The 56,679-nt window shown below is 36.0% G+C and overlaps 6 protein-coding genes across 11 annotated transcripts; 4 read left to right on the plus strand and 2 right to left on the minus strand.

Annotated features, from left to right (window-relative positions):
* Nucleotides 1-5,455: 5,455 nt before the first annotated feature.
* On the plus strand, nucleotides 5,456-12,344 carry LOC132183751 (glycine dehydrogenase (decarboxylating), mitochondrial). The gene is made up of 15 exons (XM_059597159.1): nucleotides 5,456-7,106; nucleotides 7,341-7,586; nucleotides 7,668-7,745; nucleotides 7,833-7,933; nucleotides 8,023-8,218; nucleotides 8,349-8,474; nucleotides 9,101-9,286; nucleotides 9,406-9,519; nucleotides 9,933-10,085; nucleotides 10,468-10,656; nucleotides 10,974-11,051; nucleotides 11,130-11,255; nucleotides 11,349-11,447; nucleotides 11,627-11,744; nucleotides 12,037-12,344. Exons 1-15 carry the CDS (start codon nucleotides 5,868-5,870, stop codon nucleotides 12,129-12,131), a joined length of 3,144 nt encoding a protein of 1,047 aa, XP_059453142.1. The 5' UTR covers nucleotides 5,456-5,867; the 3' UTR covers nucleotides 12,132-12,344.
* Nucleotides 12,345-16,546: 4,202 nt separating this feature from the next.
* LOC132183573 (probable serine/threonine-protein kinase SIS8) lies at nucleotides 16,547-28,326 on the plus strand. 3 transcript variants are annotated; one of them, XM_059596896.1, is made up of 14 exons: nucleotides 16,588-17,227; nucleotides 19,057-19,497; nucleotides 19,738-19,841; nucleotides 20,555-21,054; nucleotides 21,307-21,711; nucleotides 23,443-23,483; nucleotides 25,656-25,724; nucleotides 25,840-25,940; nucleotides 26,572-26,650; nucleotides 26,738-26,836; nucleotides 26,970-27,038; nucleotides 27,172-27,221; nucleotides 27,328-27,504; nucleotides 27,873-28,324. In XM_059596896.1, the coding sequence occupies exons 1-14, from the start codon at nucleotides 16,826-16,828 to the stop codon at nucleotides 27,952-27,954; spliced, it is 2,619 nt and encodes an 872-aa protein (XP_059452879.1). In that variant the 5' UTR covers nucleotides 16,588-16,825; the 3' UTR covers nucleotides 27,955-28,324. The 3 variants fall into 3 exon arrangements, with proteins under 3 accessions (XP_059452880.1, XP_059452878.1, XP_059452879.1); XM_059596895.1 differs by having other exon boundaries at nucleotides 16,586-17,227; nucleotides 20,555-21,711; nucleotides 27,873-28,326; XM_059596897.1 differs by lacking the exons at nucleotides 23,443-23,483; nucleotides 25,656-25,724; nucleotides 25,840-25,940; ... (4 more) ...; nucleotides 27,328-27,504; nucleotides 27,873-28,324 and adding an exon at nucleotides 22,642-23,411 and having other exon boundaries at nucleotides 16,547-17,227; nucleotides 20,555-21,711.
* A 947-nt stretch (nucleotides 28,327-29,273) lies between these two features.
* Nucleotides 29,274-33,853, plus strand: LOC132185720 (uncharacterized protein ycf36). Its single transcript, XM_059599489.1, has 4 exons — nucleotides 29,274-30,046; nucleotides 30,404-30,432; nucleotides 31,782-31,838; nucleotides 33,442-33,853. Exons 1-4 carry the CDS (start codon nucleotides 29,539-29,541, stop codon nucleotides 33,649-33,651), a joined length of 804 nt encoding a protein of 267 aa, XP_059455472.1. The 5' UTR covers nucleotides 29,274-29,538; the 3' UTR covers nucleotides 33,652-33,853.
* An 11,474-nt stretch (nucleotides 33,854-45,327) lies between these two features.
* LOC132184229 (protein REVERSION-TO-ETHYLENE SENSITIVITY1) lies at nucleotides 45,328-47,779 on the plus strand. Of its 2 annotated transcripts, none has more exons than XM_059597784.1 (3): nucleotides 45,328-45,702; nucleotides 46,618-46,999; nucleotides 47,179-47,779. In XM_059597784.1, exons 2-3 carry the CDS (start codon nucleotides 46,691-46,693, stop codon nucleotides 47,599-47,601), a joined length of 732 nt encoding a protein of 243 aa, XP_059453767.1. In that variant the 5' UTR covers nucleotides 45,328-45,702; nucleotides 46,618-46,690; the 3' UTR covers nucleotides 47,602-47,779. The 2 variants fall into 2 exon arrangements, with proteins under 2 accessions (XP_059453767.1, XP_059453768.1); XM_059597785.1 differs by having other exon boundaries at nucleotides 46,683-46,999.
* A 385-nt stretch (nucleotides 47,780-48,164) lies between these two features.
* Nucleotides 48,165-51,434, minus strand: LOC132184316 (uncharacterized). 2 transcript variants are annotated; one of them, XM_059597899.1, is made up of 6 exons: nucleotides 51,250-51,434; nucleotides 50,517-50,587; nucleotides 50,394-50,431; nucleotides 49,793-50,302; nucleotides 49,629-49,719; nucleotides 48,165-48,825 (listed from the first exon to the last, which is right to left on the minus strand). In XM_059597899.1, exons 1-6 carry the CDS (start codon nucleotides 51,389-51,391, stop codon nucleotides 48,739-48,741), a joined length of 939 nt encoding a protein of 312 aa, XP_059453882.1. In that variant the 5' UTR covers nucleotides 51,392-51,434; the 3' UTR covers nucleotides 48,165-48,738. The 2 variants fall into 2 exon arrangements, with proteins under 2 accessions (XP_059453882.1, XP_059453883.1); XM_059597900.1 differs by having other exon boundaries at nucleotides 50,517-50,594.
* Nucleotides 51,435-52,559: 1,125 nt separating this feature from the next.
* On the minus strand, nucleotides 52,560-56,337 carry LOC132184313 (calcineurin B-like protein 10). 2 transcript variants are annotated; one of them, XM_059597895.1, is made up of 9 exons: nucleotides 56,229-56,337; nucleotides 55,940-56,111; nucleotides 55,378-55,460; nucleotides 54,503-54,562; nucleotides 53,625-53,733; nucleotides 53,489-53,541; nucleotides 53,317-53,397; nucleotides 53,129-53,231; nucleotides 52,560-53,047 (listed from the first exon to the last, which is right to left on the minus strand). In XM_059597895.1, the coding sequence occupies exons 1-8, from the start codon at nucleotides 56,238-56,240 to the stop codon at nucleotides 53,175-53,177; spliced, it is 627 nt and encodes a 208-aa protein (XP_059453878.1). In that variant the 5' UTR covers nucleotides 56,241-56,337; the 3' UTR covers nucleotides 52,560-53,047; nucleotides 53,129-53,174. The 2 variants fall into 2 exon arrangements, with proteins under 2 accessions (XP_059453878.1, XP_059453877.1); XM_059597894.1 differs by having other exon boundaries at nucleotides 53,129-53,241.
* Nucleotides 56,338-56,679: the final 342 nt, after the last annotated feature.

A 56,679-nucleotide genomic window follows, 5' to 3' on the forward strand; every position in this document is an offset into this window, starting at 1 on the left:
TTTTTTTTTTCTTTTTTAATCTTTTAATTTTTTTTTTTTTTTTTTTTTTTTTAAGTTTTTCATTTTAAAAAGCGGTTAGCGGTTATTAGAGTTATCAACTGCTAATTGCCGATTAACCGTCTAGGCAGTTAATGAATTTACTAACCTCCTAGGCAGTTACGATTAACGGTTTTAGCAAATAACTGCTAATCGTAACTGCCTTTTTACTCCTAATATTTAGAAAAAACTTCATGAAACCTCCCATGAACTTCCATGTATTTTGACACTACCCCCCAATGTTTAAAAACTCTTAATTTAAAGTATCAAATTTTCATTTTTTGCAATGTTCCTTATCTGTTATACTTTTTTGTTAAATCCTATTAAAATTTTCAAAATATCTCTATTCTTTTAATTATAAAAAATAAAAAAAAAATAAAAAAAATTGTTAAGATTCAAGTGTTAGTCAGGATTAAATGAAATTTACAAAAATACCTACGATTGAATCTTGGCAATTTTTTTTTTGTTTTTGTGGGTATAGGTCTTACATGGGTTAAGCGAGTTCTTTGATTTAAAACCCTAAGAAGAATGTCAACTGTTAATGAGTTTATTGTTAAAGGAGTATGGACTCGCCACCTCCTTCTAAAACTGGTCTGAAATCAAGAAACACAAGATTACTTCCGATTGCACTCACAGCACTACACCCACCACAATGGGCCGCTAGAGCCACTTCTATTGATAACCTTTTTTCTTTCTTCCTTCATCTCAAAGATTCCGCCTGGAGCTGTATAAAGGCTTCCTTGATTTGTTGTTTAGAATAGCCATCTTTGTTTCTAGGAGAAAATGAGCTTTACTCCTTTAATGTTTTACTCAATTTGCAATTTGGCCTTCAATATTTAAAAATTGACAATGTACTCTAATAAAGTATTAAAAATTTGCAATGTGACCTATCTGTCAATAATTGCCCTTGTATTAAAATTAACAAAAAAAAAAAAAAAAGGAGGGCTAAACCGCCCCCTTTTTTTAAAAATTTTATTTTGGTTTTTTTAATTAGGGGCATTTTTGGAATTTCATCAAAAAAATATGGTGCAATTTTGAAAATCAGAGATAAAAAAGTGCACGTGTGCCACATGTGCAAAATTTTCGGTTAAATTAGATGGAAATAGTTAACAGATGAGTCATATTGCAAATTTTTTATACTTTGATAAAGTAAATTGTCAATTTTTAAATATTGGAGACCAAATTGCAAATAAGGTAAAACAATAAGGGGTTAAAGTATATTTTCTCCTTATTTCTATATTATTTGTGGTTTCTCTAAATTTCATTTTTTTGCTTGATTTCTATGGTAGAATGATACACCTATCAGGACTGACCCATGTCTTAGGTTTGGAGCTCTTATCGGAGATGTGAAATAAAAAGTTGTAGTTATGATGGATGACAGTGCTGGTGAGTCGATCCTTTTTTAATGCTAAACTCCAATCATAAACCTTTGTGCACACCAACTATTGGATTGGGATCCCCAGCAATGGGGCAAAATTGTCAACCCCAAATTTTGTCAATCTAGATTGTTTAATTTATCCGACCGTCTAAAACTTGTCACGTATTCCACTCAAAATAAAATATTATTTATATTTAAAAATAATATATAAAATAAAATAATTAATTAAAAAAATGTGGGGGCAAGACACCCTAGCTCAGCCATGGGAGTGGCCACAGCCAACCCCATGGTCCCAAGTGGTGATTCGGCCACCCCCAACCGGTTTTTGGGGGTGGCCAAACCACCCTCTGGGGTCTTTGGGGGTGGCTTCAGCCACCCCTTGGTGCCATGGAGGGCCACTCCCATGGTTGAGCTTGGATGGCCAGCCACCCCACATTTTTTAATTATTATTATTTTTTTACATTTTTTAAAAAATATAAATAATATTTTATTTTGAGTGAGACATGTTACGAGTTTTAGACTGCTAGATGAAATTAAACGGTCCAGATTAACAAAATTTGGGGCTAGCAACTTTGCCCCCATTGCCGGGGATCCCAATCCCCAACTATTCGAAAAGTGAAAAATAAAATTAAAAAAAAAACAACAAAAATCAATATTATATTTAGCATCTCTTAATGGTCAGTTGATGTTTGAAAATATCTCAATTGTTAATTAATGATTTTCTTCTTCATTTTTGTTGTTTAGTTTTTTTTTTTTTTTTTTATAACAAATTACTTCATAGAAAATAAACAAACAAAAAAAAGCCCTCTCTAGGTGGAAGAAAAGGAGGTGGATCTTTAATGCAGCGTAGAATTCATGAAAGGCAAGAATAACAGCAAAAAAAAAAGGATAAATACTCCTAAGATCGTGATACTATCAACGAATCAAAGAAATCTTCTCTAAACGCTAGATGCTCTCTAGGGTTTGAAGAAAAATAATGAAAAAAAAAAACTCAACATTCTTATTGATAAAACTGATTCATAAAGAAAAGCTACGTTCTAGGGTCTATAGAAAATGTATTTATAAGCCCCCAAACCCTAAACCTAAATAGTAATATGAATTAAAGTCGGAATAGAAATACCCCTCGTTTAGACGGTCACCCAAATAACTGAATTTAAAGTACGTAAAACAACTAAAAACTAAGTAAAAATTGAAACATAACATAGGGCCGTTCGGACGGCTTGCGAACAGTATGCGAATGGACGTCTCGGGTTTTACTATGGTGACTTCCAGAAGAGGCCCGTTCGGATAGCTTGAACGGCCTGCAAACAGAGGCTCTTTTGACCTAGTAAACATCGGAATTAGCAAACTCTCGTGAAACATGAATTTTTTAGATCTTTGAGTTAGCTTTTCAACTCCGCAAAGCTTGCTCCAATCAGAGATCTGAAACCCTAGATATGGCCTTTTTAGTAGGACTTGTCAGGTGCGAATCATCGCTCTTTTTTATGGAATCCTTAGCTTGCTAGTCTACATCAATCTTTGCCACTACAAATGGGGATGGAGGGGGGGGGGGGGGGGAGGAGGGATTGGGAAGAAAAATGTGGGAATGCAGCTCGAGATAATTCTTATTGCGACTCAATATGCCACATGATGCGCACAAAATTTTGCATTTCTGTGAATTTTCTTAGCCTCCCAAAGAGAGGAGGCTGGGATAAGGGAAATAGTATCTAAATTTACATGTTCAATATGCCAATCTAAAACATTAGAAGGATGCCATGAGCTAAAATTACAATCGAAAAGTCTCATTCTAAAGTGAATTTTTCTAGCTGCAAAGAGGTTGCTAGAGAAGCAGCCAACAGAGCTGCTTGAGCTTCAACATAAGTGGGATCACAGGGATGACTAAATTGTGAGATAGCTTTGATAATTCTACCTTTGGAGTTTTTGTAGACAGCTGCTTGGAGAGAACATAAATCTCTGATGGTTGTGTCAAAATTCACCTTAAAACAGTCTGTTGGAGGAGGGGACCAAAATTCTCTGACTAGAGGAGAGAGATTTCCAAGCTGCGATAAAATCAACTCTTTCCTCTCTGAACATGAGTCTGGAGAAGACCTTTCATCCAAGAATAAAAAGGATAGGAGAGAGGGGATCACCCGGTCTCAAACCTCTCTTAGGGGAGAATAAACCATACGGGCTTCCATTTAAGAGAATGAAGAAAGAAGAAGAGGAGATGCAAATTCTAATTCAGTTTATCCAAGTGGAGTTGAAGCCCAATTTTTCCATAATAGAGAGGAGAAAACCCCACTCCATTTTGTCAAAGGCCTTTTCTATATCCATCTTGAGAAACATGTAACCCCAGACCACTCTTGCCTTTTTTGTTTTTAAAAGTGTGAAGGAGCTCATGAGTTAGGATAGTGTTATCCTAGATATTCCTGTTAGCACTAGGCTTTCCTGTATGAGTTTATGCCCCATTTTGATGTTTGATGAAGGCATGATTGACTAGGTTCTAGGTTACCTTTGCATCTTTATCTTTTTGGGGTTGTTTGGCAATGGCCCATAACTATTCCTCAATTTTTTTTAACTCCTAATATTCTTACTTTTTAAATTACATTAATCACTTTTTATTATTATTTCAATAAAAAGAAAAAACCACTACAAATTTTTTTCTTTTCATTTTTCCATATCAAACATTTTTACTTTTTCTCACATTAATCAATTTTTACTACAGTTCCATACCACTAAATAGTAACTTACAATTTAAGTAATGAAGCTGGTACACAATTATGCCCTTTGTGATTGAAGTCATAACTCAAATTCTTATATTCTTTTACAATGGGTTGATTCTTGCATGACTGACTAAGTTCTAGATTCTCAAAAATCAACATATTACGAGTTATTTTGTTTGTATTTTTTTTTCTTAGTCATCTTTCTCGCATTTCGTTTTTCCTTGTATTTTCTATGTATTTTTGGAAAAAATGTGTGGAATATGATGAAAATATTTGTTATTTATTTATTTATTGAGCGGTTATTCTACAATCATTTGGGTTTACAATATTTGTTTTGTCATTACAAGTTGTATGGTTTAATCATTTATGATTGCACCATTGTTTAGCTCGACTTTTAACATTATGGTTGTTTGGGACTACAGGAGATTGTTAAGAAAAAGAGTAGTCTGCGTTCAAAGGTACCGTGTTTCTTGAACCCTATAGATCATGTTTAGTTTATTTTGCTAATTATTTATACTATTGTGTGTTTGTGATGCCATGAGATTAAATTTACGATTTATATGCTTTTTATTTAATATAAACATACAAACACACATATAAATAAATTATATAGAAATTATATGTATCTAAGTACTTTTGTAGTTATATAATTTTGTCTCCCAAACTTATTAAAAAAAAAAAAAAAAAAAGTCAAACCGCACCAAAAATCCTATACGTGCACCCTATCATTGTAATACTATACATGGTATTCATTTCCAATGCCTCATGTGAATTCCCACTCATGATGGTAGACTTAAGTTTATATTTCTAAGAAAAAGGAAAAAGTAAAAAGACCTAGTCCTAGGTGTGGGCTCTAGATTCCCATCTCTAACAATAGTCCGGTAAGACGAAGAGAAACGTGGTGAAATGAATTACAAGGAAGACCAAACGGCAAAACCCGTGGGTACCACAAAGGACAATCTATGACTAAAACGTACAATCTCAGCCACAGATATATAAACTCCACAAGGATGATCCTACCAACGTGCGTTTTTCCAATTTTAACCTTCCACCAAATCCATGGGTCCCACTGAACCAACAAATCAAAAAAAAAAAAAAAAAACCCAAAATAAAAGTAAAAATCAAATATCACATTCCGACGCTGATGCTTCAACATGTGGTACCAAGAATACCCAGGAATATGAATTTAGATCCGGTTGGAGTTCCAGAGCCTCACAACCAAACCCTACGACGACTTTGAGATAAGCCGAATGTGAAACAGAATCTGCCACTGAACAGGAAAGGAATCCTTAAAAAATAAAAATAATTATTGAATATAAAAAGAAAAATTCAATGCATTTTGATCCATTGAAACTCAATCTCATTTCCTTCATTTTCTTCCATTCATTCCTTCACTCATCCAACCCCAAAAGAATTTGCACTGTTTTCTCGTAGATGATGTCCTTTTCTGCCATGGGTGAGCAGTCACCCACCACCCACCACCTCTACCAGATCTTGGGCTCCCATTTTTTCCTGATTTTTCATATTTATCTTATTTATTTGTCTGCATGTATATATATAAAATATGATATTGTAAGGCATAAATAAATACACTATATTATCAACAATCCACCACCCCACCCCACCCACTCACTCCAATGCAAGCACAATATTCTAAAGGCAAAACAAGTTTGCTATAGGTTTCGCCTTCACCTTCACCAACTCCATTTCCCTCAACTTTTTCTCCTTCTTGTCTCTGTTTTCCTCTGTTCATGGAGCGTGCCCGGCGCCTGGCGAACCGGGCGATTCTGAAGCGCCTGGTGTCGGACGCGAAGCAGTACCGACAGAATGAATCTCTGCTGCACAGCCCGTCGCCTGTGTCCTACACTCCGTCGAGGTACGTATCGTCCCTGACCCCGTACGTTTTTATGCGCAGAAGCTCTAGATCAGATTCGTTGCATAATGTCGGTCACGGCGCTGGGTCTCAAACTCGATCTATATCGGTCGAGGCACTGAAACCCAGTGACACTTTTCCGCGCCGCCATAACTCGGCGACCCCAGAAGACCAAACAAAAATGGCTAACGTTTGTGGGTTCGATAATCTCGACTCGCTTATCGATGCCACCGTGCCTAAATCGATTAGAATTGAATCGATGAAGTTTTCTAAGTTTGATGGGGGATTAACCGAGAGCCAAATGATTGAGCACATGAAAAACCTGGCTTCAAAAAATAAGATTTTCAAGTCGTTTATTGGTATGGGGTACTATAACACCTATGTTCCTCCGGTGATTTTGAGGAACATAATGGAGAATCCGGGCTGGTACACGCAGTACACGCCGTACCAGGCCGAGATATCTCAAGGGCGTCTTGAGTCTTTGCTTAATTACCAGACTGTGGTTACGGATCTTACTGGCCTGCCCATGTCAAATGCTTCATTGCTTGATGAAGGAACGGCCGCTGCTGAGGCAATGGCTATGTGTAATAACATTCTTAAGGGGAAGAAGAAGACTTTTATCATTGCCAATAACTGTCACCCTCAAACTATTGATATTTGTAAGACTAGAGCGGATGGTTTTGATCTTAAAATAGTTACCGCGGATCTTAAGGATATCGATTACAAATCCGGGGATGTTTGTGGTGTTCTGGTCCAGTATCCAGGGACCGGGGGTGAGATTTTGGATTACAAGGAGTTTATTAAGAATGCTCATGCTCATGGGGTTAAGGTTGTCATGGCATCGGATCTATTGGCATTGACACTATTGAAGCCACCTGGTGAACTGGGTGCTGACATTGTTGTTGGCTCAGCTCAGAGGTTTGGAGTTCCTATGGGGTATGGAGGACCTCATGCGGCATTCCTGGCCACATCCCAAGAGTACAAGAGAATGATGCCAGGGAGAATCATTGGTGTGAGTGTTGATTCTTCAGGGAAGCCTGCTCTGCGTATGGCTATGCAGACAAGGGAGCAGCATATCCGTAGGGACAAGGCTACCAGCAACATTTGCACTGCTCAGGTACTAAGCTACTTTCTTTTTTTTTCTTTTTTTTTTTTTTTAATGTGATTACTTCTGTGGTTTTTCTCTGGAGGCTGCTTCTGTGAAGATATGAAAATCTTGTATTAATGCTTCTGACAATTTATGTAACTGCAGTCCAGCTCAATTTTTTTGCTGGACCTAATTCCGGAAGAGGGTTTTAATGTTCAATATGTGTGGCTTTCTTTGTTTGAATGAATACCCTGTTTTATATAGGCATTGCTTGCAAACATGGCTGCTATGTATGCTGTTTATCATGGACCTGAAGGTCTTAAAGCCATTGCCCAACGGGTTCATGGTCTTGCTGGGGTGTTTTCACTTGGACTGAAGAAACTTGGGACAGTGGAAGTTCAGGGCCTTCCCTTCTTTGACACTGTGTTGGTTAAGGTTGCTGATGCAAATGCAATTGCTGATGCTGCTTATAAAAGTGGGATAAATTTGCGAATTGTAGACCCAAAAACCGTAAGTGTGATTCTGTCATTTGAATCAATTAGTTAACTATAAGTCTATGTGATGAAATTAATTGGGTCTACTTGCCTTTAGATCACTGCTTCCTTTGATGAGACAACAACCTTGGAGGATGTTGATGAGCTTCTCAAAGTTTTCGCTGGTGGCAAGCCTGTGGGTATTGTATTCCTTTTGTGGTGAGGTGTTTGCAATCAATCAGGATTTTCATCCACCTAGCTAAGACTTAGATTTAATTGTCAGGTTTCATTCACTGCTGCATCTCTGGCACCAGAGGTTCAGACCGTAATTCCCTCAGGGCTAACAAGAGAGAGCCCATATCTCACCCATCCAGTCTTTAACACGTACACCCCTTTCCTGAGAATTTGAATTTGCATAGTTTACAATTCAGAACCAACCCTGACTTTTTTTTTTTTTTTTTCCTTTTTAATAGGCATCATACAGAGCATGAGCTGCTCAGATACTTACATAGGTTACAATCCAAGGATCTCTCTCTATGCCACAGTATGATTCCGTTGGGGTCTTGTACAATGAAATTGAATGCTACAACTGAAATGATGCCAGTGACATGGCCTAGCTTTTCTGATATTCATCCTTTTGCCCCAACTGAACAGACTCAGGGTTATCAGGTACTTATGAATGTCAACTTTCCATGAGAAGTTCAGTTGTTTTTGGCTTGAAGTTTTTGGATATATGTTGCTTCCTCTGTGTATAAATAAACAATTTGATAACTTTCTCTTTATGAAAAATGGTTTCCAGGAAATGTTCAACGATTTGGGTGAACTATTGTGTACCATCACTGGGTTTGACTCTTTCTCCTTGCAACCTAATGCTGGTGCTGCTGGAGAGTATGCTGGCCTGATGGTTATCCGAGCATATCATCTGGTACGGTGCACTGGGCATGTTTAAATACTGTTTTCTTCCAGTTGTATTAAAGAAAGTAAGAGGCATTTGATGATTTCTCCTTAAGGCTTACTTTGATGCACAACTCAAAATAAAAACCTTAAAACGCTCAACTTAAAGCTCTTGAATTTTTTATTTTATTTTAAGATTTGTATGCCTCTAAAGTGCCTAGTGCATATGAAGCAGACCTCAAACTCTCTCTCTCTCTCTCTGCGAAATTTTTAATATAAACAGATGGGTTAACCTCAGGGTGATTATAATTTCTTCTGACTTACCACTTAAAATTAATTATCTTCATAGTAGATGAAGGTGTAAAAGCCTTCTAGGAATTTTTTCTCTTTTCCTGTGACTGATTTTGATGATTGAAATTTGAAATATATTGTGCACTATAATGTTATAACGTTTTGTTCTCAAATATTTAAATGAACGGAAGTCTTAATTCTAGTATTTTCTTGCTGTTAAACTGGTCTTTTTCTTGCCGCACATCCTGAACTCCTCACATCTCACCCTATTTATCAACCCCTTTTCAAAAAACACTCATTTGACCTTGTATAGAGCTTATTCTCTCAACTGATCATGCTGATCAATCTACCAAATGAATGATGTAGGCAAGAGGGGACCACCATCGCAATGTGTGTATTATACCTGTTTCAGCACATGGGACAAATCCTGCTAGTGCTGCTATGTGTGGAATGAAAATTGTCTCTGTTGGGACTGATGCCAAGGGAAACATCAACATTGAAGAGTTAAGGAACGCTGCTGAAGCTAATAGGGACAACCTTTCAGCTCTTATGGTAATTTCATTGTGCATTCTATGTTGGAAATCAAACTATATAATCTGAAAATATTGAAGATGGAGGTGGAAAAATTGTATTCAATATCAACACTCGTTTAATTTTGTTTGACATTATAGGTTACATATCCTTCAACTCATGGAGTCTATGAAGAAGGTATTGATGAGATATGTAAGATAATTCATGACAATGGAGGTCAAGTATACATGGATGGGGCTAACATGAACGCACAGGTCAGCTATTCCCCCTATCATCCTTTGTCTCCTTTATACGTTAATGACAGCCTTTGAGTTCATGATCTAGTAACAAGATATCAAGTACAGCTTGAGTTGTCTTGATTCATATTCTCTTTCCTATAGGAAAATGGTCCGCCAAAACTTATGTTTGGTTTTAACTAGTTAATTGCTTTCGTTCTTTCCTATTTTTGGTTCTTCAATTCATATTCCTTTGGTTTTAACTAGTTAATTGCTTGTTCCCCTCCCCTTGGGGCCAATTACTTATCAAAAAATAAAATTTTGCGAGTTCATTTGAATTTCTTTATTTTCTTTACCTTTCTGGATATCATGGTAGTTACTTTTATGCATCTAATTTTTCCTGGGGGCATGTACTTTCAAATTAAATCTAAAGGAACTTTTGGTCTTTATAGGTGGGGCTGACAAGCCCTGGTTGGATTGGAGCAGACGTTTGCCATCTCAATCTCCATAAAACATTCTGCATTCCACATGGAGGAGGTGGTCCTGGCATGGGTCCTATTGGTGTGAAGAAACACTTGGCGCCATTTTTGCCATCACATCCTGTGGTAACTGATCTTTTCATTGAATAACTTTATAAACAAATACACACACGGACATAGGACCATACTTTTTCCTGAGAAAAATTACTTTTATTTTGGACTGGAAATAACGGAGACTGTCTCATCCAGCTTTCATTTCTTCTGTTCCATCATGTTATTCTAAATGTATTGGAACTCTTACGGCCTTATATGTACGAACACACACACACACACACACATACACGCATAAATAATCAGAGCATAACCTCACCTCCATTCATCAAGTCACATGTTGGTGATTATTTCTTGCATACTCTGCCATTATGATATGTTTTAGAGTTATTGCTCATTTGCTCAGCTGTGTTTTTTCTCATTCAATCTCAAATCTTGTTCTGGTTTTACTTTTAAGGTATCCACGGGCGGAATTCCTGCCCCAGACAAGTATCAGCCACTTGGTACCATTTCTGCTGCTCCTTGGGGCTCTGCACTTATTCTGCCAATATCATACACATACATAGCCATGATGGGGTCTAAGGGACTCACTGAAGCATCAAAGATTGCAATTCTGAATGCCAATTACATGGCAAAACGTTTGGAGGTTCATGTTTCTTCTTTGTATTATTTCTTTTAAAACAAACAAGGTGCTATGAAAGTAGTTCAGTGCCATGCTTTGGCAATGCTCCTATCTTCGAAAAAAAAAATGTGCATGGATGTCATTTGTGATCATAGCAAGTTCCAGGATACCTAGCATATGATTGTACTGAACTTCATGAATAAAATGTGTGACCAGTGCATGACACTAGAATGTGGTTTTTCGTGTTAAGCAACTTTGAGGTTTTGAGTGATTGCTTCCTTTTGCAATTAAAATCTCAAGGAGTTTTTCCTAGTTTGCTCAATTGTCTTTGTATTTTGCAGGATTATTATCCCATTCTTTTCCGTGGTGTCAATGGAACAGTTGCCCATGAATTCATTGTTGATTTAAGAGGCTTCAAGGTAGTTTTATTCATTGTTTGTTTTATGTTTGTCTACTGTTTCCATTTTGTGAGCAATTTTAAGCTATTATTGTTGCAGAATACTGCTGGGATAGAGCCTGAAGATGTTGCCAAACGTCTAATGGACTATGGATTTCATGGACCAACAATGTCATGGCCAGTTCCAGGCACACTCATGATTGAACCAACTGAGAGTGAAAGCAAGGTATGCCCTGCTGGAAGTCCTTCCTCTTCATATACCCTCCTCATGCTTCTCTTTTTGTTTTTCCTTTTTAAGTAAATTTAAAATCTTTTTCAGGCCGAGTTAGACAGGTTTTGTGATGCTCTTATTTCCATAAGAGAAGAAATTGCTCAGGTTGAGAATGGAAAAGCAGACATCCACAACAACGTCCTGAAGGTGAAATGGCTCATTTGTTTCACTGTTGCTATTAGTTTGTAATTCACATTATAGCAAGGCATTACAGATGCAATTTAGTTCCATTGTGGTCCGTGCACAATTCTGGATGCATCTTGATACTTAAAGATATAAATTAATTCATGAACTTAAGAGCAACTATCTAACAAGTGCACTTGCAGAGTGCTCCTCATCCGCCATCCCTGCTCATGGGAGATGTATGGAAAAAACCATATTCTCGGGAATATGCAGCCTTCCCTGCTCCTTGGCTCCGTGTTGCAAAGTTCTGGCCTAGCACAGGTATTGATGTCCATCTTCCTCTAATTTCTAAATTCTGGACATTTTTATGTAGTTGCCTTGTTCAACTTAGTATACTTTTAACAACTTAGTTTGTTCACATAACCGAAAATAGAAAATTAAAGAACAGTTTCTTTTATTGATTAACACCAACAACGCTATACTGATTCACTACTGGATATATTTTAATCGTTTTAGAAGATCTAATTATTATTTGCAAGTTATGGCATATGCTTCTAGTGTAGCCCTACTTAATTTTACTTAAAATTGAATTCTTGTTTAACTGTTATATCAGGACGCGTTGACAATGTGTATGGTGACCGCAACCTCGTCTGTACCCTTCTCCCAGCATCACAAGTTGTTGAAGAGGCAGCGGCAGCCACCGCTTAGTCTTCAGCGCCATGCTCCTTGCCCCGAGGTTTCTCTTTTGAAACCGGTTTCTTCTTCCACATGTTGTAAATAAGTTTCCATATTCATGAAAGCCCTTTGCAGCTGGTGACATACTATTTCTAAGACCATAATGATGATCAGCTGCTACCCTGATAACAATTATTGCTAATTGCAATACAAATTTCGTAATTATTATTGCCATGTTCCTCTCTAGGCTCTTAGCAAGTATCAAACAGATCCAAATGCTCATGCTAATTGTGATTTCACAAAGCCAAGTTGTATTCTTACACCACAAGTATTTTAGCAATAATGAATGGGATAAGACACAACTCCCCTAGGTCCAGGATTCTATCTATCTATCAAGACAAGTAAAGGAAAGGAAAGCACTTGGGCAAAAGGTTGTCAGACTTTTGGTTACAAGTGCTGTAAGCTGGCTGTGGACAGCCTGGTGATCAAGTAAAAGAAGCTAGCAAGATAGGCCCGCAGATGAAGGCTGAATTAATGGATTCTAGCGTGTCTTTTCCAAACACTCGGGGGGATTCGGCTAAGTCAGGTCTGAAAACCACAAAAGGTCCACCCTCGGACCCCAGGGCCGACAAGATGTTTGAATGGGCGGTCTTTTTGCCATGTACCTAGTTAAGCCCGTGGGCCTGCGGCTAATTAATTTGAGCACTCGAAGTGACTCTTAGTCTAACCTTCGGGACAGTTGCTTTAATTGGCTACCCTAGGGCAGAAAACTGACCCCAAGGGGTCCATTTTCAGCGGTAGGAGGTTTTGCTAACATGCCAACCAACCTAATGTATAGACTGGGGAGGGAGGTGTGGCGGCATGGGCAGAGGGATAATGAGGAGAGACAAGGCGAGGATGTATGATATGGTTAAAAAAGAGAAAGGAAAAAAAAAGTACATACTTTTAAAATAAATAAATAAATAAATATATATGAGGGGTCGATGAAGTCGAGTATGTCAGATTTTCCGACACCCCAAACCCGACCCATGTACCAATGCTTTTGAAGTTCCAAAATATTAGAGCCTAACCAATGAGTGGATCGATTTATCTGTGCCCAAACCTCATTCCAAACCTCATTGGTTAGGGTTGAGACAAATGGGTCGGTTGGTTTAGGCCAACCCTCTTGTAGTATCCCATTCTAAACTAGGATTAAGAACATCTTAACAAAATGTTAAGAGATAATAATTAAGATGGAAATTGGGAAACTGGGTTTGGGAAACACTTGGTGACATATGGTCAAGACCATTCGAATGGCATGCGTAGGATGCCATAAAGGATAAAGGGAAAACCCTACCGTTCGAACGATATGGAGACCATTCAAATGGTATGATGGGAAGCCATGTGAGACGAAAGGGAAACCCTACTATTCAGACAATATAAAGTAACCATTTGAACGGTATGATGGGAAGTCACACAAGATAAATTGAAAAACCCTAATGTTCTAATGGCACAAGGATCGTTCTAATAGTGACATACTACATGTGATTTAGATAAGTGACCATTCAAACGGTATGATGGGAAGTCATACAAGATAAATTGAAAAACCCTAGCATTCTAATGACAGAAGAATCGTTCTAAAAGTGACATACTACATGGGATTTAGATAAGTCTAAATCCAAAACTTGCATACGCGGAAGGGAGCTTATTTAAAGCCCTTGGATGGAACCCTAACAATCATTTGGTCTTCCATAGCCATGAGAAAGAGAGAGAGAGTGTATGTGGATGAGTTCTTGGAGCTTTTTGACTTCAAAGCTACGAGGTAGCTCTCATCCTTTACCTTAGTCCATTGAGTTATAAGCATGCTTTAATTTAGTTATGATTTTGATAGTGTTTATTGTTTGTGTACGTGGGTGTGTTGAAATAGTGTTGAGATGAAAAAAGGTGAAGGCTTTTTCAAAGAAAAGTCCTAGCTTTTGGTAGATGGTGTCTCACCCAAATCAACACCAAAATCAAGCCTTAGACCATATGATGAGTAGATCTGGGTTGCCTTGATGCGTTTTTGGTGAAAAAAAAAAAGACAGGAAAGGAAAGTTGGAAACTTCGTTCTTTGATTGTAAAAATGTTTAGAAGATGATGAATAATGTTAGAACGACACCGTTCGGAGGATGGTCGAAGACTATTCTAATAGTGTTGACATTCAAACACTAGTCAAGGACCATCCTAAGAGTGTCTACCATTCAAACAGGGACGGTTCTACGAATGCTTGATAGGATGTAGAAAAACTAGAGTTTTAGGTATTATACTAGGGTTTACGACTTAGAAACCCAACAAACAGTGTTCAATGACCGTTCTACTAGTGGATGACATAATGCAGAAAAACTAGAGTTTTAAGTATTATACTAGGGTTTACGACTTAGAAACCCAACTAATGATAAAATACATTGCAAACGAGGGAAATAAGTACTTCGAGGGAGACCTTTTTAAGGACTACTTCACGCAAGGTGAGCAATCTCACGTGAAACCCTAAACAATGACTTTGAACATGCCTAATTTGATATAAAATGTGCATCTTTGTACTATCATGAAATGCTTTTATACTGTTAAGGGTTTGTGCATCCCGTAAGACTTCCGGTACAACCCTGTAGGTTATAGTCAACAGACGATGCGCATAGCCAATCATTCCCTAGTTGTTCGACTGGGTCGATACCCTGGTTGAGACTCAACTATTGACGCTGTAATTGGTGATCCCACCTCGTAGATGGTTCTGTCAGTTGCAATAGCCCTCAGATCCAAAGTATAACCTTGTTGACCTCAACAATTGGGCTATAGCGTAAAGTCCATATAAACTACTACGCACATGTCCTAGATTTCTCACTTATTTTTTCTGTGGGTCATGTGACTCATGTCATATTGTCACTATTCACTTCTTTTTTCGGATATATAGTTCATTCATGAATAAAACACAATGATATAAACCAATGTAATTTAATCAATAGGTTCTTAGAAAAGTACGAGGCTCACAACATATTACTAAAGAGATTTTATGCACAAAAAATGTGCATATGTAGTATTGAAAATAGTCATACTCAAAACCGTAGAACGTTTTAGGCATTCTCACATGGCGATTACTTAACTTGAACGCAAATTCCAAATATGAAATCCTCAAGAAGTGTTAGATCTTTAATCTGCAATTTTACTCTATCATTAGTCAAGCTCATATGTCATAAAATCATTAATCCTACGTTCTGACCTAAACTATTCGAACACTGTGAGTGACCATTGTTGTTAGAGTCGTTCGAAATGTTTATATAGACCCTTTTTAGATTGCAGATGTTGAACACATAAGCTTTGAGTTCCCTTCCCATTGAAGATTGGTCCATGGCCATGATCCAACCCCACTCTCACTTGGGCATTCCACTCAAAGATGTGCTTGAATAGCTTTGGTCACCATGGACCACATTTGGTTAATTAGAAATAAGATAATTCATGAAGACCTCAAGGCACCTTGAAGCTCATCAACTCCTCCCTCAAAGCACACCTTTGTGCTCAGAGGATGCCTCACCAGCCGAAGAAGATTGGTCTCCTCCCCAAAATTGACTACCTCAAAGGTTTCAAGATATGCATATTATCACGCACATTAAGTTGTTAAACATGCCGCTTCTCATATTATGTTTGGAAGCATTCTCACTCATTTTTTCATAATTTTCTCTATTGAATTAGAAGTAGGAATAGCCCCCGTTGTAACTGTTCCCCTTTCCTATATTTCCTCTATTGAATAGAAAGAAAAAAAAAAGGAGAAAGTCTCTTTAGTGTTTTGGCAGGACATTAATGTTGGTTAAAGGCTTTTGAAGTTTCGTTTGTTGTTTTGGTTCATGTAGTAATTGTTTTCTCTCCTTACTTACTTTGTTTGCATGTAGTGTTTCCAAGTCTACACAGCTTGCAGCACTTCTTATTAGTTTTGATTGAAATGAAATTGCTGATTCATCCAAGAAAAACAGAAAGAAAGAAAAGCAGATACCATTCTAAATCTAATCCCCTGTCAACCTTTTTTTTTTTTTACCTTTCTCTTTTAAAGGGCCCATATTACAACAACCAATAAAAAATCGGATAACTAACAATAAAAAAGAGAAAAAGAAAAAGAAAAAGAAATAGAATAATGGGAATACCAATTAAATGTGGTTGCGTGACAAAATTTAAAAAATAAAACAAGCATTAAATTAAAAAGGTAAAGTCAATTCAACGACAAGTCACAGGCCTCACGTTCGTCATTATGTACAGCTATAAATTTATCCAGTTCCAAGAGGTACCGAATTTCTCTTTGATTTTTTGCGCAAAACACATTTCGGCTATGATTCGCTACCACGGGGGACATGCCTTACAATGCACCCTCTTTAGTGCGCCCCAATCAATTCAACTCATCAGTGTGGATTATCCATGCGCTAAAATGGCTTTTTTGACTTTTGAGTAGTATTATATTTATACAGAAAACTGGTATTTATTATTATTATTATTATTATTTTTTGTTGGTGATATATTTAGGGGGATGATGGATATACAGTGCATTGGAGGGAATTGGTGAGCGGTTAATTTAAGTCTTTCAAGTGGTGGTAGCTTGACGAAGAAGGGTGCGCAGGTTAAGCGAATCTGCTCTGTTCATAGTGGGCGTAGGTTAAGCTCAGTGGAGACGGAGAGAGGAGAAACCTTTATGCTTCTAGAGAGAGAGAGGGTTGTGCCGTAGATGATCGATGTCGAAAATGAAGCATATACTCAGAAAACTTCACATCGGTGGCGGAATCAATGAGCACCAAAGATTCGGGGAGGCCCGACCCACAACAAACCCGAGTCCCAGTCCGAGTCCAAGCACGCCCGCTTCGTCTTCTTCGACATCTGGCTCCGCCACAATGGGGAGAATCGGGGCCGTCGAGCCGGCGGATGATCGGACGGCTGTGGATGGGTGTGTGGATTTCAATCTCTTGGAGGAGGAGTTTCAGATGCAGATGGCCCTAGCAATAAGCGCGTCGGATCCGGACGCGCGCGAGGACCCCGAGACGGCTCAGATCAACGCAGCCAAGCGGATTAGCCTTGGGTGCGCCGCTCCAGTCCCTGACAGCCAAGCCGTTGTCAAGTTTCTGTCGCTTCGGTATTGGGTAGGCCGTGAAATCGATTCCCAAAATTCCACATTTCATCCTTCTTAATGCAATTGTGTGTGAATTGGAGTAAATTAGGTCTTTTTGTGAATTTGTGAATCTTGTTCTTCTCGTTACGGGTGCTTTCTATTTGGGTTTGTGTTTGGATCATTTCCCTAATTATATGAAATGTGTAGGGTATATTATGTCGTTTTAGGTTTTCTACTTTGGTGCGCTAGTGTTGGTATTGATGGTTGGTTAATTGCGGATCGATTTTTTTTGTCAATAGGTATCACTTTTATTTATTGATTTTGTCTTGCTAAGTGGTATCTGGGTGTATGTTATACGAGTTATCTGCTATTTTTTTCATTTTGGATTGTGAATCTGAAGCGTTAGTTGAAAAATGATGTTCTATGGTGCCATTCTTTAACTGTAAGTCTCATTTCATGCGTGAGACTGATTTGCTTTTAAATTGGATTGCTCAGCAATTTTTTGTACTTGAGGTTCCTCATCAATCGGTTTTCTTCCCCCCTGCCTTAGCGTTTCACATGTCTAGTCTGAGGTATAATTCCTTTGTGTGTGGATTGTGGAGGAATTGGGATAAATTGAATGGAAAATACTGTTGTTCTGTTTTTGCAGTATTTTTTATTTGCGGGTCAAGATTTAATCATAGTAATTGAAATTTTGCTAGCAGCCGTATTATTTACTAGTTATCTATGTCATTACTAACTTCTTTTTTTTTTGTTGGGGGGGGGGGGGCAGTGTAGTGATTAGGAAGGGTTGTTTGATTTCTGAATTGTGCATTTCCTTCTTTATGCTATGGATATCATTGATTTGCATTGTTGATTTAAATTGTTTTGCAAGCTATAGTAATTTGAGTTATAATTTTTTTTGATAAGTAGTAATAAATTTTAGTTATATATTAATTGCTTGTTTCCTTGTATTTCATATTCAACCATGAAGCTGTTTCTTAATGTTGCATATGGGGTTATTTTATGTAGGTCCTATTAATTAATGGGGTTATTAATATTTAATTTTCAAGAGTCAATGATGTTATTGTAATTCAATAAATAGATGTTGCTCTAGATTATTTTGAGTAATTCAATTTATAGGCATTGCACCAGATTATGTTAGGTATGTCAATAAGTGGATGTTGTCCTAGGGTTTAGTCGTGAATCTATTTAAGTAGGATTTGTACTCTAATGGAGGCAGACTCAGGTAGAATAAACAAAATTGAATTGATTCTTCTCTCCCTTCTTCTTTTCTCTCTTCCTCTTCTCTTAGCTTCTTCTTTCTTTCTCTTCCCCCTTCCCCTAGCTTCTTCTTCCTCTCTTTGTCCTAATTTCAGAGTGTATTTGTGTGATTGTCATTAAAAATTGAATGGATGTCTTTTCTCCCCTTTGTCTTCTTCTTCTTTGGCTTCTTTCTCTCCTACCCCACCTCTCTTTGCTCTCTCCCCTCAACCCTCTTCTTGATATCACTGTTCTTTGGCATCAATTTTGATATTGGAGCCTCTGCGATTGTCTTCTATCAACAGTCGCATGATCCAATACACCGCAAGCTAGTCGCACTCCTGTACCACCTTTTGCATAACTAAGCGAAATATCTTAATTACGCCTGTTCTAGTGGAGGTTTTGTTTTCTAGGAATGTGAATCATCAAAATATCAGTTTCAGAATGAAAATGTCTTGAGCTGACTTTCCCATGATATCAGATGGATCATTTTCTTTTGTATTTTCATTTCTTTAAGTTCTGTAACTAATTTCCAAGTTTTCCTCTTGCAGATCCTTAACATTGTTAACTGTGACGAGATAGACATTTTTAATAAATTTCTATTTCTTTTGCATGCAGAGTTATAATGTTGTAAATTATCATGAAAAAGTGATGGACGGATTTTATGATGTATATGGCATTACCTCAAAGTTGGACACACAAGGGAAGATGCCTTTGTTGGTGGATCTTCAAGCAATATCCATTTCGGATAATGTTGACTATGAAGTTATTTTGGTAAATCGCTTGGCTGATCTTGAACTTCAAAAGCTTGAGAAGAGAGCATGTACCATATCCATGGAATGTCCGGTTTCTGAACATGGTCCTATTTTAAGTGGCTTGATTCAGAAAATTGCTGATCTTGTTGTTGATAGAATGGGTGGTGTGGTGCGTGATGCTGATGAAATGTTGAGAAGGTGGAGCGAGAGGAGTTATGAGTTACGGAATTCTCTGAACACTATTATTCTTCCCCTTGGATGTCTTGATATCGGACTTTCACGCCACAGGGCCTTGCTATTTAAGGTTAACATTTTTTGACTTACCTTATATAAACTGAATTATGAAGAAAATTATTTACTTTTTAACTTACCCTAAGGGATCTTTGTTGCTTAATTTTTATCAAAACTGTCATCACCTTCTTTTATCAAAAATGTTCCCTGTTCTGTTACCATTTGCTTTGTGATGATCACAAAATGTTTTCATCTTTCGATAAAAAATAAAAATATTGGCAAGAAGTTATTTATTTCATGCTTGTGGTGCTAGGTACTAGCTGATAGGATTAATCTTCCATGTATGCTGGTCAAAGGAAGCTACTACACTGGCACTGATGATGGAGCTGTGAACTTTATCAAAATGGATAATGGAAGGTGATAACCTCCAGCCATGTTTTTCATTACTTCATTTTGAGGATTATGAAGTCAATTTTGTGATGTGGGCATTTTAGATTGGCATTTTACATATGCTATGCATGTTGGGTTTCTTTTCGTTGAGTTAATACCATAACAATGTCAAACTTGATCAAGTCATTTTACATAAGTTATGCATGTTGGGTTTCTTTTTGTTGAGTTATTCTCATAACATAGAGTCAAACTTGATCAAGTGGGTATTTTAGGATGGAAGTCCACGATCAGAACACAAAAAGAAGGGGTTAAGGAAGCTGTACATGTATCCCTATACAATACTAACATCTAGACTCTGGATAGCTTGTGCACCTTTTAGAATACACCCTTCAAAATTAACTTAAGTAACTAATGACATTATTTCTGCGAGACATTCAACATACTGCAGTTCTCTTACATTACAAAGAATGAATAGTTCTTTACATGGCATATGTACATTCATATATCAGTTGTATATATTTGCCGGAGTAATTTTTGTTCAGAGTCGTAGCTCTTCTTATGTGGTTGGATTTGAATTTTCCTTCATAGTTAAGGACACTTGATTTCCAATGTCATAGGCTCTGTATTTTCCATTTTGCTCCTACCATTTCATACAGATGTGTTGTCTAACTTATGAAATGCAACAAGCTTTAAAGGGTCAGGGAACAATTTGACGTAGTTGATTTGTTGATTTGATGCAGTGAATATATTATTGATCTCATGGGTGCTCCTGGCATCCTAATTCCTGCTGAAGTACCCAACAGTCAGTTACCAAATTTTGGATTTGATATGAGGAGTTTTGTGGATGTCTTAGGAACAACCAGAGATATGTCTTTGGCAGTTGACGAAGGAACCAGAACGCTGGCAGTACCACCTGATCTTGGTAGAGTTCTTGAATTTGGTAGTTCAAAGTCGGATGAAGCTTCAGCTTTAGGCATCCAAACAGAAGAAAATCAAACCGAGAGATTCGAATATCAGTGGGACAAACTTCTTCCATCACTGCATAAATCATGTGAAAGCTCATCTGGCACACATGGAAAAGCATCATCTGCACAGAAAAAGAAAGTTAAAGATGTTTCGAAGTATGTAATCAGTGCAGCAAAGAACCCAGAATTTGCTCAGAAACTACATGCTGTTTTGTTAGAAAGTGGTGCATCTCCTCCTCCAGATTTGTTTTCCGACATAAATCCACATGATCTTGGTGAGCAGAAAGTGCTTGAACCAAATGATATAGTAAATAGTAAAAGTATAGAAAATGAGGTTCAATGTGGTCCTGATAAGTTTTTGTCAAACCATGAGCAGTCTCTTGTACCCTATACTAGAGTAGAGCTTTTGAACAATGTTAATTATGATAAGACACAAAAACTGTCTGCAGAGTGGTTAGCCAAACAACATAAAGAATTGGAGACAAGCACCATTACATCTGATATTTCTTTGCCCTCTGAACCTACAGCTCAGGGATTTGTGCTTATTGGTAGTGGGACTAATGAACCATTCCAGACTGATGCTATGGGTGTAAATATGGTTACTATTAATCACCCTCAAATGGTTGCAAGACCTTTGCATGAGGAACAATTCCATGAATCTTTTTTGGACACTGCAGCTGACTCTTACCAAAGACAACGTAATATTGCCTCAGTCAGTGATGATAAAGAGTGCTTTCAGGATAACATTGGAAGAGTTTTTAGTGACCTTGAATATGGCAAAGAATCTTCTGTAAAATTACTGGAAGCGACCAACAATGGCCTTGGTGTTGTTTCTGATGCTAATAGTGAGGGTAGTAACCCAGTGCCGAGGGAGGTTGCAGAATGGGAAATTCGATGGGAGGATCTACAGATTGGTGAACGAATTGGTATTGGTAAGATTTTCTCTCTCTGAATTTTTTCAGTATCATGGAAAGGAAAAGGGATGAATGGGTAATTTAGACAATGTATTGTTATGTTAGACATTAAGTTTGGAAAAGTCTGTTTTGTCACGTTTTCCATAAGGCCGTGTTACTGTTTTTGTGTGTGATAAAGGTATTTTTGGTTTATATATGTTCTCTTTCATTTTAGGTAGTACTGAAGCTGATTGAATGTCATAATTCGTTAGCTGATTTTTTTCTTCTTGAGTAGTTAAAACTCATCCTTTGTCAAACATTTGATTAGAGGGCCAATTTTAGGAGAAATGGGCAGACTTCTCTCCCTTCTCTGGATTCAAACTAAGACCATGCATATGGCTTGAGCAGATACCCATAGCAAATGAGTGGATGGTTTGTATCTGTTTAATCTAGTCTGTGATTAATATTGGCACTCGTATCATATTCAACTTTTTTTTTTTGATAAATAAGTAATTCATTAAAAAGCGTAGAGGGGCGCAACCTTAGTATACAGGAAACTTTATCCAATAGGTTAAGACATAGGGGGGCATTGGATATAATTGGAACTGCTTGAGAAGAGGGTATTGCTTAGCTTCAAAATCTTTTTCTTCTGCTGGATATTGCTCTTGTTCTGAAAGATGATCTTTTTTTTCCCTCTCTAAGAGAATGTTATGATCCTAGTCCTAAATACATATAGATACACGTGTATGCTTTACACAACTTGGAATAACATATTAGAAGTGGCATTGTAACCTGTAAGTTAGCGTTAAATCTGTTTACTTTAGATTTGATGCCCATTTACATTGTAGGGCTGTGTTCAGATCTGATTGCAGTAGTAATTGGTATCACATATATTCTTGTTAGCTGGTATGTCACACGCACTGGGTGGGTCTTGAACTGACAATGAAACCCTCCACCCCATTTTTGTAGGGGGAGATGGAGCCATTTGAGCTGGAACTCTTTGGCAAACTAGAACACTGGATGATGATAATATTCTCAACCTTCTATAGCATATCTCTCATAGTTCTATGATAATTATATTACTTATCGCTTATCAAAAAAAATTTATATTGCTATATTAATTTATGCATAAAGATGTTATCAATTTTAGTTGGTTTAGTCTAATGCTTTCTCTAAAAGATACCCAGGTTTTTTGCAACCTTTCTTGCTTTGAGCTTGATCTCAAATTTGGCCTTGTAAAAGCTCTACAACTTAATTGAGTCTAGTGAAGCTGAGCTCAAGCTTTATTACATTTCATTGAACCTGCTTGTTAAAGCTCAATTTGAGCCTTGAGTTGAGATTGAACTGTGTTTTCATTGTCCAAGCCACATGACAAAGAGAATTAAAGTAAAGGGGCAAAACAATTAAGAAACTAATATTAACAGTTTCAATTCATGGCCCAACCTTTGTAGTTGAAAAAAAATAATAGGTTTGGGACGCATTTATGCTTTAATTCATCCGACCCTTCGGTGTATCAGTATGTAGCTGCCTTCCCATTATGAGAGGGTGTCTGATGGAGACTTTTGTCTCCCACTTAACTAGTTTTTGGGATGGTGTGGTCCCTTATGGACTTGGCTTAAGTGTAGTTTACAAGAGAAAAGCATTAGCATTCAATTGTTTTTACTAATGCGTAGATCGTTTTCTATTGTGCTTTCAGGAGTACTAACTTGTACTTCTGTTTGGTAATATGATTTGGTTGTTGATAATAGTCTCATATGATGTTTTTGGCAGGTTCATATGGTGAGGTTTATCGTGCAGATTGGAATGGCACTGTGAGTTATATTTCTTTAACTAATTGATTATTATTATTATTATTATTATTATTTTTTTTGGGGGGGGGGGCGCATGGTCCCCTAGTCTTTTTGAATCTTTGTTGTAGTAGTCACTGTTAATATGTTTATATTTGTGTTATTGAAAATATTGATGTTATTTTAATGTATCCCATTATGAGTCATATTGTTGTTTATATGGCTTATCTATTCATAGACTTAAAGCTATTATATCAATATGAAATTGATGCAACTGATGTAGCACAGCCCCGGGCGAGACAAAAATAGCTCGGCAGCACACCGTTCAAACGGGAGTGCGATTGGACCCTCGAGGAGAGGGGCCAAATATCCTGTTCACACCCTATTCTGACGGGGGTGTGAACATGTCTCTAGGGAGTCTAGCCCTAGAGGGCTGGTTGCACTCCCATTCGAACGAGGGGTGCGACTGAGACACCCTAGGGACCTTGACGAATTGATCAGATACACTCCCATCCGTTTGAACGGGAGTGCGGCCGCAACAATCCAGATATCGCTGTTTGAGTAGATTTTCATCTGGTCTTCGACAATGGAAATATAAAAGAAAAAGATTCCCCAATAGACAAAAATTCTAACTCAATTTCCATTCAGACTACTCATCCAAATTACGTGCTAATTTCAAAATGATTTAGTTCCTTCTTAGATTAGCGTTAATGATTTTGGTTTATTTGTTAGCATTGACTTTCCTTATTTCCCGTAGTTTTCCAACTTTAGGAAATTTCCCCATCTTTAGGATGCTAGCATTAGTTAGGCTTTCTATAGTTGAGGAATTGCAATGTTTATATTAATTCTAGCAATTAGTTTATTTCCTTTGTATTTACTATTGTAAAGAGTGTTGAATGTAATGGAAAAATAAGCTTTTTGATAATGAAATATTGTATTAGTAAAGTCATTGCATTTTTTATTGTTTCTTTCAAGCTTTGGCTTGTGGTTCCTTCTGAATAGAAGATGAGGTCACTTCTATTCCTTTCCTATCACTCCATCTGCTACGTCAAGTGGTATCAGGGCATGCTTTATCTTGATCGATAGCCAACCTGCGCGACGATAACAATCTCTCTAACAACTTCGCTTGTAAGAGGGGCTGTTTCAAAAACCGAATTCATGGAGTACCAATGTGCACTCATGCAAGAGCAATGTGGGATGCAACAAGCATTTCGTAAATTGGGAACACTATTATTAGGACAGGGAAACCCGTTCAGTTTCACGATATTGACGAGTTTCTTAACAATGACTTATTTCCTATATAGATTAGAGTTAATGACTTTGGTTTATTTGTTATTGGATTGACTTTCCTTATTTGCCTTAGTTTTCTTACTTTAGGAGATTTCCCCATCATTAGGATGCTAGCATTAGTTAGGCTTTCTATAGTTGAGAATTTGCCATGTTTAGATTAATTCTAGCAATTTGTTTCTTTCCTTCTCAAGCTTTGTATTTACTATTATAGAGAGAGTGCTGAATGTAATGGAAAAGCAACTTTGAGAATGAATTATTGAAATTTTTGGTTTCTTGGTGTTTCTAAGCTAAATGTTAGCTTGTTAATCTATAGAATTGAAGTTGTTGAACTTCTTTTCTTTTATCAAACGCTTGCACTATGTTCGCTTCTCATATTCATATGTAGTGTTCATCTGTTTCTAATTTATATGACACATACATTAGGGTGGATTAGGTTGTGAAGTGTGTGCTTTTTTACTTGATTATCAGTAATCAACTAGCATTTGTTTTGTCAATATACAGCCTTGCCTCGCTCCCAACTAAAATTTTTTCTGGTTCAGCCATTGCTTTTAGGACTTGTAGAAAATGCTTAAAATTTAATCTTCGATGGAACTACTTGATGACTGCAAAATGGTAATATATGCAACAGTTCCTGAATTACTGTTAATGCTCAATATTTCATACATTTTTTCAGTAGTGGTAAGCTGTTCAACAAGTCTATCAAAATCTTGTGATCAAAATCTTGTGCCTGCTTCAGCATCTTTGTAAAGACACGCTTTTAATATATATTTTTTTTTTATTAAAACTATTGTTCTGTCAATTGGTCATGGTAAAGGACTTTTTATGGTGATTCTGGTGTATGAATTTAGTTGATCCATTTTAAGACTGTTTATTTGTCTTTGTTGATGTAATGTGAATGGTTTCCAGGAAGTTGCTGTCAAGAAGTTTCTAGACCAGGATTTATCTGGTGATGCGTTGGCTCAGGTTAAATGTGAAGTAAGCAGGAGACTTTTGAACTTTAAACCAGTGTTGCCTTACAATGAGCCAAATATCTAATTTATTTTATTTTCTCTATGTTACTGAAGAAATTCCTGCTGGTTGCCTTATGCAGGTTGAAATCATGCTAAGGCTGAGACATCCTAATGTTGTCCTTTTCATGGGAGCAGTTACTCGCCCCCCAAATTTTTCTATACTCACAGAGTTTCTTCCCAGGTTCATTTCTTTTATATATTCCACATCTGTCAAATTGGGTGTTAAATGGTACGATTTTTTTAAGTGACCTACCCTTGTGATATAAGTTCCAATTTACCAGTACACTTGGATACAAGTAAATTCCTTGAGGGTGTGCTTCTTTTGTGTTCCCTTATTTAGAGGGTTATTTGTGTGTTTTAGAGTTTATCTCAGTTTTCTTTCATTTTAAATGGTAAATCACAGAAAATGTTAGTGCATCATTTGCAAGTGTGTTTGCATATCTGTTTGTGCGTTTGTGTCTGTGTATATTTTGTTTCATTAACTGAAAGTTCATGGATGTCTGTGTATAAGTGCATGCCAATATATTGCACCAACTGTAAATTAAGTTCAAAGTCCATAGATGACTTTTCCACCATGCATGCAATTTTAAAGGCAAGATGTGATTGTCGACATGAATTGTGGTCTGCTCTATATGTGAATGGCAAAGTCTGTCTGCAGATATATCTTTTTTCTTGAAAGAATGATTTTTGAGGTCACATCATTGTCAGTTTTTGTTCAAGAAAAAATTTGACATAAATAGGGTGTTGTCACAAACCCAACTACTAAGTTTGTTCTACTGTTGTCTTGTCCCTAAACACTCTTTTGTATGTAGGGGGAGTTTGTATAGAATACTGCATCGTCCCAATCCTCCAATTGATGAAAAGAGGCGAATGCGGATGGCACTTGATGTGGTAAAAGTTGGATTATCTCTGTTTCTTTTCATTTTCTATATTTGGTTTACTTCTGTTTTTTTGAGCAAAGCTCCCTGATTGTTGCAGGCCAAGGGAATGAACTACTTGCACACAAGCCATCCTACCATTGTGCATCGAGATCTGAAGTCTCCAAATCTCCTTGTTGATAAAAACTGGGTTGTTAAGGTCTGCTCAAACCAAGTTCTGGCACTCAGAGCTGATTATGGTCATTGTTTCATTTATTAAATAGAGGGACTGTCACATTGTTTGATGAGAGAAATCAATTGAACCTTCTCCAACATCTTTTTTCTCTCTGCAGGTCTGTGATTTCGGTTTGTCACGCATGAAGCACCACACTTTTCTGTCTTCTAAGTCTACTGCTGGAACGGTAATACTTGTTTAACTGTGTAAACTCTCTGTGATGTCCCTCCTGTAGCTCTTTCTTTCATTGTTTTTCCTCAATCACGCACCTTGTTGCTTGATAAAATCATATGATAATAAAAGCTGCTGTCATACTGCAGCCTGAATGGATGGCTCCAGAAGTTCTAAGGAATGAACGAGCCAATGAGAAGTAAGTTAATAAGTGTGTGCTTGTAATCTGCTTAATTCATGGTGGCTTGCAGCTGCAATTTTCAATCCTTTATGTATCTAACATCATCAGGGCATCTTGTTTGCAGGTGTGATGTGTATAGCTTTGGTGTGATATTATGGGAGATAACTACTTTAGGTATCCCATGGAAAGGTTTGAACCCAATGCAGGTTGTTGGAGCTGTTGGGTTCCAGAATAAGCGTCTTGAAATTCCAGATGAGGTTGATCCAGCAGTTGCACAGATAATACAGGATTGCTGGCAAACGTAAGTTTTAAAAGCTGCCTATCCTTATTGATACTTGGTGTGATGTATCAGATGCATTTCTTATAGCCATTGGGCACTGACAGATTCCATTTCGAACATCCAGTTCCATCCTGATCAAGTATTGAAGCAAATTCTGAATTAACAATAAATTTCTCATCAAAATCCTTTTAAATTATTTTTAGTACGGGCTCGAAATACTTAAATGTGACAAAATTAAAAGGAAATTTTAAAGTTGTATACATTGAAACTGAAAATCTTGAGACAAGGCTGATTATAAAAGTTCAACAACTATAAATACAGGAATACATGGACCTTTATTTATCCTGACCATAAACTTTAATCCCTTTGATATGTTTACTATTTTGTAGGGACCCGCAATTACGGCCCTCTTTCTCACAGCTTATGTCCCGTCTTCGTCATCTTCAACGTCTAGTTGTTTCTACAAATTAATTGACAGAGTGACCAGATCGGCACCAGGCACCATTGTAATAACCGTTCATCGGCTCAAAGAGCCAGAACAGGAGTTTTTCTATGGCAAAGAAACTTGCTGGATTGGGAAGTGTTGGTTCATTCAAAGTGGGAGCTCAGCACAACCCTTTAAGAACAATTTGGCGGTCCTCCTAACTGGATAGCTGCAAAAGTGCAGTGGAGGATACCCTTGAATTTAGGAGTGTAAGTAGTATCATTCTACATGTAAGAAAGTCCCGGGAGAAAAGAATGGGGGGTGGGGGGGGGGAAAAGAAAGGAAAAAAGAAAAAGGAAAATAATATGTTCAGTTTATGTATTCGTGGAGATCATGTTTGGTGAATTGTATACATTTGATCTCTGCAGAATATTGTGTAAAAAAAAAAAAAAAAAAAACACCACAATAGGAAAGAAGAAAAAAAAAAAAAAAAAAAGAATTGTTGTCATAAGTTGTGTTCTTATATATTCTGCATATTTGAAGATTTTGGAATAATAAAACGCATATCTCAAAAGTTTCTCGCGGTGTAGAGTTGTTATGTGGCTTTGTGCCTATGCTGCTAATCTAAATGTAATAACACAAACTAGGGTTACAGCTTGGAACGGTCAAAAAGCAAACTAACATGTGTGGAACGGTTGTCAACATTAGATGACAGTGCAGCATAAAATTTCCATCCTCTTTTTTTCGGTGAACATAAATTTCCTCAAACCCATTTTAAATTGTTCTTAGTACTTGAGAAACATTTGTTAAGTCTATTATCCACTGATGGATGGATTTTTTGTTAAGTTATCTATCGATGTTGTTCTTGTTAATCCTATAAATTAGAATTGTTAATGTATTCTAGTTGGCCTAACAAAGAACAGAGGCTCCTAATGGGGCCGCACTCACAGCTTAATAATAAGAAAAATGTGACATGTACTTTCAAGAAGTGCTTATTTCCTGATATGATAATGTAAAATGTATATAGATTAATCCTTCCAAAATTCAATGGTGATTACAACCATATCAGGAATTAAGCAACATTTTTCAAATAATAATCACCAGTAAATCATACCCAAAACACTCCCAACAAAAAAAAATATATATATATATATATATTATTGGATACAAACGGCCCCAAAGAAAAACAAAAATCTCAGGCCCAAAAGAAGTTCAAAGTCTGAAGGCCCAAAACATCTTCTTCAAAGGAGTTCAGCCCCTCCTCTGCCTTTCGTCCGCTTTTGCAACCGACTTGGTGGAGGTGAAAAGTGGTAGAAATGTCCTTCAATGGAAAAAGAAGAAGAAGGTTGGTGGTCTTTCCGACATTTCCGCCCCCTCTCTTAAGCTGCTCTGCCGGTCAGCCCCTATCTGTATTACCTTTTCACCTTCCTCCAACTCTTCAAGAAAGTTTATGGCACATTAAGGAAAACAGACCTCACACCCACCATGTGGTAACCTTAATTAAATCAAACATTAAAAGAAGCAATTAAAAAAAATCAAACTAAAAAGGAAGATATTTCATTTGGAATGGATAGAGCAAGTGAAGTGACAAAGTGAGCAAACAGGAAAAAAAAAAAAAAAAACAGCAAGGCATGGCCACAGCCCTTCACCCATCACCAAAACCACTCCAACTAAGCCTCTTCTTTCCCTCCACAACCAACTTCCTTTCACCGATCCTTCCAAGTCTCCACCACAGCCACCGCCACCGCCACCACAGCCTCAAAAGCTCAATTCCAAAAATACCCTTCTCATCATCCTTCAGAAATGGAAGCAACACCCCACCAGGAACAGAGTGCCCTGTTCCACAAGACCAGCAGCCCATAAACGAGTACCAAACCCTCTCGACCTCCTTCCCGTTCTCGTGGGCCGCCGGTGACATTGTCGAATACGGTTCCAGATTGTTCGTCACCGGCGCTTCTTTTGCAATCTTAATCGGCCTCCCCGTGGCCTGGTTCGGCGCCGTGGGGCCCGACCAAGAGCCTTTTAAGCGGATTATCTGCTCTGTTTCAAGTGGGGTTTTGGTGGTGACTCTTGCCGTTGTGAGGATGTACCTGGGTTGGGCTTATGTGGGGAATCGACTGCTTAGTGCCACAGTTGAATGTAAATGCTCTGCTTTATTATTTGTGCTATGTCATGTTGTTTCAGCTTCATTGGATTGGTTGCTAAGAAAGTTGAGGAGAAGTGAAGAACTTGAGATTCTTAATTTTGGGTTTTTTTTTTTTTTTTTTTAAATAATAATTTAAAGACTATGACGCTCCCCAAGTTAGGAAGTTTGTTGTGATGTATGGTTGAGGTGTTGAGTTTTACTTAGAATAGTCGCTTGTGATGATATGTCTAAGAGTTACAATTTTAGTTTCTCTTTCTTTCTTACATTTCCTCAGTAACCAACAGGAGATTAGTACTTTGTCATTTTTTCTGGATAATTGATGGATTAGTTTTCTCCCACTCCTTTTGCAGATGAAGAGACAGGCTGGTATGATGGCCAGGTAGGCAGAATTCTAGTTTTGTTTTGGCTTTCGATGCAGTTTCTGCCCCTTTCTTTACCTTTCATTTGATTGCTGAGAAAAGTGAGTAATAATTTTAGGGAGTAGAATTTTCGATATATGCATGCGCCTATGGATCATAAACCCACAAGTAACTACATCCATCTCTCCATTTTTAGTGGGAGGAAATGTCATTTTGAGCTACAACTCAATGGCAAGTAGAATTTTCAGTATCTTGCTTAATGTATTTTGGACTTCTTTTGGACTTCTTAGTTGAAATACTGACTTACCTCAATTAAGTTAGATAATTACATATGTAGTTTCTTTGCATATAGACTAACGAAAATCTCAAGGTTTCAAATCTTTTACTTATTAGTTTCTTTTTAGCACTCCTAAGAAAATGAAGATGCTTATGAGACAACTAATAATTTATAGCTATGTTTCCTGTCATGTTTGACGCCACCTTCATTTAAACATGTATCTTGCACATCTTATGGCAACATTATTGTAATCAAATCTTATTACCATACTTGTATTCTCTCATCTACAATAATAGGGCTTTTCATCTTGTAAACAAGAATCAAGAAATAAGAGCTCAATGTAACCCTTAGGGGAATTCCCAATAGTGGACGTACGTGTCTAACACCAAATCACCCCAAATTATTCTCTCTTTGTTTCCGCTATAATTTGCATATTTTATATTTTATATGAAATTCTACAATAAGCATGGAGTTTCAATATGGGTAGTACTTATCGAGCATGCGACAATAATTTGAAATAGACGCACTAAATATTTGAAGTGAATTTTCATTTTTTTTTTTCCTCACTGAATGTTACTGCAAAAAAATTTGGTATCCATTTAGCATTGCACCAACTGTAATTCAGACCTCTGTGGAGAAACTATAGTGACTTCATTGTAAGCTTAGTTATTATAACAGAATTTATTGGTAATAATGTGGAGAATTTTTACAAATGAACATTCAGTTGAGGGAAATCCAAAGCTTGCTGAGCATCAGGTTTCAATTCAAAACCTTTCATTATTTACCTGATGGATATGGGCAATATATTTCAATCGACGAAATTAGGCTATAAAGTTTGGTCACCCGTGCTCTTTTTTAGCATTATGTCTGACGTAGGAGTTTGTTACAATAAGAGTGGTAGAAAGTTGTATGGTTCATAATGCAAATCTGGTGCATCTTTACTGTGTCATTTGTTTCAGATAATATTCATTGATGCCTACTTTTATGATGAAATTTTTTATATCCTCCCAGGGCAAAGGAATGAAAGTTATTTTTGTCAAGTTAACATGTTGTGTATGCATTGTTAAAGCCTGACTTGACTTTCCTCAACAGATATGGGTGAAAACTGCTGAAGTTTTGGCACGTGACAGGCTCCTTGGTTCATTTTCTGTAAGTTAATCATTTTATGGAGTTGGTAATATTTTGCTTCTTTGATACTGGACTTGTTTATTATGAATCAAGCAACATATGATATATGAATGATTTTCGTGGGTCTGATATAAATAATTTCATTAAATTTGTTTTGATATGGTAAGATGGCTTCTAGTTAGCACTACATTTGTGTCTAGCTGAAATCAATGTATTTCTAAAGGGAATTTAAGGCAGTGACTATTGGCGATCTGCCAGCTAACTAATGGCACTTGCCTTTATAGGGGTTATAGAAGTTTCTAAATTAAAAGTGAGAGAACTTATATTCAATGGTGAACAAATTTGTTTTGAGGTTTTCTACTTAAAACCTTATTGGTTGATACTTAGACTGATGGAGCACATTGGCTCATTCCAATCTTGGGTTGTCTTATGACATGTAAACCTATGATGTGTTGCTCACCTAAGACATGTTGAGTTATTCTCATGAGTGAAAAGCCATCTTAAAAGTGCTTGATGGAGATGGAGTATATAGTTTCGTCCATGTACCATGTCAAGATTAGTGTTTTCCACAAAAGAGAGAGGCTCAGGATCTATACATTTTTGGCCTTCAAAATCCGTTGATATATGTAGGAACAAATACAATATTTTGGAATATGGAAACCTCATCATAGGATAACTTATAGGCACATCTCACCACCTTTTAGAATAGGGATACCTTATCCATCTTCTAGAATAGGGGGGCCTCACCAATACACCTCATCACTCTTAACACTCCATCTCAAGTTGGAGCATATATATATATATATATATATATATATATATATATATATATAAGTTCAGGGTAAGACAAATGAACTCTAATTGATTACGACACAAGCAAGTTGGTCTTCAGGACGAGAAATCACCAAACTGGCCGAAAACAAACAGAACTGACTGAAATACTACGAAACCAACTGAAAAATAAATTGAACTGGGTGAAACACCATTGAACTAGCCAAAAATGAATTGAACCGACCAAAAAACATATTAAATTGGCGGAAAAACCACAAAATTGGTCGAAAATCAACCTGAGCCAGCCGAAAGGGTGGCTACATTTTCAACTATTGGTATTTTGGTATGGAACTGGTGGTGTTAAAAGGACTTGGGACTTATTTGGATAGGTTAGGGTAAGCAACATCGGAAAGGGTGGCTTGGCTACTTCGAGGGTGCCATTCAAGAAACCTAGGGCTTTACAGAGAAACCCTTACAAAATGGTAATGAAAGTATCCTTGCAAATCACCTTGATGAGAAAGAAATAATTGGAAAACTATTACCCTAAATATAGGTTGATATCCTAAATATCTCATAAGAGATATTATTTTATTTGCGCCTAATATAGGTTAATGACATATTTCACTCTATAAGCTACTCAGTGGTATTACAAAATGTCTGACCTTCAAGATCGTGGCATCAAACTATGAACTAGAAACTTGCAAGTGTTGAAAGTAATTTTTCCTTGAAGTTGCTTCCTTTTGCACCTGAAATCTTTTTGGATGATTTGATATTCAAATTTTTTTGGAGATATATCAAACAATAGATTTCATCTTTGGTAAACTCAAACTCAGGTTTCTATATTCTCCAACAGGTGAAGCCTGTGCTGAGCAGATTAAAATTTACTCTTGTGATTCTTGCTGCATCATTATTTGTATGTGTTCTTCTCCTCATTAACATTGATGGAGGCCAAAAGTTGTCCAATATCACATCAGAAATTGGAGTAATACCTGGAGTTTACAATGATGAGTCTGCAAGAGCATTCGAGCCAGATGCATTCTGTGGTGAACCTGGTCTTCCCTAATAGTCAGCCTGAAGCTGCTTTCAATTACTATATAATAAATATTATTTAGTGTATAGGCAGAAGCATGACTTCAAATCCCATATTGTACAGTTCTTCATATTGCTATAGATATATGCGTTCTCATGTAATTACTGTGAAAGCAAAATTGAATAGATTATATTTCGCCTGGAGCTATATCAAGTATAACATTTTGAGAGGCTAATGTATAATAGCAATAAGATTAAAGTACTTTTTTCTTCTGAGTGATATACTTCACTATGTAAAATTAATGGACTTGAAAACTGTCGTGGTTGTAAAAGAAAAAGAAAAAGAAGAGAAAGAAAAGCCATCTCTTATTGGCCGGAGTGAAATGGCAAGAGCAAAGGTCCACACCATAACAGCCAGATGGCTAAGCTATACCTTTTTCTCAGAATGTATACAGAAGAATATAGTCTTCCTCTTCTATGGTAGGCACAACCACAATTGTTATGATATGCTAATTGTTTGGATTGTAAGAGCATTATTAGTGAACTAGTCAAATTTTAGATAAATTTCAGTTAGAAAATCTTATTTTATTTTATTTTTTTATTATTTTTTATTCTCATTTTAGCTAACTACTGCTCAAAAGCACCACACATCAAACTTTTTAAATCTTTCTCTATTCCGTTTAAATACTCTACTTTATTCTTACTTTAATCTTTATTTCCAAGGTTAAATTCTTCTAACAGTCATATTTTTCCAACACACATTTTTCTAACGGGCATTCTTTTAGTACAAATAAGATTCATAAAGTTTCTTTTTCAGTTCAATCTTTGTTTTTCCTCTATGGTTTACTCTCTTTTTCACAAAATGATTCTTACTGAATTAGAATATGTTGAAGAGTTGGAGATAATTATAAAATTTAGGGGAAACTTCATGTAAGAAAATCCTCTTAAACTTTCACGTGTTTTGAAATGATATTCCTCTTTGAAGTTCAAAAACTCTCAATTAAGGGTTTCAAGCTTTAATTTCTTTCAATTACTTCATTCTATTAGGATCTTCCGTTAAATCTTGCCAAAATTTTCAAAATACATAAGTTTTTTATCATAAAAAATTGTAACGATTTAGGCGTTTATTATTATTATTATTTTTAAATTACAATAATTTTTATTTTATTTTATTTATAAGAAGATTTAGAAAAATTTGACAATATTTAACGGAAAATCCTAATGGGATGGGGTAATTGAAAGTTTGATACCTTTAATTGAGAGTTTTTAAACTTTGGCTGTAGTGTCAAAACGAATGGAATTTCATGGAGGTTTTGTCAAGTTTTTCCTAAAATTTACTATGAAAAAGGATCAACATCACATGGTCGTTCTAAACGTCACACGTTTATCAAGCATGATCACTTGCAAGTCTACAAGTCTATTCCATGACCATTTTGTTGAACCACCAATATATCCTCACAAATAAATTTTAAGAAGGTTTTGAATGAGTCATATTGGTCACCACAAGTCTTTCCAGTGTATGGTCGCTCCAAGTTTACAAACGCTCTATACGAGATCTCGTGTTCCTCTAGATTTTTCAAATCCATAGTATTAGTACAAGATGTCATAAACTGATTTTTTTCTTCGGCTTTGCACTTCCCATATGACACTACAAAAAAAAATCCACAATTAAAGGCCAGTGAGAGATGACGTTTTAAGTCCAAAAAACATTACTATTCGTTTAATGACATTTGAATAGTAACGGTTGCTAAAGGACACAAAACATGGGGTCGAGAAATTTTAAATAGTTTTGTTCACTGTTCAAACGACGCTATTTAAAGTTAGTTTTGGTCGCACATTACCTTCCAAATGGTGACTTGCATTGTTCAAATGATACCTTATGAAAGGTGACGTTTGAATAGTGACACGCCGCCGTTTATAGGGTGACTTGCACTATTCAAACGACTCTAATTAGTGTCGTTTGAATAATGCAAACGACATTAAAAATTATTATTATTTTAAAAAACAAAAAACAAAGAATAGAGGGGTGGCCAGTGAGCACTACCCTGGCTCACAGGCCAGCCCTGAGGTGGGGGTGGCCTTTCGGCCCACCAGAAGGCAAGGGCACCGTAGAACCAGGATTTTTGGTGTAGGGGGTGGACTTTTTTTTTTTTTTTTTTTCTTTTTTTCTTTTGTGGATAAGTTAGGAACATTGACTTATATAAATACAAAAACACACAAATAAATATAATTTATCTGTATGTGTGTCTGTGTTTGTTTATATAAACTAAAAACATAGAATTTTGGGGTAACTTCACTTACCCTATGAACTTACACACATTTTGCAAACACCCCCAATGTTCAAAGTTTCTCATTTTGGTGTCTCAAACTTTAATTTCATTCCACTTACCCCATTTCATTAGTATTTTCTGTGAAATCCTAATGGAGCCCTTCGTAAGTACCGCACATGTGAGAATATTTTACTGAAACACCTGTTATACCACTAAACCCATTCGGACAAAACACGTGTCTTTCTTATTTGCTATGAAAATCGATTAAAACCTTCTCTTCTTCACCATTTCATCCTACTTCGAGATACCCATCTCTTCTTTGGTACATACAGAAGCTTTGATCATTTAAATAATCAAATGGAGTCTTTAGTCTTGAGATCCCCATCATTGGCAGTTACAAACTACAGAGATTCGATTGCATTTTCTTCAGGGCAAAAGTTGCACAATGGGTTAAGCCCTGGTCAGGCCTCCGGTTTACCAAACCCTGCAATATCCAAGGAGAGTACATTGCATTCCAAAAGATCATATTATGATTTTTGCTCTTCTGGACTTGCTGAGATTTATTTAAGTTCAGGCAACAGGAAAAAGTACCATAGCTTGCCAGACATGTCAGGGTTGTCAGCCCCACAGTGGGATTTATACATTTCTGAAAAGAGTTCTCAATGGGATAGTGCCATGGGATATGGATCCTCTATTGCTAGAACAGGTTATGAACGAACCATCCTTATATCCAAATTATGGATCAAGAACAGGAGCCCCTTTGGCGTTTGATGAACTATCTCCATCAAAAGTTTACAAAGATGGTTTCTCCTTGTAATGGAATTCTGACACTAGATCTCGTCTAGACAACCTTTTGAGTAGTTGATAAATATCGTAGTGTTGGGAGTGAAGGAGTGGGAAGTAAGGCAAGTTCAATTACCCAAGAAGTTACTTGGGTATGCGGAATAAGAAGAAGCAAGATGAAATGGTGAAGAAGAGAAGGTTTTAATCGATTTTCATAACAAAGAAGAAAGACATGTGTTCTGTCCGAATGGGTTCAGGGGTATAACGGGTGTTTTAGTAAAATATTCTCACATGCGCGGCACGTGCGAAGGGATCCGTTAGGATTTCACAGAAAATCCTAACATAATGGGATAAATGGAAGGAAATTAAAGTTGGATACACCAAAATGAGAGACTTTGAACATTATGGGGTGTTTGCAAAATGCGTGTAAGTTCATGGGGGTAAGTGAAGTTTTCCTTAGAATTTTTAAATTTAATCTCATAGCATCACAAACACATTATAATATAAACAATTAGCAAAATAAACTAAACACGATCTATAGAGTTCAAGAAAAAGGTACCAAAAATAAATATGTAAACCCAAATGACTACAGAATAATCACTCAAAAAATAATTAAAAACAAATATTTTCATCATACTCCATGCTTTTGGAAAAAAAAAAAAATGTAAGAAAAAACGAGATTTGAGGAAGAAGGCTAAGAGAAAGAGAATATAAACGGAATTACGCATAGTATGTTAATTTTGGGGGACAAATATATCATTTTTGGCGGGACGAATTCATAAAATGTATATTTTATAAAAAAAATTGTAAAAAATTTGGGAGGACATTCGTCCCCCACCCTAACACTTGGGTCCGTCCCTGGTCACCCATCCATTGTTGAGGATTGGCTCACCCAAATCAAGATGGAGATGCACCCCAAACTAATAGTAGGACTCGGCGTCTGGCGGCGCTACTACGCCTTTGGTAGCCAACAGGAGTTTGAAGTCGCCACTTTACATCTGTGTGTGGGCCGACGATGTCTTATTTTCAAAGTCATCCAAGCTGGTTGCTTTGTTCCCCCTCTTCTCTAAGAGTTTCTGAGTAATGAGGATTTGAATATTGTTGGAGTAGGCATGGAGAAAGCTCTCCAAAAGCTCAGAGACGATTGCCATGCAAACGTGACTGCTCTAGATCTTGGATAACGGAACTGGTAATGGACCTTCTCGGATAGAAACTTCCAACCCAAAGAAAAATGAGCGGAGTAGCAGATGGGACAGGGTTGAGCTGAGGCATGATCATGTAACTCACTGATGCCTTGAAGCATTTTTGTCTATGGAGCTTGGTTGCCGCCTGATGGAGTCTATGGAGCTTGGTTGTCATCTGATGGATTAGTGGGGATTAGTGGGTGTAATGAGTAGCAGATAAATGATGAGTAGTTAATTATTATTATTATTATTATTATTATTTCTGCCTTGTAAATGCTTATGTGAAAAAACCCTAGGCATAGATCAATTTGAAATAGTTTGATTTAGGTCTATTAAAATTGGTGCAAATGTTTGTGACTGGGAAGTTTAAATTTTGGGTCCCAATCACAATGTTATGGGATTATAAGGTTGTAATTAAGACCGGTCATCTACGGTTACAAGCTTTTTGGTTAAAATATTATTTAGAAGGTTTAAATTAAATGAAAAAGATTAGATTTATTATGTCATAAACCTTCTAAATCAGCTCAATTTCAAACTTCATTTTGCCACATCTCCCAAATTTGGACGCACCATCAATTGTTTGAATCCTAGAAGGTAATTATCTTAAATTTTAGTTCAGAATGACATTCTCAACAAGTTCGAGCTTTATCTCGAGATCGAGCTGCCCCGAACTTCTTATGGGTCGAGCTTGAAAACACATTTCATAGCTCGGTTCAAGAACTCGGATTGGAATATCGACTCGAGAGCTCGGCTTAAGAAGTTGGCTTGAGAGCTCAGCTCAAATTCTCCATGATTTTCATCTTCTTTTCCCATATTTTTTCCGTCGAGAAAAATTAGTAAAATGCTCCAAGATAATCAAGCCGAGCAGACAATGGTCTATCCATCACCCGTGCTGGCATTTTTTTTTTTTTTTTTTAATTTCTTTTGATTCTCTGCATTGTTTCTCCGTCTCTCTATTTTTTTTTTTTTTATTTGTTCTCTCTCAGTTTTTTTTTTTTTTTAATTTCTTTTGATTCTCTGCAAGGTTTCTTTGATTCCGTTTCTCCGTCTTTTTTTTTTTTCGTTCTCTCTCAATGTTTTTTATTTTTTATTTTTATTTCTTTTGATTCTCTGCAATGTTTCTTTGGTTCTGTTTCTCCGTCTCTCTGTTTTTTCCTTTTTCTTTTTTCTTTTTTCTTTTTTTAATTTCTATACCGTTTATTTTTCTTGATTCTGTTTCTCCATCTCTCTTTTTCCATATCGTTTTTTTTTTTTTTTTTTTTTTTTTTTTTTCTTTTCTCTTTGATTATGTTTCTTCGTCTCTCTCTTTTTTCTTTTTTTTTTACTGTTTATTTTTCTTGATTGAGTTTGATTGACATTAGAAGTCAAAATTGAGTTTGTTTCTGTATAGTTGTTTATGTTTCAAAATTAAAAAATAAAAATAAATAAATAAATAAAAGTCCTTAATAATATAAATTGTATTTATATTATAAGGGTATTTTAGGAAATAAGATCACAATACGATTCCATTCACCAACATATTGCATTGTACCAAATGAAGGAATATGATTAGCTAGTCTATTCCAGAGTTACAACCAAATAAAAGAATATGAATAACTAATATGTTCCACACTTTTCTATTCTCAGTGGTAACTAATCCTTTTCCAATTGACTAGATAATTTGCGAACCAAACGATGCCTAAGTCTCCGATTTAATCTCTTGATTATTCTTACACACTTGAAATCATATTTCAATAAGTATATGAATTTTTAGTAACTCCTTACTAAATTAATCAGGCCCAAGATTATAATAATTAGTTCTCATTAAATTTATCTGAATGTGAGAAGAGTAATGTTCTCACAATACTACATCTACATGTGAGCACTATACACACCGAGATTTTGACCATGAAAATTCTCACTCTTGAATGCATCAAATAACCTCTACTTCACATTCCTTTTAGAATTGAGAGTCAATGTTATAAGCAGTATGTATTCAAGTTACTCAATTGACATTAGTTTATATAATAACAATTCACGTGGTCTAGTTCAATGCATTGTAACAACACCAAAATATCAATCAGAAGTTATTTACTTTAATGATCAAGATTGATCATCATGATTGATATATTATAGTCATATTAAATGGAATGCCAGATTCCATTTCCGACTATGATGCATTAGGTATACAAAGTGATACTTAGAGTAATCATCTTAGAAAATGACGAAATGCTTATAACCTCCACGTGTCTCGACACTCATATGACCACACACATCAATATGCACTAACTCAAGCAAATCATTGGCCCCATACCCATTTGCCAAAAAATGGACCCTTGATCATTTTACTCTCCAAACAGAATTCACAGATTGAAAACTCATCAAGTTCCAATGAGCCCCGAAGCCCATTCTTAACCAGTCTTTAGATCCTATTTGGATTAATGTGTCCAAGACATTAGTGCCATAGATATGCCTCATCAGTGAAAGGAATATTTCTTTTTAATGGCAAAGGATTAGAGTTAGGTTTTATAGAGTTATTAGCAATATATGATTTAGGAGTCATAATATACAGACCATCAATAAGAGAACTAGAATAGATAAACATTTTACATTTCTTTATTACCGCAATATCCTTCAAAATAGAAGATAGAAGGTACATAAAGACGGTTTTTTGATAAAATTAAAACTCTATCCAAAATACGAATTAAAAACTTAGTCACTCAGTCTTTTGGTCTCCTGAAACTCCTAAAACATATTACTGACATGATTAGTGGACCCTGAATCCACACAACAAAAAATAGTGAAATTCACCACCAAACATATTTCAACTAAGAATGAAGTATACGCACCTTGGCACTTGGAAGTCGAATGCTTGAAACACTTTCCCTTTGGTGTAGCCTTGGCTGCTTTATTATTCCTTACCATGTTCACTCCTAAGGCAACTTGCTTTCCTGCTTGCTTGGTGCCTTTCTTCTTCCTTGAGCCATATTCACGTACACTTACCTTGCCTTTTAGTATGCCTTTCGCTATGACAAGCTCAATATTCAGTAATCCGTACAAGTTAATTATAAGACTTTTTCATCATTAAAACATTGAGTCTGAATTGATTAAATGACCTTGGCAGGGAATGGAGGATTATATATATCCACCTGAGATTATATATCAATCTTTGCACCCCCAAGACCTTTAATACATTAAAAAATGCGATCATTTCATCCATTTTGGCATTGAGAAGGCTCTTCATCGTGTCTTGCCTAACAGCACGACCTTGATAACTAGACATCTCCTTCAAATTAAGCATGCATGATATCTGAAGCAAGTGGCATGTCCTGCATCTGATGCTGGAGTGCATTTGACAAAGATGTCAAAATGTAGTACTTTGCCAATCTCATTTGACATTTTCAATTTAAAAATAATAGACAACAAGCAATATAATATGGAACCCACAAACCTAATATATACTAAAAAACTTAGGGTTTATCTTTGTTTTTTTGTCCAAAAATAAGGTTTAATTTTATTTAAAACTTTGTTTTATAGAAATATATTGTTTCCTTTAATTTATTTAAAAACCCATTTTTTGGGAAAAAAAAAAAAAAATCACTTATGCTGTCACTTTTTTCTTGGGGAATAGTCAAGAATAGTCCAATTGGACATTTTCTAAGTATTACACTAATGCTTAGGCCCAAAAATACTCTAAACGGGCCAAAAACATTAAAAGACTTTTTAATTAATTTTGGACTTAATTACCTAAAACACTTTTTAAGCCCAAGACTTAATTAAAATAGATCAAATGCACTTTTAAGCATCTTTTTTTTACACATCTTCTAAAATCTAATCATAACATCACATCCTTTGAAATTCTTGTAAAAACAATGGGATTCTTTAACTGGTTTAATTGAAATTTGCATAGTTAACATGCAACTATATATATATATATATAACAGTTTTTTCACAATGAATGCGCTTTCTTTGGGGTCCTCAATACGTCGAAGATAGTAAATTATTCAAGATGCTTTTGTACTTTGTGTAGGGGTCTATTTATAGGCTTGGATTAGTCCTCCTTGTTTGAGTTGGTTTGAGTTTCCAGAATTGAAATAGAATTCAACAGCTATCATGTATAGATAAACCTTCAATAACTATTCTGTAGAAATAAACCTAAACGATTATCTTGTAGAGATACACTAGGATTCATGGGAGTTTGAGCCTATCAACGTGGGCCTATCATCGGCCATTGAGCCTAAAATTTGGTGAGGTTGTAGTTTGAATTTATTCCCAACAATATATATGATGATATATTTCATAAGGATATATAGTTTTAGATCTCATGCATGCATGTGGTAGTTTTTTAACATGCTTAACATGATCATAACATGAAAGTAAAACTTTAAATTTTAAAAGGATGTGATTTCATGCAAGAACACGTGACTACCATCAATCATGCATAAACCTAACCTTTTTTATGAAAGGTTTTGAAAAGAGGGAGATGAACTTACACGTGATACTCGAAGTTTCTGAACAAAAACTGATTTGGGCTCTTCTCTTTGCCACCGTTTGATGTTTTTTCTCAAACAAAAGTATGGGTTTTGAAGTTACGGGGTACCCGAATTGGGTGTGCTGTAGGTTTTGGAGTTCTTGTGAAGGTAGCTTGAAGAAAACAATTGAGAAGATGAGAGGGAAAGAGAAACGGCCGAATTGGGGTTTAGAGGTCTCTAGCGTTTGATCTAGCTCTTTTGACAAATAGGATATACTTATGCCTAGTGTCGTATTAGAGTCCAATAAGAAATCAATTTCTTATAAGAAGTTTGATTCCGATTCTTGCAATTAATGCATGGATATAGACAAGGAGTACTAAATCTAGAAGTTCCCTCTTGTATCACTCCAAGAATGAGGTGACTTTTAAAATCATCATTTGATCAAAATTCAATAATGATCAATTACAAGACAATAGTAATTTTAGAAGCCACCTTATTTTTTGAGTAACATAAGAATGACTTCTAGCATTTTTTGATTCTCATCGGCCTTGTTCTATTTGTCATTGGGATTTCTAATCCTTGTGTCCGTTCTCAACTTGGGTTGGGACTTGTATTCTCAAAGCAGGTCAATTAACTTAGTATGTAAGAAGGTATTTGGTACATCAATTTTCTTTCAAATGGAAAAATCTTGAATGCTGCAGCATATGAAAAAAAAAAAAAGGTGAAAGAAAATATTAATTATCTAGAAATAGGATTTAAAATAGTTAAAAAGGAAAAGATGGGTGTCAAAAGAAAATTCAGATAAACGTAGACTGATTTGACTTAGTGTTATAAAAAGAAAAACAATATATATATATATATATCGTAGTTTTTTTAATAATCCAAATTTAATTTTACTAACAAGATCACTAGCTCTCTTACCTCTTGTTTAGAGAGAAAAGCTATGAAATTAAACCTTCTAGGTTTTCCATCCGTCTCTTTGTTTTTGTTTCTCTGTTATTATTTTTATATTTGTGCATGTTTGTTTTTGTTGTTTGTGAGTTTAAGTCTTCTTGTTTCTTGTGGCATTATCTTGTTGTGGAGTCATTTGTATTCATAGTTTTTTACTCCTTGACTACAAATTCTGTTTTGATTACGACAGTCTCCCCATCCTCAACCACCCCCCTGGTGGTGGTTGTTGTTACCTGGGTGGTGGTTGTTGTTACCTAATAGAAATTCAGATAAGGTTTAAGGGTCTTTTAAGACTCATGCCCCTTTGCATCCCCTTAACTAGGGATTCGTATATGGTTGAAAGGTCTCTTGAGGATCATGCTCATGCTCGTTTGGCTAGGGTTAAAAGGGTCTTTTGAGGGTTATACCCTATACGCGTCCCCTTTATTAGGGGTTTGGCTAGGGTTGAAGGATCTCGAGTTATGCCCAGGGGCTTTGAGAGGGGGCATATTACATATGAGAAATGTTAGGGGTACTAATTTTTTTACTAATATATGGGTATTAACATGATGTGAAGCTTATTTGTTGGAGATGATCAAAATAATTAATAAAAAAAAAAATGCTACAAATACCAATAAATAAGCTTCACATTATGTTAGTACTCATCTATTAGTAAAAGAATTAGTACTCCTATCATTTCTCATTACATATATATAAAAAGTAAAACCTAAATTCATAAACTATGTTGCGATTTGGCGATTTCAAATTCATGATTTGGAAATTCAATCATCCAAATTTCTCTTCTTCAAGCCATTAAAAAATTCAAATAAAGTGTTTAATTATTTTTTTTGAGAGGTTTGTAATCAAATTTGTACACTAATTTATTAAACAATATAGATTAATTGTTTATGAATATAAAAAGCAAAAATAAATTATAATTTACATTTATATGTTTTAAACAATAATTAATTAATTAATTTACTTTGTTAACTATATTATTTAATATTTTTAATAAATTTTTGTTCAATTTTATTTTTTAATCTTGACCCCTCTTAACCAAAAAACCTGGCTTTGTCACCGGTTATGCCCTTGCCTGCATCTTCTGTTTTGCTGCCTATACCGTTTTATATAGTATATTTCTTTGTTTTTGCCCAATTTCTTGGTTTTATATTTAATTTGAGATCATTTATGGACCAATTTCTTTCTTCTTTTTTTTTTCAATTTTGACATTGTTTTTTTCATTTGGATTTGTTATCAAGAACTCACCTCTCTTGAATTTTTGTTTCATTGTACTCCTTATCAAGGGCGAACCCACGCATGTTGTCATCCCCCCAAAAATTTTACAAATTTTCATAAATGTCTTTCAAATATACCAATTTTATAAATTTGTCTATCCAAAATCATATATTTGTCCTGCAAAATATTATTTGTGTCCCTTTTTAATTCTTTTTTTAGTTTTGCCCCCCCAAAAAAATTACTTCTCCCCTTTTAATTATTTTAATTTATCATTATTATTATTATTATTTTGCCCCCTCTTTCAACATAAAAACTCCTCAAATACTCAATTCATTTAGTTTCCATCTATATTCTAGTTCACTTATAATCAAAAACTTAATTTAGTTTGGGACTCTCATTGAATATATAAAAGACAAAATTAAATGGTTTTGGCTTGGTTTTTTGAGTGGTTATTTTGGGTCATTTAGGTTTACGATATTTGTTTTGACATCATAAGTTAAATGGTTTAATAATTTATGATTGCAAAATTGTTTGGCTCGACTCTTGTCTCTTAGCATTGTTATTATTTGGGGCTCCGGGTGATTGTTAGGTAAAAAAGTTCACACTTAAAGATACCTTTTTCTTGGACCCTCTAAATTGTGTTTAGTCAATTTTGCTTATTTTTTTTTCCTGAGTTATTAATTTGCTAATTATTTATATTATTATGTATTTGCGATGCATGAGATTAAATATATAACTTTTATGCTTTATTTTATATAAACATGCACAAACACGTATAAAACTATTACACGTATCTATGTGATTTTTTATTTATATAAGTCGGTGAATTCACGCGGTTCACAGGGACGGCCGGCGAGGTTTAATACATCAACTTAAACAAAGAAAAAATCAGATGGTGTAGAGTTGGGGACCCACCAAAGAAGCGAAAATCGGGAATTGTTCATGCACCTTCCCCTCTTTTCCGCCTCCTCCTCCTTCCCTTCAAAATCTCTCAAATTTATAATTTTAAATTAAAAGAAAGATTTCCTTGATTTCTTCTCACAATAAATCATTCCTGCTCCTCCACAATGAACAACAACGACAAAAATTACCGCTGCAGCGACAACGACACAACACCCTCTTCTTCTTCTTCTTTTGTTTTACCGACCTCGAGATCTTTGTCTTTGTCTTCGCCGGCTTCCTTCACCGGAGGGACTTTCAGACTCGGCTTCTGCATCACTGCTGTCTACAGGTCAGTATAGCAGTATTTATGGTTGCCCTTTGATTCTTTTATGATTCGAATGCGTTATGACTTATGTGGGTTTGGATTTTGGGAAGAACCATCTGGGTTTCGTTTGGTTGCCAAGAAATCGTGAGAAAGTCATGGTAAAATGGAATTGAAGCTTCCCATTTTCTGTCTTTGCACATGGTTTGTTTTACTTGCATTTCCGTCGACGAAAACAAGGTTTTTTTTGGTTTTTTTCTGTCTGAAAGCCTTTAAGATGGGGCTACACGCGCCACGGCCACCATGAGTCTTTTACATTAGATCCAGGTAGAAAGAGTGGGGTTTGGCATGCAAAACCAATACCATCATCAATACAGGAAATGCTGGCGTTTAACCAAGTGTTGCATGCTCGTTGGCATGGTAAATGCCAAATGGTGTGTTATTTGTTGTTGTTCAATCTTTTTTATTTTTTATTTTTGGTGAGATGTCATAAAATTGTGTACACAAACACAATGGCTTACTTGGATTACTCAATTGGGTTGGTGTTTTACCTCCATTGTTTTCTTTGAAATGGGTGTAATTATCAATAAAGCAAGGTATGTTAGTGACATCGGAACAGATAAATGAGTGTTGGAGTAAAAGGCAGTTTATTGTTATTATTTTGCGCACTTTCTGTAGTTAGAATAGTATTCTGGGTGCAACAATGTGTTGAAATTGTCTAATAGATTTTGATAACATGAATAGGAGCTCATGTGATGTGTAATAGTTGTATATGGGGAATTTATGCTGAAACAATTGCTTAATGAGCCTAATGGGGAGATGCTTTTCCATTTTACCTTCCAATTGTTGTTGTTTATCTTCTCCCCACATACACACACAGAAAGAAAACCAATTTTTCCCTATGGTGAAAGAATAACTGATTCGCTAGGTCTACTTATTTAGTTTGGACAATAATATGGCTGTGGGTGTCATTTGACGGATTGATGGTTCTGGGTGCAAAATTGAAGAAACCCATATGCCACACGGAAGACTTCCTTATATGGAGTTATCAGTAGCTTATGATGTTGAGCATACGTGTTCTACACAGAGGATTCGGCACGAGCTGTGGCCACTGGAGGAAATTGATCCAAAGAAGGCAAAGTTCCCATGTTGTTTAGTTTGGACTCCACTCCCAGTAGTCTCGTGGTTGGCGCCTTTCATTGGGCATGTTGGCATTTGCCGGGAGGACGGAGCTATTTTAGACTTCTCAGGATCCAATTTCGTAAATGTTGATGATTTTGCATTTGGTGCTGTAGCAAGATATCTTCAGCTTGATAGAGAACAGGTACTGTCGATATTCTGCCCCATTGTGTACTATTTTGGTGCTTTAGCAAGATACCTCTTTGGAGCTCATGTGATGTGTAAAGAGTTAATGTTGACTGTTTAGACTTTAGAGCTATCTATCTATCTATCTCTCTATGGATCAATTGACAATTTTGTTGTGGAATCTGAATGTTATTGCAGTGCTGCTTTCCCCCAAACCTATCTGGGCACACCTGCAAGAATGGCTACAGGCATGCAGAGTATGGAACATCAATCACATGGGATGATGCCATACGGTCAAGTATGCGTTACTTTGAGCATAAATCCTACAACCTCTTTACATGCAACTGCCACTCATTTATTGCCAACTGCCTTAATCGGCTCTGCTATGGTGGATCAATGAGTTGGAATATGATAAATGTGGCAGCTCTTATACTATATAAGGGGCATTGGGTTGATAGCATGTCAATCTTAAGATCATTCCTCCCCTTTATGGTGGTGCTATGCCTCGGTGTTGCCATTGTCGGGTGGCCGTTCTTGATCGGGCTGCTATCCTTCTCTATCCTCCTTATTGGGTGGTTTCTTATGGGAACTTATTGTGTCAAAAACTTGTTAGAATGCTAGTTCATAAGAGTTGTTCAAAGGAACTAGATATGTAGAATGGGTGTTGAAACAATCGAAAAGGAGTTATGTAAGTTTTTTGGGAGTCTTTGTTATCAAAAGTCATGCTAGCCAGCATAAAGAAACTGTTTCAAGTGTCGATTATCAGTTTAAGGATAATTGAATATTCAGCACCATTATCCTCTCTCTCTCTTTCTCTCTCTCCTTGGCCTTAAAAATTTTGAACGTGGTAGATTTGATTATTCTATTTGGACACTGGAACTGGAGTGACTTAAGGGGGCAGGATGCTTGCACCTGTGAGAAGCAGGGACAAAATAATTGACATCTGAAACAATCTTGGATAGCTCCCATTCGGAGTATGTCCATTAAGAAAAAAATATATATATTACTAGTAATGTGATTTAGTAGACTGTTATACTACTAAAACAATGTGATAGTAGAAATTAACTATATATATATATATATATATATATATATATATATAGCATTACTCTTATTTTTATCCACTATTGAGCACGCTTAAGTCACATTGAAATCCCAACATTTCTTGCAATTCACATTCAAAATGAACAACCAATCTTGCCACATGACATTAAAGAAAACAAAATAATAAAAAGTAAACTAGGTAAAAGGGTGTTCAAATCACCTTTGAGATGGTTAGCCATTCCAAGAAGTTGATTGAGATGGTCCAACAACCCCCTCTGTCATTGAGAAGTGGTCAACCAACGCAGCGATATAGTTGAGGTGATTTGACCACTCCGAACAAAGTGACCAACCACTCCCTTCGGGGTGAAAGGGTGGTTAGCCACCCTCCGCCACGACCGATACACCATTTAGGAGGAGATGGGTAAGACCACCACCTTGAGGAGTGGCTTCAAAAGCATACGTGGCAGATCCAGGCCGTTCTCATTTTGAGAATTATAGGTCTTGCAATTCTAAATGGAATAACATGTCCCAATACCAAGGTAACAAGCAAAACAGTTCTATTATAAGCAGTGCCTGATTTGACAAAAATCACATAGAGATTTAATAGCATTTGAGGATCAAGACAGGACGGCTCTATCATTCTTTTTCATCTTCGATGCTTATGTTTAAAATATAAGCATTGTCCCACATTACTGGACAGTTGATAAATATATCTCATGCTCCATACTTGGGGGCCTTCCAAAGCTTAAAGGCAACCTCATGCAGAAACCTATCTGCTGGTATCACAAGAACTCCACCATGCTGCGCAAAGAAAAAGAGGAGAAAATTATTTATTATATACATGGTCAAGTATTAAGCAACTATACAAAATATATGTTAACCGATTAAAGCCCAGACAAATTAAACTCAAGACAAAATTAGTGTCCCCAGAGTTGTCAGATTGGGATTCTTTTACACACGCCAGGCTGAGACAGAGTACTACGCAAGCCATAAAAACGCAAGCCATGAAAGTATGTACCAACACAAGTACATACATATTCATATTAAAGAAATGTTTGGGGTATCAACTCTTTTACGAACAGAGGCTTACTAAACTGATGTATAGCTTATTCATTGAAAAAAAAACAAAACAATTAATAAGATAAATGTAATGAGTACCAATGAATAAGCTACACATTAGTTTAGTAAGCCTCTATTAGTAAAAAAGTTTGTACCTAATATTTCCCTTCATATTAATATATAAAAGCAACTATGCATAAACTATAACAGTGTATCCTAGGAAAAGGTTATGAAATGAACTTCAAAACTAAATGAATTTTAAGGCATAAAATCTTAAGCTAGTGCACTTGTGGACACAGATTACTAGTCAATACAATAAATTTCTCAACAATTCTAGCTGGTTCCATGTCATGATGGTAAAAAAATTTCACTAGGCTGAAAATGTACAAGGCCATTATTAGAAGTACATTTTATTCCATATCACATCTCCACAATGTAAAGAACATGCAAGAGAGCATATAGTTGGAATTAAAATACCATACAATATGCACATATATATATCTGTGTGTGTGTGTGTGTGTGTGTCTGATAACTTTAACTTGTACCTCCTTAAAATCTTTGAAGGAAAATGCCTCTGCCATATCCTTGCGGGTTACACCATACTGCCATTGAGCAATCAACATTGGGCAATGGTGCCTGTTCAACATAAATTAGCTGGAGCTGTAACAAATGTTTAAGAAGTGCTGGAAACCACCAGGTTTTTACTCACCTAACATCTTTCCGCGGATTCTCTCCTCTCACAGTGTAACTTTGACGAGGGAAGAGCACCGAAAGATCAGAGTTCTTCTCATCTTTATTAATCAAAACTGACAATTTGGGATCATTGTCCTCTGGGACATTGCCATAACTCATCACGAGGGACAAATGCAAACGAGAACTGATTTCAGATCCAGGTTGGGCTATCTGCACTATACCACCAACCAAGGCATTGACATACACCGTGTCATCGGCAACAGCTTTGTTTCTCTCACCATTTACCTTTTCACCATCCCCAATGTGCACAAAAATTAAATCATACTCGCTTATCTCTAGTGTCTTCCCTTCTTTAAACCCAAGCAAATTTAGCAACTTAGAGGCCACAACATCAGCTGGTAGTTCCGCAAGGCAAGGTAGATTTTTCATTAAGTCATCAAATTCCAACACAGAACAGCCAATTTTGGCACCAAAAGATTTCAAACTTGGGTTGTTTGTGATTATAGCAGCTTTCATACCCATGAACCTGACGTTAGAAAGCATGTTGGTTGATATTGTCTAACTACATTTAAACATATAAGACAGCAACTACAGAAAATTGAAGAGAAAAATAATACCTCTCATCTATGGTTGGCATTTTAGCGGTATTGCCACTCTGAAAAACCAACACATCATATTTTTTTTTAGTACACTTAATCATAAAACCACCCTCTCTGACGCTAAAAGTATGGGGATCTCACCTTGTCGAGATGAGCTTCACAAGCATCCAGCAGTACTGCAAACTCCCTAACTACTCTCTCATCCTCACTTTCTGCAATCTAAATTCAAGTCAATCTCAATGATCATGAATTGAACAACTTCAAAAGTAAATTGAGGAGGAAAAGAATGCTGAATAACCATGAAACAGAACCAGCATAAGGTGGTTTAAATTGGATCATCTGCAAAGCGCATATATGGGTTTTTTAGACCTATGACAATAATGCATATTTAGTAAAACTTATACCCCTCAAGAGCTCTATGCTAGATCTTGGGCACCAATTGAACTTCTGCATCTAATAGGTTGGATAAACTAATATCCTCTCGGGGAAGATGAAAAACCCACCTCACAAAATAAGTTTCCTATGAAATTTGCTAAGTTCACTTTAATCTAGCCACCTCAATTGCATGGAGCTCATCAAAACTGAAGGCTTTAAAGGCAAACCAAATACAGAGTAAGCATCAATTTAATTTTATATTCTTTAACGCATCCAACTAGTAATTTTTTTTATACCAAGGAATTTGATAAAAAAAAAAAAATCGAAAGTTTCACTTTTGCACTATGTAGACAAGCATCAAACTATTTTTATTTTTATTTTTTATGTATGACTAATAAAAGAAATTAAGTTGTAAATTGAAGAGTGCGATGGATATATCAATTTAAAGCAAATTAGAGGGAAAAAGGAAAGAGAAGGAGAGAGAGAGAGAGAGTAGAACCAGAGGGAGGGGCATTGGGTAGGGACAAGAAGCCACAGGAAGCTTTGGACGCGAGAGAGTGGAGATGATTGTGAGATGGGTCGATGAAACGCGCCAACCCATCCCCGTACAACACCAGTGCTCGGCTTGGTTTGTCCGCCATTTCCCTCTGTCTCTTCTTCTTCTTCTTCTCTTCTTTGTTTTAAAGCTGCGGAAAAGAGAGCAATGGTTCTCTTTTGAAACGTGGGGTTTGATACAGCGAATATTGCATACGTGGCACTTGATGGTAGATAAAATAGGGTATTTTTTTTATTTTTTGTTCTGATCAAAAGAATTTTATCATAAAATAAAAAAAGTTTTTTTAAAAAAAAAAAACACTCTAAGACTCCGTTTATTTTGATGTAAAATAATTTTTGAAAATATTTTTTCGTATTTTCAGGTGTTTAGTGACAAAAAATATTTTCTGTTTGACTAAAAAAGCCTCTTTAATTTTCAAAAAATAGTTACCACTTTTGAAAATCATAAACAATTTTTTCGAATTTAAGCATCTCATCCTCAAAAATGTTTATTTAGCATACCAAAGTGACCACTTTTGGTATGCTAAATAGCTCTCTAAAGTAGAATGGCTATTACTTTGTTTGGTTGCACACCGATTATTCCTTAAATTGAGGAATAGCCATTCATCCATCAATAAAATGAGTTTATGATTTTTTTAAAATTTTTTTTTGGATAAATGTAAAATCAATCCATGCGATTGGCCTCAATTACAAATCGCTAATTGCAATATAAAAAATAATTTAGAAATTCTCGAATTAAACCAAAATAACAATTTAATCCCTATAAACAATAGGATGAAAAGGGACCGTCAGGTCAAGCAATTGGCGAGAGCAGTAAAGTATAAGTAATTCTAAGAGGCCTACTTGTGTCCTATTAAGAATGATGTAGCTATTAAAATCATCACTAAGCTTGTGATTAATCATTATTGAGTTTTGATCCAAGAGTGATTTTCATAGCTACATTATTCTTAGTAAGATACAAGTAGGCCATTTAAAATTACTTGTAAAATAGAGGCCAACTTGAAGAGTTATAATGAAAATCCAACTTAAGAAATATTGTCAAGATTCGGGAAGCAATACATCAATAAATTTTTAGACGATTTTATTTGGGATAAACACTTAAAAATAACTTGCAAACAACTAATACAATTATATATATATATATTTCATTAGAAGATTGTCATTACCATTATCTTTTGGGCATGAATTCATCCAAGAACTTATGGCGCTGAAGATAGGAAGGGTTCAGGATTTTGCCAAAGACAGGAACACACCTTTTCTTCAAGCTGGCAATTATTCTTTTTACATTCAGAAAACTATATACAGAATGAGCAACAATTTGATCACCAGGAAAAACAACATACACATGGTAATCAAAGGAGAACTTTTGAGACAATGGCAGTATAGTTCTCTGCTCACTTGACAATACAGGCTTTACAATAGATCATAAAAATGGGGCTACATGGCTAGTTGGTGGGGTGTAATCATGGATCTCCTGGTACCACCATCCTGGCCTTTCTTGCAGTGACTGCCTTCGCCTGTTTTAGCAATGATGAATCATCTATCATGGGTCACAATTTAGATTTGCAGAAGTCATAAGGGCTTTTGAGAAAAAGAAATAATGAGTCATCTTTATTACTATGAAAACCACTAAATATGTAACTTAAGCTAAGAACACCCTTTTCCCTTGGTAGAAGGCACTTCATTCTGAGTCTTCCAATTTTGTGTTGAAAACAAAACTGGGAAATACTGTTGTCACATCCCTGGAAAATGTTACAAGTATTAACAAGCTGGGCTTGTAGATTCAAAGAAGGGCATATAAAGATATAAGGCCAGTAACATACTTCAAATAAGGAAGAGTCATGTTTCTCAAGAGGCTCGGGTGTCGAATCACAAAATCCTTCCACTCTTCTCTACTGATTCTATCATCCTTGTCGCTATCAGCATCTGCAAATGTCTACAAGAGTAAAGATCTTAATGAGTACTGATAAGCTCTAAAAGTAAAGAAATGCAAATTTGTATAGATGCTTACCTTGTCAATGATTGCCTCAAGAAGATCATCTGAAAGTGTCATCTCAGATTCCATCAAAATGGCAATTACCATTTGCCTAACCTGAAACAAACCAAAGGCTGCTAATTAAGCTGAAAAGGCTTGCACATTGACCCAAGCTTTCAACCATCAGCCCCATCCAATAAATACTCACCTCTTCTCGCTCGATAAACCCAGTTTGTCTTAGATCATACAGCCTAAATGCAACTGCAAGAACTCAACAAGAAACACAGAGGGGATGGATCCATGAACCACATTGACTGCAAAAAAAAAGTCTCTTGAACACTTACAATCGATTTTTTCATCGATGGGAGCATAGGGATGGAAGACATTGAGTGCATGGACAAATTCCTCAAATTCAATAACGCCATTTTTCTTTTCGTCAAAAAGATCAAAAACCTAGAAAAGAATATAGATTCAGATCATGAGAAAACAAAGAATTTTTTTCTAGTTTATTAGAGATGTTGGCATACATCCAATATAACCTCAGTAATTAGCAAGCAAATAAATGGATCAAGCTATAGGAGTCCACCAAGCGTTTAAAATTTAACAACTAGTAGCTGTACAAAAAATAGCCGCAAGTATCAAATGAACTGAGGTTACTGTTTCTATTTCATTGATTAGAGATTATGAGTCCACCAAACATTTAAAATTCAACGACTAGAAACTGTGTAAGGAACACATGAGGAATGAACTGAGTTTTCTATTTTCAATCCATTGGTTAAAGAGTTTGCAGAGTGGTTTTTTCTTTCTTAACAAAACTTCCTCTATAAGACACAGCAACCATTTGGATTTGTTGAATCAAGGTTGCTGGGAGTTCTACAGATTTAGAGAAAAGATCCTAACAAATCTGCAGAAACACAAGCATATTTCCATTATTTAGCCCACAAACATTTAAATCTAATATTGGACAGTAAATCATTTATCAAGAGGCTGGAGCTCACAGCTAGGCATTAGACAAACTCTTTTTCTTTACCTGTACTAATGGAAACTCGATTTCATCATGGAAGTTATTTATTTATTTATTTATCTTAATGTGGGTTTTCATCCACTATCAATTGTGAAACGTCCATGTCACCATAGTTTAATATCACCAATCAATTAGTTCAAAGCAAAGCCCAAAATACTGATATCATAAGAAGAAGAAGAGCCTGTTCCAGCCATTTACCCGGTCTACAAAAAGACTCTCGCCAGATGGAGTTTTGAACAGTGCAAATTGAAGCTCTTCCTACAAGATAACGAGCATTAATCATAACCATACAAGCATAGATTAAAATAAAACTTCATAAATGTGTTATAACTGTGACTGTGTACATAGACCACTCCATACTCAAATTGTAAGAAGAGGTAGTATATAAGTATTAAGCTGCCAATTGAGTATGAAGCATTCCCTTTCTGTCTTTTTCTTTTTTTCATTTGTCATTCAATAAAATAAAAAAATAAAATAAAATAGTTAACATCATAAGCCAAACCTACTTTGTGAGGATAGGTTTTCAAACATACACTACTCCAGCATTAGCCTCACTAGCTCAAAAACCATTTAACCATTCCTGCACTCAGCTTAGCTATGCCCTAACTGCTAATGGCCCAATAAAAATCCAAGCATATAAGAGGAACCATATTGATCCAATGTATTAATTTCACTTTTCATATTTATGGTCTTCCTAATGATACTATCAACCAATGAACTTGTCAGCTAATACTTCATAAGTCAGGCAAAAACATAAAGTTCATTTAAAAACACACACACGCAGACACACAAAAGTTAAAATTAAAAGGGTAAATAACACCCTTGGTATGGGATGAGTTCCATTTGCCAATCTGTGTTTTCTAAAGTATACTTTATCCACCTGAGGTTCACTCCACTAACATCCCTCATACATTGTTGATTAACATTATTATGCAATCAACATTTATAAACACCACTAGTGGCTGATTTATTTTAATCACAGAGTAAATATTTTTAAGAAAAATAAAATGCAAAATCCTGCAAAAGAATAGCAATCAAAGCATTCAAATTCACTCAACACACAATTTATTTACCTTGTGAATCAACCCATCGTCAATAATTGAATTACTCAACTTCTTATACAACTCGAACAACGCCTCTACTTCATTCGGCGTAACTGTATCATTACCAATAACACAAACAACCATTTAAATCTACATTGCCCATTCCATTAATCTCTTCAAAACACACAGCAGACGCACAGACACACAAGCAATTTTCAAGATATCATTTTAAGAACTCACTGCCCTCATTTTCTGCAAATCAAATTGAAGAATCAATTGGTCACACACCGAATCTTAAATTGAGCGAACTTGCAAAAGAGGATGGTGAATACGAAGCGTCCTGCCGGAGTCGCTTCGATGCTTAAATCAGAATTGGTTGAAGAAGGTAAAGAGCTTAAGGAATTATACTTACTCCCACTTCTTTAGACTCATTTTCCTGGTAATTTTTAAAATCAAAATCTAAAAAAAAAAAAATCCATTTCATTGGATGGTTTTAAAAATCACGTAGGTATCACAAAATTGTATAAATAAACATGAGAAAGTGTTTACGGACGAAGCACACCAAATAGAGAAAGGGCGAGAGATAAATTACATATGGTTTCATTGGCGAGGCGAGATACATCTTCAAAGCCGGACTCTCGTTTCTTGGGGCTCGGCCTGCACTCGAAGCAATCCGCCATAGCCAATACCAAAACCTCGAATATCCCTAGAAACGGTATAAACGCCGCACAGAGCCGCTCACCTACCGTCAAAGAGCTCGATCTCTGTTCAACCACAAATCACATTCATATCGCATATTATATAATAAAAAATAAAATAAAAAAGGCTTGAACTAGCACAAAAACATTAACATAAACAAAAACGAGATTCCGTTTCATTACCGAGGAATCCATGGTTGGATATTCAAGGCTTGTTTCTCTCCACAAAGAAAGATATCCGTTTGTACAAAACTCCGCGTTTTGTGCAGGTGCCGTGACGTCTCTCTTTTCCCTCGTGGTTTGTACAAGGAATTTTGATTGAATAAAAGGCGGTGAGATGTTAATTCTACTTTATTGAGACCACAAAGCAATTAAAAATAGGGTTAAATACTAAATTAGTCCCTAGGGTTTCATAACTTTATTTTTTCCTCCTTGGGGTTTCATTTTTATCACAGGAGGTCCCTGTGGTTTTGATAAGTGACCAAATTAGTCCATCCGTTAGTTGACCGTTAGTTGACCGTTAAACTGACACGTGAACCAATCAGATGTCGACAAGTGGCACATATATTAATTTTTTTTTAATTAAAAAAAATGTTTTTTTTAAAAAAAAAAATTTAAAAAAATATATTAAAAA

Source organism: Corylus avellana, chromosome ca6, assembly GCF_901000735.1.
Source record: "Corylus avellana chromosome ca6, CavTom2PMs-1.0".
Taxonomy (NCBI): Eukaryota; Viridiplantae; Streptophyta; class Magnoliopsida; order Fagales; family Betulaceae; genus Corylus; species Corylus avellana.

Excerpts from the sequence above, each read along its gene's own strand:
- LOC132183751 (XM_059597159.1), top strand. The coding sequence starts at position 5,868 with ATGGAGCGTGCCCGGCGCCTGGCGAACCGGGCGATTCTGAAGCGCCTG. Across the intron at positions 10,657-10,973 it reads ACATGGCAAAACGTTTGGAG|GATTATTATCCCATTCTTTT; the intron begins GTTCATGTTTCT and ends TGTATTTTGCAG. Across the intron at positions 11,052-11,129 it reads TTGATTTAAGAGGCTTCAAG|AATACTGCTGGGATAGAGCC; the intron begins GTAGTTTTATTC and ends TTATTGTTGCAG.
- LOC132183573 (XM_059596895.1), top strand. The coding sequence starts at position 16,826 with ATGTCGAAAATGAAGCATATACTCAGAAAACTTCACATCGGTGGCGGA. Across the intron at positions 27,039-27,171 it reads CTAAGTCTACTGCTGGAACG|CCTGAATGGATGGCTCCAGA; the intron begins GTAATACTTGTT and ends GTCATACTGCAG. Across the intron at positions 27,222-27,327 it reads AATGAACGAGCCAATGAGAA|GTGTGATGTGTATAGCTTTG; the intron begins GTAAGTTAATAA and ends TCTTGTTTGCAG.
- LOC132185720 (XM_059599489.1), top strand. The coding sequence starts at position 29,539 with ATGGCCACAGCCCTTCACCCATCACCAAAACCACTCCAACTAAGCCTC. Across the intron at positions 30,433-31,781 it reads CAGGCTGGTATGATGGCCAG|ATATGGGTGAAAACTGCTGA; the intron begins GTAGGCAGAATT and ends TTTCCTCAACAG. Across the intron at positions 31,839-33,441 it reads GGCTCCTTGGTTCATTTTCT|GTGAAGCCTGTGCTGAGCAG; the intron begins GTAAGTTAATCA and ends ATTCTCCAACAG.
- LOC132184229 (XM_059597784.1), top strand. The coding sequence starts at position 46,691 with ATGCCACACGGAAGACTTCCTTATATGGAGTTATCAGTAGCTTATGAT. Across the intron at positions 47,000-47,178 it reads TTCAGCTTGATAGAGAACAG|TGCTGCTTTCCCCCAAACCT; the intron begins GTACTGTCGATA and ends ATGTTATTGCAG.
- LOC132184316 (XM_059597899.1), bottom strand. The coding sequence starts at position 51,391 with ATGGCGGACAAACCAAGCCGAGCACTGGTGTTGTACGGGGATGGGTTG. Across the intron at positions 50,432-50,516 it reads GTGAAGCTCATCTCGACAAG|AGTGGCAATACCGCTAAAAT; the intron begins GTGAGATCCCCA and ends TTGGTTTTTCAG. Across the intron at positions 49,720-49,792 it reads AATCCGCGGAAAGATGTTAG|GCACCATTGCCCAATGTTGA; the intron begins GTGAGTAAAAAC and ends TATGTTGAACAG.
- LOC132184313 (XM_059597894.1), bottom strand. Across the intron at positions 55,461-55,939 it reads CCTCGCCAATGAAACCATAT|TTACGCCGAATGAAGTAGAG; the intron begins GTAATTTATCTC and ends GTAATGATACAG. Across the intron at positions 53,242-53,316 it reads TTGAGGCAATCATTGACAAG|ACATTTGCAGATGCTGATAG; the intron begins GTAAGCATCTAT and ends TTACTCTTGTAG.